The following is a 72,089-nucleotide window of genomic DNA, read 5'->3' as shown; positions in this document are numbered from 1 at the left end:
TCAGTTTATGCAGCACACTATGTTCTTTAATCCCAGCTTTCTTGAATTATTCAGCTTTGGAACTGTACCGAGAGATGCTGAAAAACAGCTTCCTGCTGTGTAAAATGCCAGAGAAATTCAGCACTCTGGGAATTAATGCCATGTGGCACAGCAGGATTTCATATCAGAATATTACTGGGTGTCACAGTTTTTATTTTGGTCTGCTTTTTTGATTTTATATTTGCGCATTGCTTAGGCAAAATAATTTATAAAAACTCAAAAAAGAAAGAATAGGTTGAGGAAATGCACTGGTACAAGCTCAGTTCATGAAAATTGACAGCATTGTGCTACAAAGGGATGACGTGTTTGCTGCTCACTGCTGGTGTTCAGTGACTACCAGAGCTGGAATAAAGTGCATCCAAACTCTGATCATGATGTCATCATTTCCCAGTTCTTCCATACTAATCACAATGTTTCTGCTCAATTCAACCTGCCCTTGATATTATGAACATATGCATACATTTCCACTGCTGAATGAAAGAAAAACTTGCATTTCTATAGCGCCTTTCACAATCACTGGACGTCTCAAAGCACTTTACAGCCAATGAAGTACTTTTTGAAGTGTAGTCACTGTTGTAATGTGGGAAATGCGGCAGTCAATTTGTGCACAGCAAGCTCCCACAAACAGCAATGTGATAATGACCAGATAATCTGTCTTTAGTGATGTTGAGTGAGGGATAAATATTAGCCAGGACATCGGGGATAACTCCCCTGCTCTTCTTCGAAATAGTGACTTGGGATCTTTTACATCCACCTGAGAGAGCAGACGGGGCCTCGGTTTAACGTCGCATCCAAAAGATGGATGTACAACATACATCTCCAGAAATGTAAGGGTAATGGATAGCTGCAAGTGATTTTCAGTTAAGGCACGAGCCCTGGACACAGTGCAAAGTAGGGCTACAAGGCAGATCCCTAGTGTCAAGGGCGGGAGTTATGTGGTAAGGTTAGAAAAAGTTACATCTGAAACAAAAGCAGAGAATAGTGGAAATACAGAGCAGGCCCGCCAGCATCAGTAGAGAGAAAAGACAAGTTCACATTTCGAAAGAAACCTTTCTGCTTTCAGTGCTGATAAAGATTTATACCTGAAACATTAACGTCTTTTCTCTTTACAAATGCTGATTGATCTGTTATATATTTCTAGCTTCTTCTGTTTTTGTTTTATATAAGTTGCTAAGACCTCGATTTTAACTTCACTTACCCACTGCTTTCCCGCCCCGATCTGACCGACTGTAATTTTAAATCACAGACAGCAAGGATACCTGCCTCAAGCCAGCGGGGTCTCTTTAAATATGCAGATCAGGCTCCAATGAAGTCATTGGGGTCTGATCTGCGATTTGAACCTGAGGCCTGTGCGGGGAAGTAGTGTTGGTTTTCCCGCTAGGCCAAGCCTGCAAGTGCAGCCAGAGTCAGAGGCCCATTTAGGTAAGTTTTATACATTTTTAGTTTCTGAATGAGCCAGCAGGATTGCTCCGGGCCCCACATCCCCACATGGAAATCTTGGGCCTCCCTTGCTCCAGGATATACCTCCCCCCACAGCACCCCCCCCAACCGGGATCCCGCCCCACCTATCCACTTGTCTTAGTTCCGGGTATCATTCCCTCTTGCCCCCAGTGGCTGCCTCCAACTGGCACGGTTTTAACAGTCGGGCAGATGCTACCTGCCAATTTCCCGAACATTTTGGTCGGCAAGTGGCATAAATATGAGGTCCGGCCATTAAAATCGGCCGGATTTCAAAGTCAATCTCGCTTCCGGGAGCGCCACCCGCTTCGGGGCTCACGTGAACCGATGCTGCACTCCCATTAAAATCGGGGCTTAATAAGTGAAATTGAAAGGTTAATATTTCAAATGAAACCCAAACTAGTTCAAATGAAACCCAAACTACAAGACCAAGGGACATAGCTACAAACTGGTACAATGCAAGTTCAGCACTGGTGTGAGAAAGCACTTCTTCATCCAAAGAGTGATTAATATGTGAATTGGGAGTGGAGGGAAAGATCATTCTGAAATCATTCAAAAGACAATTCGATGCTGTGACTGGAGAACTATAGGCTTCTATGGAATACTGAGATAGCTGGGCTGATTGGCCTCACTCATCTGTACTACATTACAACAGTGACTGCACTTCAAAAGTACTTCATTGGCTGTAAAGCGCTTTGGGATTTCCCGAGGTCATGAAAGGTGTTATTAAATGCAAGACTTTCTTTCTTTTCTTTGTGATTTTTGTAATCCAATCTAGCAGTTGAGGATTCATAAACTACAAAAGCAGTTTATTATTACTTATCATATGTATATAAAACAGTGAACTTTTGTTCTAAATATGTTTTTTACTGTTGTGGTGTAGTCTGGTGGTTCAATTGCTACGTAAGTTCTCTGAGGCCATTTGTAGATGAGAGTGGAGCCAGGTGATTTAGAACAAAGGGGATGACTGACCTTTAAACACAGGATCTGGGGGTGTATTGGGTTGCGTGAGATGATCTGTGGTACAGCCAACTCATCTAGTGAAATACCCTGTTTCCATTTCTCTATTTTCAATGTCTGCTTATAGATAAGAAAATGTTTAAAGATGTAGAATTGCTGCTGTAATCCTCAAAACGTTAAGACAAAAAGATTAAGCTTTAATGAAGCTTTTACTTTCAATCCATGGCAGCTTCCGTAAAATGTCATTAGCGTACAACTCATTATCCTTTAGTTAATTTATGTAACATCAGTTGTTACAATAATTGAATATGGATATATTGTGTTGAAGATATGAAAGCCTGATGCTTCTAATGGACTGGAGCATAAGCAGAATACAACAGCTGCTTATATTCCTTTGTAGAGCACAATGTATATTCAACCCACCAATATGGGAACACCTCGATTGGCTTGTATATTATTTTATTTGATCTATGTAGGATTAATATATATGTAGCCTAGCAAAAAATCAGCATAATGGTGGCAGCACTGAAAAAATCGATGACAAAAGTTAAAAACTTAACAGAAAAGCTCAACATTGAAAGAGAATTGTCTGTATCTAAAAATAGAAAGGTATTTAGGAGTAAAAAATCTAAGAGGTCTAATGAATCCAGAAGCTGCCTAAGCTTCACTCTCATTACAGTGTCTTAAAAACAGTTATAGCTTATAACACACTCCTACCTAAACTGGTCCTACATGTAATATATGATGAACTGTGAAATTATTTTCTCTCACCACACAACCGACAATAAAGAACAATCACGATCAGTGGCTCATACCCCTGAAGACTTGCTTGTTTTAAATGTATCTTTGAGCTTTCCTTCATGGCAGCAGAGCTGCTTATGGTTGCAATGTTTTACATTTATTTGAATAGTTAATAAACAGCAGCTGAATAATTAAACTGATAGTCATGTTTTTTTCCACCTTTGCTTTTTTTCTTTAGTTTCATCCCGGATGGTCCAAAAATAGCAAAGCACTGACTAACAGTGGGATGCTATCAATGTATTGATTTCTTTTTGATGGGATTATTTGGTGTCCTAGATATATACCATACGGGAAATTCAGTCGCTCTGTTGTTGCGGATAAGTTGAAAGGTTACCCATTACTGGAATTGTTTTTCTTTCCAACACTGCAAAGGTTTCTGGTGTCAGAAATTGCAACCTGACTCAGCTCAGCGAAGATCCCATTTACCTTTCTCCTTCTGAGCTGTGCCCAAGCCGTTCCTTTCCATCTATCATAGGTAGAAAATTCAGTTGAAAGAATTTCTTCTGCTGTTTTCTTTCCCGTGCTAACAGAAGTGCAAGCTAAACAAATTCAAAAATTGGGGGAAAAAATTGTTTGTCAGCTTTGATCAATTATTCCCGAACAGGCAAATCTCCAGAAAACACTGAAATAACTGTCACTCCTACCATTTTGAAATGTAACTATCTTATAATGCAGCATGTTGAGAATAAGACTAGGTTTATCCTAATTTGATCTACTGCAAATGTTTGTGTATTACAGAGTTGAGAATTTGACGAAACAGGAACTCCTAACTTCCCCCTCCCTTCAATTACACAAAAAAATGGGAAACAATTGTGTGAAATGAAACCATTGCCTCATGTCAGTGCATTCATGTCACATGAATTGAATGGATAACAATGTAGACTATACGTACTACAGGAAAACTTCCACTATCATATCACCAGGTCCCTGAAATGGAAGTACAATGATACTTGCTGTAATTTCTTTTCACGTAAATCATATTGAAATAATGGAAGTCTGAAAAATAGCAGTAACATTAGGTCGTGCCATTGCTTGTAGTTTTATCAGTTAGGGTGAATACTTTTGTGATGGTGAATCATGAATCTGTTCACAACAGTTGCATAGAGATTAGTCTGATAATAATGTTGAGTAACACTGACCTCCTCATAATTAGAAAGAAAAGAATAATGAGATCCTGGTTTCATAGAAACTTACAGCACAGAAGGAGGCCATTCTGCCCGCCGTGCCTGTAACGGCTCTTTGAAAGAGCAGTCATGCTTAGTCTCACTGCACCCCTGCTTTTGTCCATAACCCTGTATGTTCCTCATCCTCAAGTACCGGACCAACTCACTTTTAAAATTATTTATGGAATCAGCTTCCACCAACTTTTCAGTTAGAGCGTTCCAGATCCCGACAACTCTCTGAGTGAAAGAGTTTCTCCTCATCTCCCCTCTAGATCTTTTGCCAATGATTTTACTTCTATGGCTTCTGGTTATTGGCCCACTTTCCAGAAGGAACAGCCTTTTTCTATATATTCTATCAAAATCTCTCATCATCTTGAAGACCTCTATTAGGTCAACTCTTAACCTTCTCTGCTTCAAGCAGAACAGTCCAAACTTTTCCAACCTCTCCTCATAACTGAAGTCCCTCATCCCTGTTAACATATCCTCCCTTCAATTACAGAGTAAAATGCAAAACAATTGTGTGAAATGAAACCATTGCCTTCTTTAATTTGTTCGCGGGATGTGGACGTTGCTGGCAAGGCCAGCATTTATTGCCCATCCCTAATTGCCCTTGAGAAGGTGGTGGTGAGCTGCCTTTTTGAACTGCTGCAATCCATGTGGTGAAGCTACTCCCACAGTGCTGTTAGGGAGGGAGTTCCAGGATTTTGACCCAGCAATGATGAAGGAACAGCAATATATTTCCAAGTTAGGATGGTGTGTGACTTGGAGGGGAACTTGGAGGGGAACTTGGAGGTAGTGGTGTTCCCATGTGCCTGCTGCCCTTGTCCTTCTAGGTGGAAGAGGTTGCGGGTTTGAGAGGTGCTGCCGAAGAACTGTTGGCGAGTTGCTGCAGTGCATCTTGTAGATGGTACACATGATTCAGTGATGGTAATGCCGTTGAATATCAAAGGGCTGTGGTTAGACTCTCTTGTTGGAGATGGTCATTGCCTGGCACTTGCGTGGAGCGAATATTACTTGCCACTTATCAGCCCAAGCTTGAATGTCGTCCAGGTCTTGCTGCATGTGGCACAGACTGCTTCATTATCTGAGGAGTTGCGAATGGAACTGACCAATGTGCAATCATCAATGAACATCCCCATTTCTGAACCTATGATGGAGGGAAGGTCATTGATGAAGCAACTGAAGATAATTGGGCCTAGGACATTGCCCTGAGGAACTCCTAAAGCGATGTCCTGGGGCTGTGATTGTGGTGATAGTTACCCTCCGCCCCGGTAGGGGGCGACGGAGAGGAAACAGAGAAAGGAAAGGAATAAAGAAGCCTCGTGTTGATGGCTGAAGGAATACATCCCGTGGCCGTGTTTGATTGAGCACATTACATGGTGACAGAAGTGGCAAGTACCCGAAATACCCAGGTTAAAGACTGTCCACGTCAATGGAACTAACTTTCCCGGTGAAACCAGTCAGCTCCCGGTGAGTGAAAGTTTACGATATGGGTGTACGGAGATAAACAAGAGAGACTGAGAAAAACAAAAAGTGTACTTACCCCACGTTGCTTACTATCATGGCCACTCAAAGTCCCGCATTCTTTCAGATTTCTCCCCCCTCCGAATTTGATTTTACACGGCCGGAAGAGTGGCCGTTGTGGCTCAGCAGATTTGAACGCTTCAGACAGGCTTCAGGCCTTGATAAACAGTCACAGGAAAAATAGGTCAACACGCTATTATATTCCATGGGAGCGGAGGCTGAAGCGATCGTCCGATGCAGGAATATTACAGCTGATCAACTGAAAAGCTATGACACAGTTAAAACGAAGTTGTCTAATCATTTCATCCCGCGGAGGAATTTGATATTCGAACGCGCAAGATTCCATAGGCGCGTGCAGGAGAGAGGGGAATCGGGTGATAGCTTCATCAAAACACTATATGAGCTCATAGAACACTGTGAATATGGAGCTATGCGGGATGAACTAATTCGTGACAGATTGGTTGTTGGACTAAGGGACCTTAAACTCTCTGAAAAATTACAGATGGTTCCAGACCTCACAGTTGACAAAGCAAAAACACAGGTTTTCCAAAGCGAAGCAATAAAGAAACAGCAAGCAATGCTTCAGAAAGATAGTAATGAGGAGGAGGAGTCCATTGAAACCATAAGTGCCCCCCGACAATCAGCCCCCAAAAACATTTTTCTACCAAATCAAGACAAACTGACTCACATGAATATGTACAGAGGCCTCGCACTGGAACTCAAACTGGAACACATTTCCAACCACAAAAGCGGAGTTGCAGATGGTGTGGCCGGAGTACACACAATAGACAAATCTGTCCAGCCAAAGATGTTAGCTGCAGGAATTGCCAGAAAAAGGGACATTTTGCTGCAGTTTGCCGATCCACACCTGCGGTTGCTGAAATATCAGAGGGCGACGACAATGAGAAAACGTTACTGGGGTCAATTGGAGATGGGCAGGACCAGCCGTAGACCATCACCCTAAGCCTGTGTGGTCACATGACTGAATTCAAAATCGATACAGGGGCTGATGTCACCGTCATCCCGGCGTGCCTCTACAACGACCTAGGTCAAGAGGCTCTTCAGAGCACCACTAAGATTCTTCAGGGGCCTGGTCAAGTCCCGTTGAATGTCAGGGGAAAATTTTCAGCTACCCTGACCCGTGGTTCACGGTCTACAAAACAGGACGTGTATGTGGTACGCGGTCTACGAACAGCGCTCCTCGGTCGCCCCGCCATCATTTCCCTGCGTTTGGTGTCCAGGTTGGACCCACAAGTAGCAGAGACAGTATCTACGGACCTCGAACGGGAGGTCAGACAGCGGTTCCCCAGACTGTTTCAAGGCATTGGGCTACTGCAAGAGGAATATCACATTCGCCTCAAGCCGGATGCTAAACCTTTTGCTCTCTCTACACCCCGACGTGTCTCGCTCCCCCTCATGTCCAAAGTTAAGGAGGAACTCACCCACATGGAGCAACTGGGGATAATTGCAAGAGTTGAGGAACCCACAGCCTGGTGCTCCGGAATGGTTATAGTCCCAAAACCCAACGGAAAAATCAGAATCTGCGTAGACCTAACAAAACTCAATGAAAGTGTCTGTAGAGAGCTGCATCTCTTACCCTGCGTAGAACACACTCTGGGGCAGTTGAAAGATGCAAAGGTTTTTACAAAGCTTGACGCTCAATCTGGTTTCTGGCAAATACCCTTGTCAGAGGAGTCAAAACGTCTCACCACGTTCATCACGCCATTCGGACGTTACTGTTTCCACAGACTGCCCTTTGGAATATCCTCCACCCCTGAGCATTTCCAGCGCCGCATGCCCCGCCTCCTTGAGGGACTTGATGCCAAATGGATGATGTGTTGGTGTTTGGCACAACCCAAGAACAGCATGATCAGCGACTTTTCACAGAAACCCCACAGTGCAGATAGAGGCCATTTCGGCCCATCGAGCCTGCACCGACACATATCCCACCCGATCCCCATAACCCCACGTATTTAATCCCCCTAACACTAAGGGTCAATTTTATCATAGCCAATCAACCTAACCCGCACATCTTTGGACTGTGGGAGGAAACCGGAGCACCCGGAGAAAACCCACGCAAACACGGGGAGAATGTGCAAACTCCACACAGACAGTCGCCCGAGGCCGGATTCGAACCCGGGTCCCTGGCGCTGTGAGGCAACAGTGCTAACCACTATGCCACCGTGCTGCCCTTTTGCAATTCTCAGTAAACTACAGCAAGCTGGACTTACTCTTCACTCCAAATGTGAATTCGCCAAAACGCAGGTGAAATTTCTCGGCCAGGTCAGAGCAGATCCTGACAAAGTCAAGGCCCTCGCACACATGGCCGCGCCAAGGAATGTATCTGAAATACGCCGCTTCATGGGCCTGGTCAATCACTTGGGCAAATACATACCCCATCTAGCCGATAAAACCAAGCCACTCCAGGATCTCCTCAACAGGCAGACCTCATGGTATTGGGGACCCCAGCAGTCCCAAGGTTTCACCGAGATAAAGATGGAGCTAACCACCCCGCCAGGCCTTGCACTGTATGACCCCAATGCACTCACTGAAGTGTCAGCTGATGCCTCAGCATTTGGCTTGGGTGCAGTCCTTTTACAAAAGAGACCTGACACTGACTGGCGCCCTGTAGCCTATGCTTCACGAGCCTTTTCAAAAACAGAGCAGCGTTATGCGCAGATTGAAAAAGAGGCCCTGGCCATTACATGGGCGTGTGAGCGCTATAGAGACTTCCTAATAGGCATGACATTCCAGGTCGAAACAGATCACAAGCCCCTCCTTACACTATTGGGATCTAAAAACCTGGACGAGTTGTCCCCCCGCATTCAGCGCCTTTGGATGCGACTCATGCACTTTCACTTCACTATATCACATGTGCCAGGGAAGAGCCTAGCAACTGCCGACGTCCTCTCCAGGGCTCCCTACCAGCCGCCGGTGGATGATTCCCCTGAGGTGCAGTGCATAGAGAATTATGTACACTCAATACTCACTGCACTGCCCATTACCGAGAAACGCCTGGCTGCACTCCGTCAAGAACATGAAACAGATGAACTACTTCGTCAGGTCTTCGCATACTGCCGTGAGGGCTGGCCAGGTCATGCGAAACTTGACAACGCCCTTAGGCCTTACGCGGCCATTTCAGGTGACCTCACTATTGCACATGGATTGCTGCTACAAGGGTGCCGGTTGGTCATTCCAGCATCAATGCAGAAAGACATTCTGGACAAACTGCATGATGGCCATCAAGGGATCACAAAATGCAGAGCACGAGCCAGGTGTTCTGTCTGGTGGCCTGGATTAAGCGGTCAACTACAACGTAAAGTACAACAATGCCCAAGCTGCGCCCAAATGAGACAACAACCACCAGAGCCACTGATTCCAGATGACACCCCTGAGGGCCCATGGCAGAAGGTTGGGGCTGATCTATTTCATTTGGATAACTCAACTTACCTGGTAATGTTTGACTACTTCTCTAAGTTCATTGAAGTTATCAAGCTCCTTTCCACCACCTCACATGCAGTCGTTGAATGTATGAAATCCTGCTTTGCCCGCCTAGGGGTCCCCCTGCTGGTCTGAACAGATAATGGCCCCCAATTTGCCTCGGACACCTTTCACTCATTTGCCGACAGCTGGGACTTCACCCATGTCACATCCAGTCCTCTGTATCCTCAAAGCAATGGGGCTGCCGAGCGCGCTGTCCAGACAGCCAAACAGCTTTTTAAAAAGTCACCTGACCCATACCGGGCACTCCTTGCATACCGTTCCACACCTCTTTCTAGCGGATTCAGCCCTGCTGAGTTGCTACAAGGCAGAAAACTTCGTACAACCGTGCCAACTATGCCATTACTCCTGACCCCAGGCTGGCCCAACCTCCAGAATTTTACAGACAAGGACAAACAATCTAAACTAAGACAACAGGCCAACTTTAACAGTCGCCACAGAGCTAAGTCCTTGTGTCCACTCCTTCCAGGTGACTATGTGTGGATTCGTGACTCCCGCAAAAGAGGCATTGTGCAAGGACAGGCCAACACCCCAAGATCGTATCTGGTTGATATCCAGGGCCAGATTGTTCGCAGGAACCGCAGACACCTCGCACTTACCCAGCAGCCCCCAGACGCTGCTGATGAGCCTTCCATTCCCGATGACTACAATGGGGATGCGGGTCCTGGAACTCCTCCACCCACAGGGGACACCCCACCTCCATCTCCTCCACCCACAGGGGATACCCCACCTCCATCGGGTTCCAGACGATTCCCTGAAAGGGTCCGCAATCCTCCTTCATACCTCCAAGACTTTGCAACATGAATAGCTTAAGAACCAAGACAACTCATTGGGTCAGAATAATACCCGAGGTACTTGGTGGAGGGTTCAGGCAGTCACCTTGTCCCTCCAAGCTTACTCTGCTTGCATTATTCGTGTTTCTCTAAAAAAAAAAGAAGATACATTGTGCATTAGAAATATTGGCCTAGAAATTCAGTTGCGTTCGCCAGCCGTTAGCGCCATAAGAGGAGTAGATTTTGAGCGCTAGGCACTTAGCGCCCGGGCGCAGGCTGATCTGCGCCTACGCCCAACTTCAGTTGACATTTAGCGCCGGCGCAAAGTGTTTGCGCCCGCTCAGCTGCGCGCGCAGCTTATGACGTCATTTCGTCGTGCAACGCTGTTTGTGCGCCCCAAACCGGAACTTCAGTGGCGCCCGCCCAATGTGGGCGTGGCGCTGTTAAGAACTGTGAAGTGGAACGCAGCAGAGGCCCTGCGGGCCTCGGGGAGCGCTAATTAAAGGGCACTCAGACTGGACTATAAAGGCTAGCCATTTTGCTGCAATGACTTTAGTGCTTTGGATTTCTGGACAGAGACCAAGGAACAGACCTTACTGATTTGGGACAACATAGGAGAGGTATTTTTGGCTTCTGGCCAGAGCTTGGAAATTTGACTCATTGCGATTTCACTGTTTGCAAGTATATTATGGGGGCTGCATGGGGTTCCAACCCCCAGTTCCAGCATTATGTGCGAAGGGCTCGCAGACGCTGTGTGAGAGGGGCAGCCATGCCTAGACGCAGAGGGGCCATCAGGCGTCGGCAACGTAGGCCTTACCCACTCAGGGAATACCGGCAGCAGGTGTCCTATCTCACCATGACTGCCGCGCATTGTGTGAAGAGGCTGCGCTTCAGAAGGGAGGTGGTTGCAGAGATCTGCCAGCTGCTTCACAGAGATCTGCGTCCACAGCTGATGTGCAGGATGTCTCTGTCGGTGGAAGTGAAGGTCACGGTGGCTCTGAACTTTTATGCAAGCGGCTCCTTCCAAGCCGCTGCTGGGGACATAGCGAACATCTCCCAGTTCACCGTGCATCGCTGCATCCGGCAGGTCACCGATGCCCTTTTCGCAAGGAGACACCAATTCATCTCCTTCTCCATGACCCTAGAGAGGCAGGAGCAGCGTGCAGTCGGGTTTGCCAGGATCGCCGACTTCCCCATGGTGCAGGGCGCCATTGACTGCACGCATGTGGCTATGCGGGCACCTATCGACAATGCCGAGGATTACCGCAACCGGAAGGGCTACCATTCCCTCAATGTACAGCTGGTGTGTGACCACAGGCAGCGCATCCTAGCTGTCAATGCCCGCTTTCCAGGAAGCAGCCACGATGCATTTATCCTGCGCCAGACTACTGTGGCTGACATGTTCCAGGCACAGCCTCCCCCAAGGGGATGGCTTATCGGGGACAAGGGCTACCCTTTGTGTACATGGCTCATGACCCCGCTCCGCGCGCCCAGGACCCCTGCTGAGGAGGCATACAACGAAAGCCATCAAGCCACAAGGAACATCATAGAGCAAACGATTGGCGTCCTCAAGCAACGGTTCCGCTGCCTGGATTGTTCCGGCGGATCTCTACAGTATTCGCCGGATAGAGTCTCCCAGTTCGTCGTCGTTTGCTGCATGCTGCACAACCTGGCTATCCGCAGGACTCAGGCACTGCCACCTCACGTTGGACCACCACCTCAGGAGGACGAGCAGGAGGACCATGAGGAGGAGGAGGAGGAGGAGGAGGAGTACCAGCCCAGGAGGGAGCCACAAGGTCCAAGGGCCATCCGCCGGCGGCTTATTGAATGACACTTCTAGGCCCCCTCTCAGGGAATGGCTTGTGGCAATGAACGCACCTGAATGCAGCCGCTCCGCAAGCCCTCAGCCGGTTAACGCAACAACCACTTGAAACATGACACATGGACAAGCTGAATAAATAAAAAGCTTTATTTAACAAACTCAGGGCCCTTCCCACATGAAACACAAAAACAGACAACACCCCCAAAAAACAGTCAAAAACATATCTCACTCCCACAACCTGGGGAGGAATAACAAAACTTGTCCATCCAATTGGCCTTCATCCTCGGCCTTACCAAGACAAACCCCCCCATACAGAACACAAACACCCCCATCTAAAAAAACATTTGCCATCATCTTCGGCCTTACCAAAATAAACCCCCCCCATACAGAACACAAACACCCCCATCTAAAAAAACATTTGGCAACACACTCTACTTGGTGTGCCGAGAGGGCGAGTCCTTGTGCAGGCTTCTCCGGCCCCTGCCCGACCTGCTGCTCCGCCTCAACCTGGGCCCTGTGGGTGTTGCAAGGCTGGGGGAAGGCTCCTGAGGGGCACAAAGCGTGACGGCAGATGCCCTTGGGGGTCGGCCTAGACGAGGTCCGGCCCTGGAGGGGCCGGCTGCTGACTGCTGCAGCTGTGGCTGGGCAGCATCAGTCTCTCCAGCAGCTCGTCGCAGCTTTGCTGGGGGAGTGGCAGTGGTGGCTGCAGCAATGGGGGCAAGCTGGCTGATGCCAGGCGCTCGCTGGTCGCCAGAGACACTGGCACTCGGCCGGGCTGGCACTGCAGCAAGCGCAGCAATCTGGTGAAGGCCAGACCGCTGTGCTGCAGCAGCGCGGCGGGTGCCCTGGCGATGCGTCCGTGACACAGCGAGTGTGGCAGAAGTGAGTGCCCGTACTGCCCTGGTCTGTGCCCGCATCAGACCAGCCAGTGTCTGCACGGCACCACTCATGAACTCTCGACTCGCGTCCTGTGCTGCCGCGAGTTGTTCGACACCCCTGGCCTGTGAGTCCCCAAAATCGGCCACACTATGAGCCAGGGACTCAATGGCCTGAGGCAACTGTCCCACAACCCCCATGAACTCGGTGTGGCGCCGCTCCGAATCCGCAGACATTTGATCAAGGAGGCGCACCTCCTGGGCGAGGACCATCTCCGGACTGGAGGCCGGACTCTCCCTCTGGGGAGAAGGCCACCGAGCTGGCCGACCCTTCCCGCGTGGCTGGACGCCACTGGGCCCAGCAACTGCCCTCCCCTGCAACACTTCCACCCTCTGGGGAGAAGGCAGCTGTGCTGCCCGACCCTTCCCGCGTGGCTGCACGCCACTGGGCACAGGAGCTACACCCCCCTGCAACACTTCCCCCTGGCTCTCCTCCAGGCAAGACGTGTCCCCTCCATTGCCATCCCCTGGCGCGGATGAGGGTTCCCCCGATGTGCCGCCTTCCTCTTGGTCCTCGTCATCCTCCTCTTCCGAGGGACTGACACTCGCGGCTTCAGGGACCTCCTCCTCACCAGCTGAAAGCAGGAAGGCGCAAGAGTAGCTTTAGAGTGAGGACAGGGCGTCAGCGAGGGAGGCATGAGTGGTGGCATTATGCGCATTGGTGGGACAGTGGCAAAGGATGTAGATCTGAAGCGCAAGGGGAACGAGAGAGGTCCAAATGGTCATGTCCTTACCATTGGGGCCCAGCACAGGGTCGGCATCTCCAATAGCAATGGGGCCAATAACCCGGGCACGCATGAGTCGAGCCACGCGCTCCTCCAGGCCACTGAGCTCCTGGAACTGGACACGGCCTCCCCCGGTGACAGTCCGGCTCTTCAGATTCTGCGCCAGCTTGGCCTGCAAGAGAAAGGACGGCCTCTAAGTACAGTGTGGTGCCCTGTTGTTGTGTGCACTGCCTCCCATGGTCGAATAGCTTGGCCAGTGTGTCAAGTGCAGAAAGTGCTACTGATGATCATGCCAGTGCCATAGCTGCTGGAGGAGGGCTGGTCATTAGGCCTTTGAGGTCCCTTTGCCCATAATGTGAGGTGCACATGCAAGGATGAGGAGGACACTGGAAAGGGTACTCACCCTGACCAACCGAGTGAGGTCGTTGAACTTCTTGCGGCATTGGTCACCAGTCCTGGGGACATCGCTGTTGGCTGTGACCCTCTGGGCGATTTCCCTCTAGGCTCTCCTGTACAGCCTCTTGGGAGCCTTCTTGCCACTGTCCGGGCACAAGATATCTCTTCTCTTCTCCAAACCCCTAAGCAGCACCCTCAAAGCATGCTCTGAGAAGCGCTGCGCTCGTTCACGGGCCTTCTGCATGGCTTCAGGTGCTATTTGGGTCCAGCAGCAGTGTTCAGGCCTAGCTGGAGGGCTGCAGTATCCAGGGCGTGGCAGCAGACCAAGTCGACCCTTCCACCTTTAAGAGCTGGCCGGCGTCAGGGTGTCTGCTGTCAATCAAAACATGACCGCACCTGCGCTGCGCCCGGCCTCGGCGTTATCAGTCCGCACCGCCGGCTTAGCACCTAAAGATAGGGGTGCAACGCCAGTTTCAGCGCTCGCCCAAACTCCTTGGCCAAAGCTACTGAATATCGGCGAAGATTCCTCCACTTTCCGGCAGGCGCTAACTTTAGCGCCCGCCCAACTTTACCGCCCCAAAAGTGGCTATACTGAATTTCTAGGCCGTTATGTTTGTTAGGGTTTGTTATTTCTTAAGCACAGTAAAAAAGTAATGATTTGAAAGAAGGTCATTTGAAATGTTAATAGTAAAGGAATAGTATTCAAAGTCTGTTTAGAAAGGGAGATGTGGTGATAGTTACCCTCCGCCCCGGTGGGGGGCGACAGAGAGTAAACAGAGAAAGGAAAGGAATAAAGAAGCCTCCTGTTGATGGCTGAAGGAATACATCCCGTGTCCGTGTTTGATTGAGCACATTACAGTGATGATTGGCCTTCAACCACCACAACCATGTTCCTTTGTGTTAGCTATAACTCCAACCAGTGAAGCATTCAAAACCATCTTCAGCTGCTTCATTAATGACCTTCCCTGCATCATAATGTTAGAAGTGGGGATATTTGGTGATGATTGCACAGTGTTCAGTTCCTCAGATAATGAAGCAGTCCATGCCCGCATGCAGCAAGACTTGGACAACATTCAGGCTTGGGCTGGTAAGTGGCAGGTAACATTCGCGTCGCACAAATTCCAGGCAATGGCTATCTCCAACAAGAGAGAGTCAAACCATCTCCTCTTGACATTCAACAGTATCACCATCGCTGAATCCCCCACCATCAATATCCTGGGTGTCACCATTGACCAGAAACTTAACTGGACCAGCCACATAAATACTGTGACCACAAGAGCAGGTCAGAGGCGAGGTATTCTGCGGTGAGTGTCTCACCTCCTGACTCCCCAAAACATTTCGACCATCTACAAGGCACAAGCCAGGTGTATGATGGAATCTTCTCCACTTGCCTGGATGAATGCAGCTCCAACAACAGTCAAGAAGCTCAACACCACCCAGGACAAAGCAACCTGCTTGATTGGACCCCCATCCACCACCTTAAACATTCACTCCCTCCACCACCGGTGCACCGTGGCTGCAGTGTGTACCATCTACAAGATGCACTGCAGCAACTCGCCAAGGCTACTTTGACAGCACTTCTCAAACCCACGAAGTTTACCACGTAGAAGGACAAGGGCAGCAGGCGCATGGGAACACCATCACCTCCAAGTTCCCCTCCAAGTCACACACCATCCTGACTTAGAAGTATATCGCCGATCCTTCATCATTGCTGGGTCAAAATCCTGGAACTCCCTCCCTAACAGCACTGTGGGAGTACCTTCACCACACGGACTACAGCGGTTCAAGAAGGCGGCTCACCACCACCTTCTCAAGGACAACTCGGGATGGGCAATAAATGCTGGCCTTGCCAGCAACACCCACATCCCACGAATGAATGAATAAAAAAAATACTCCACCTGAGGAATAACCAATGTTAATTTGTCATAAATAACCCTTTAAACAATTGTGAGACTTTAGGACACAACTTTGTCTAGTCTATTCATAGCTAAGACACAACAATGGCTAACTAAATATATTGGCCCAGAAATTTGGGTCTCCACGGGTGAGAACGCATGGGGTACTCACCCGTAAGCCCAATGGAAGTGCCAGTTTCGTGCATACTTTAAAGAAAGGATAAGTTTATTTTTAGCCCTGTTAGAAAATGTAATTATTTTTTCAAAAATTTAAATTATTGTTTAAAATAGTTATTTCATGTAATTTATAGTTTATTTTAAAAATGTGATGTTTTTAAAAAATTTATTTGAAGATTTAGTGATGTTTTGGGGCTTATAGTATTTATAGGTTTGACAGGTCTTCCTGTCAAACTTATGAATGAAGCATTCCCTGCTACCATTGGCTCTCCATGGCCCATGTGATCCCAGGGGACGCATCGAACGACCTGCGCCCCTGGGATACGCAAGCACTGTGCGCCGGCAGTTGGAGGAGGCCCAGGATCGGAATCCCACACGGGCCCACAGCTCAACGGCCGGCGCGGTAGGTAAGTGCAGGTCGGGGGCTTGCACCCGCGGGAAGCCCCCCACCCGAATTTCTGGGCCATTGAAATATACACAAGTCATTTTGATCTCTTCTGGCGCAGAAAGTGAAGCAGTTAAGTTATTTCAGAGCAAATCAATAAAATCTTGTCCTTGTTCTGCTGTTGTGCTGAATGAGGCGATTGCTCATTTCAGTTACCTACGACCTTGGCTTCAATGCTATTAGAAAGGATCTATGGCTTCTGTGCTTTTCTGGAGAATGTGACCGTCGATGCAGGATTTTCAATTCCTCTAAACATTTCCAATGGAGTTTGTTTCTCGGATACGAGCACTTGCCTCAGAAGAGTGATTAAACTAAAACAGTGACTAACACTTTCACATGATAGGGGGCTGAGAATCAGAAAAGTCCTCTTGGAGATAGAGTTAGTCATTTTGGACTTATTTTCATGACCTTTTAAGCTTCCCCAGAACAATTTAAAATGCCCACTAAACCATTCACAGAAGCCACATATTGATGTCCTGAAATTCCGTGGGGGTTCTCCTGGTTGACCACCATAATTTCGTGTTCAGTCATTTACACTGTTTCACTGTGGCATCCGCCAGTCATCCACTGGAGTTATGGTAGGAGATTGGTAGTGCCCCCCGCATCCCGCATCCCCTGCAATTTCAGGGCTCTGATGTTCTAAGGGCAAAGTATATTCATCTGCCAGCAAAGTTGAAGCCCATGGAATAAAAGGAACAGTGACAGCATGGATATGAAATTGGCTAAGTGACAGGAAACAGAGTAGTGGTGAACGGTTGTTTTTCGGACTGGAGGAAGGTATACAGTGGTGTTCCCCAGGGGTCGGTACTAGGACCAATGCTTTTGTTGATATATTTTAATGACTTGGATGTAGGTGTACAGGGCAAAATTTCAAAACTTGCAGATGACCCAAAACTTGGAAATATACTGAACAAGTGAGGTGGATAGTGATAGAATTCAAGAGGGCATAGACAGGCTGGTGGATTGGGTAGACACGTGGCAGATGAAATTTAATGCAGAAAAGTGCGAAGTGATACATTTTGGTAGAAAGAATGAGGAGAGGACATATAAACTAAAGGGTACAATCCTAAAGGGGGTGCAGGAACAGAGAGAGCTGGGGGTATATGTGCACAAATTGTTGAAGGTGACAGGGCAGGCTGAGAAAGCAGTTAAAAAAGTTTATGGGATCCCGGGCTTCATGATTAGAAGTATAGAATACAAAAGCGTGGAAATTATGATGAACCTGGATAAAACACTGGTTCTGCCTCAACTGGAGTATTGTGTCCAATTCTGGGCACCACACTTTAGGAAGAATGTGAAGGCCTTAGAGAGGGTGCAGAAAAGATTTATAAGAATGGTTCCAGGGATAGACTGGAGAAGCTGGGGTTGTTCTCCTTAGAGCAGAGAAGATTGAGAAGAGATTTGATAGAGGTGTTCAAAATCATGAGGGGTCTGAACAGAGTAGATAGAGAGAAACTGTTCCCATTGGCCGAAGGGTCAAGAACCAGAGGACACAGATTCAAGGTGATTGGCAGAAGAACCAAAGGCGACATAAGAAAAAACGTTTTTACTCAGTGAGTGGTTAGGATCTGGAACGCACTGCCTGAAATGGTGGTGGAGGCAGACTCAATCACAGCTTTCAAAAGGGAATTGGATAAGTATCTGAAAGAAAAACATTTTCAGGTCTACGGGGAAAGGACGGGGGAGTGGGACTAGCTGAGGTGCTCTTGCAGAGAGCTGGCACGGGCTCGACAGGCCAAATGACCTTCTTCCATGCTGTAACCATTCTATGACTCTATTCTATGATTCCATGATTCGTCCCATGATCCCAAAAGCAATGAAGGGAAATATCTGTACACTTATCAATGTCTCTGAATTAAGAACAGAGTGACAGGCTCTACTGTCGCGGGGTGGGGGGAGGGGCTCTGCGTTTATATAAATTCTTACCATGTCTCTCAGAAGTACCTCAAAGTATTTTATGCACAACACATTACTTTGAAATGCAGTAAACAAATGCAGCTGCCATTCTGCACACTGCTAGATTTCACAAACAGCAATTAGACGATTGACCAGTTAATCTGGGATCATTCCTGCGTACTGTTTTGAATAATATTTATAGGAAGTGGTTTTATTCCATTTTTGGTTCTGTTCTTTGGTTCTGACGTGTGATGATTCCACAATAAAGGAGTACCAATTGTAACATTAATAAAGCTTATTGAATATTGATAAATAAAACAATCAGCGTATCTTCAGATATTTTAAATCCCTTCTGGTTTTCTTACACTACCAATAGGGTCATGTTGCTAAAGCTGTACCTGGGCTTTAGTAGGAGAACCAATCTAATGCTGTGTCCAAATTCATACCAGATACTAACAGGACTCTGTAGGGCTGGAGAGAAAGGGTTAAGATCTATGGGTGAAGATTGCTGCTGTTTGTAAATGCATGCATGATTATCATATTTACAATTTCACTATTATCAGCAAACACAGAATATTGTGCCCCTTATATGCTATCAACACATTACTACCTTTTAATTTTGTCACATCATTTGTCTTGCCTCCTAATTGAGTCCATGGATTCAGCATGATATGAGTTGATGCCATATATTACTAATCATTTATCATAATCAGACTGTTCCATGGAAAAAAAATAGACCCAATTTTAACAATGCCTACATACCAGGAACAAGGTGGGTGCTTAAAAAGGCAACTGGACAATTCCCACCTTCTTCCCGACGTGTTCACGCCTGCCGCCATTTTAACTCCGCTGTTTTAAATTATATAATTCAACACAAAGGGTAAAAATGTAAATCTTTAAAAAATAGCTGAATGGAGGATTCCTGCTACTGGCCCATGGGAGCCCAGATGGATATTTTCTTCATTGTCTAATGTCAGTTTCATTGCCAAACAATTGAGTATTGGGGACTTGCCTAACCAGAATAACGTCCTCATCTACAACAGATACCAGGAAGTCATTTCAGGGTTTTTGATTGACAGTAATTTGATCTTGGAATTCTAATGCAGTATATAAAACATTTGAGCTTTGACCACATGGTTTATAAAGTCAACTAAGACCTCTCTTTAGATTAGCCTTTAATCACTCCCACTTTCCTATTTTTTTATATATATATATCCCACTTTCCTATTGTTCTTTAGACTAGCCTTTATTACAAAAGGATTGGAGTATAAGAGTAAAGAAGTCTTACTGTGATTATATTGGCGAGGCCACACCTGGAGTACCTAAGGAAGGACATACTTGCCATAGAGGGAGTGCAACAAAGGTTCACTAGGCTGATTCCTGGGATGGGGGGATTGTCCTATGAGGAGAGATTGAGTAGACTAGACCTAAACTCTCTAAAGTTCAGAGGAATGAGAGGTGATCTCATTGAAACATATAAAATGATTACAGGGCTTGAGAGGGTAGATGCTGGGTGGGTGTTTCCCCTGGCTGGGGAGTCTAGAACTAGAGATCACAGTCTCAGAATAAGGTGTCGGCCATTTAGGACTGAGGTGAGGAGAAACTTCTTCACTCAGAGGGTGGTGAATCTTTGGAATTCTCTACCCCAGAGGGCGGTGGATGCTCAGTTGTTGGGTATATTCAAGACAGAGATCGATAGATTTTTGGATACCAGGGAATCAAAGGATATGGGGATAGTGCAGGAAAGTGGAGATGAGGTAGAGAAGACCAGCCATGATCTTATTGAATGGCGGAGCAAGATCGAAGGGCCAAATGGCCTACTCCTGCTCCTATTTCTTCTGTTCTTCTGTCCCTCTGTTCTTTTGTTCTATAATGTAATAATTCAATAAGGCGGCCATTTTAATTCTCAAAGCTGGGTTTCAATCTGCTCCCACTGATAAGAATGGTAGTCTTATCCTTCTGCAGATTGTAAGGGTTCTCAGTAAAATGATTTTGACCAGTTTTAAATGGTTCATAGTGGATGTAAACCAACGCAGATTACGGGTCAACATAACAAAAGAGAAGGATGAAGTGTTTGCAACCATCTCAGACAGAAGTGCCGAGTGAATGATCTATCTCGGCCTCCTCCTGAGGTCCCCACCATCACAGAAGTCAGTCTTCAGCCAATTCAATTCACTCCACATGATATCAAGAAATGGCTGAGCACGCTGGATACAACAAAGGCTATGAGCCCCGACAACATAGAAACATAGAAGATAGGAGCAGGAGTAGGCCATTCGGACCCTCGAGCCTGTTCCACCATTTAATGAGATCATGGCTGATCATCCAAATTCAGTACCCTGTCCCTGCCTTCTCCCCATATCCCTTGATCCCTTTAGCCTTAAGAAATATATCTAACTCCTTCTTGAATATATTTAATAAGTTGGCCTCAACTGCCTTTTGTGGTAGAGAATTCCACAGGTTCACCACTCTCTGGGTGAAGAAATTCCTCCTCATCTCAGTCCTAAATGGCCCTTATCCTTAGACTGTGACTGTTAAATCCGTGAATCTTGATGTATGGTGTCCTTCAACAAATAGACAGAGACTGCAGAGGAACAATCAACAGGTGTTTACTGGATGAGGGTCACTCCAAAAACGAACAGTACAGATCCCAACTCAGGGTTTATATACAGGTGTGGTCACTGCTGGTACTACAGTATACAGGAGCTGTAAAAAGTAGTTCCCACCTTATAGGTACATACACTACAATTCCTCCCCTTTTAGATTAACAGTACAATACCATTCATTTAACAATTAACACTTTTAACATGCAACATTAACTGAAAATAGTCCATTTATACATTCAGTCTTTGGGGTGGCTTCCTGATCCTTTCTGGATAGCGCCTTTCCTGAGTGTCTTGCTCTTGGTGCGGAGGCGATTCTGGCCCCCTGTCGTCGGTTGGTTCATCAGCTTCCGATGCTACTGTTTCTGGGGTAGATGCTAGCTGTGTGTCTGGTTCATCACCAGGTACGCGAGACATGGGGTTGACTCGTTCCTGTGACTCTAGGATCTGGTCGACATGGCGTCTCACAATGTTCTCCCCAACATCCAATGTGTACATTACTGGCCCCTGCCGTGTGCATATCGTTCCTGGTTGCCATTTCTCTGTTCGGTCGTCGCGGGCCAAGACTGGTTGCCCTACATTGAAGCTCCTTGTCGGCTTCTCATTGATGTGCTGGAATTGCTTACTCTCAACATCTCTTCGTACATTTGGTCTGAGCAAATCCAGACGAGATCTCAACCTTCAGTCAAAGAACATCATGGCCGGGGTCTGGTTGGTGACTGCATGTGTCGCTTTTCTGTAGGCTAACAGGAAATTGTCCAACTTATGCTGCAGTGGAATGTCGTCATCGCACATGGGCCTTACCGCCTTTTTAAAGGTTTGTACGAACCTCTCAGCCAATCCATTTGTGGCTGGATGATACGGGGCGGATGTGTAATGCCTTACCCAATTCGTTTCATAAATTTCCGAAACTCTTCGGACACAAACTGTGGTCCGTAATCAGAGCAAATCTGCTCTGGCAAGCCCTTCCTGGCAAATATGGCCTGTAGGACTGCAATCGTTTTCTCCGTGGTGGTGGAGGACATTTTGATCACCTCAGGCCATTTCGAGTGCGCATCCACGGCTATTAAAAACATTGAGTCCATGAATGGACCAGCAAAATCAATATGCACCCGTTGCCATGGAGAGGAGGGCCACTCCCATGGGTGTAGAGGGGCATGTGGTGGTGCATTTTGGATCTTCTGGCATCCTGAGCAGCTCTTTGTCAGGTCCTCGATTTGCTGATCGATCCCCGGCCACCACACATAAGCCCTAGCAAGGCTTTTCATTTTCACCCCTCCCAGATGGCCTTCGTGAAGCTCATTGAGCACTCTCTCCCTTAACTTGGGTGGAATTACCAGTCGGGATCCACACATCAAGGTCCCCTGGCATACTGACAGCTGTTCTCTTCTGGATGAGAATGCTGGCAACAGTGAGTCGCCATGTGTTGGCCATCCCTTCACCGTCAAGTCATATACCTGAGACAATGTCGGGTCATTTCGGGTCTCCTTCTCTATATCCGCGTTAGTTACTGGCAAGCGTTCAATTATAGTCGAATGAAATATTTCGACAGGGTCCACTGCTGGTGCTTCCTCCGCAGTAGGCAGTGGCAGGCGTGATAGCCCATCAGCGTTTCCATGCTGTTTCGTGCCCTTATACTCTATTTCATATTGGTTCGCCCCTAGAAAAAGGGACCATCTTTGTAGCCGTTGCGCAGTCATCACTGGAAAGCCCTTCTTTGGATTAAAGATGGAGACAAGTGGTTGGTGGTCAGTCAGCAAGGTGAACTTCTGCCCGTGCAGATAGTGGTTGAACTTTTTCACTCCCCACACTAGACTGAGGGCCTCCCTGTCAATCTGGGCGTAGTTACGCTCTGGGCGTAGTTACGCTCGGCTGAGGCTAGTGACCGAGACGCAAATGCTACTGGCCTCTCCGAGCCGTCCGGGAATTTGTGTGACAGCACCGCTCCAATGCCATAGGGTGATGCATCACACGCCAACCGAATTGATAGTGCTGGGTTGAAATGAGCCAACACCTCTTTTGATGTGATCGATTCTTTGCACTTCTGGAAAGCTCGTTTACATTCGTCATTCCACTTCCATGGTACCCCCGTTTGCAGTAGGGTGTTCAGTGGGTGCAGTACTGTAGACAAATTCGGCAAGAACTTATGGTAGTAGTTCACCAGCCTGAGGAACGACCTCAGTTGTGACACATTTTCCGGTGCTGGAGCCTTGACTACTGCCTCAATCTTTTCAGGGGACTTATGTAACCCCTCTTCATCAATAACGTGGCCACAATACGAGATCTGCTTCTGGAAAAACTCGCATTTGTGGCGATTAGCTCGGCGCCCATATTCCTTCAATCTAGTGAGCACCTGCTCCAGGTTGGCGAGGTGATCACTGTCATTTTCGCCCATGACCAGGATGTCGTCCAAATAACACTGGGTCCCTGGAATCCCTTGCAGGACTTGATCCATTGCCCTTTGCCAAATAGCCGGAGCTGATGCTACCCCGAACACCAGCCGGTTGTATTGGTAGAGAGCTTTATGAGTGTTGATCGTGAGGTACTGTTTCGAGGCTTCTTCTACCTCCTGGACCAGATCAATCTTAGTGAAGCGTTTTCCTCCAGATAGCGAGGCGAAAATATCTTCAATCCGCGGAAGCGGATATTGTACCGTGTGAAGGACTGGGTTCACTGTCACCTTAAAGTCCCCACAGATGCGAACCTTCTTTGGTTCCCCAGGCGTATTACTCAACGACCTCTTCATTACAGGAACGATGGGTGTAGCCCACTCGCTCCAGTCCACTTTGGACAGTACTCCAGAACGTTCCAAACCTTCCAGCTCTGCTTCGACGGCTGGGTGGATCGCATAAGGCACCGGTCTGGCCTTAAAAAACTTTGGGCTTGCATTTTCCTCTATTTTGATCATTGCTGTTATGCCTTTTAGTGTTCCGAGTCCCTCCTGGAACGCTTCTTGTGCGTCAGTTAGCATTTTTGACAGTCGTCCAGGTGTGACGTCGTCATCCTTTTTGGCATCTACAGTCAGTGCTTGTATGGAATGCCAATCTAGCTGTATCTTCCGGATCCATTCATGTCCTAGTAGTGGTGGTCCTCCATCTGGCAATACATATAGGTCCATTTTGCGTGTTTCCTTGCCGTTGTATATAACGTTCACCCTTATTTTTCCTTTGGGGTAGACTTTTTGCCCATGTACGTCTTCAAGACAATCTCTGTATCTCTCAAGGGTATATGTGAGAATAGCCGCTTGTCGTCCCTTCAGTTTATGACTGTTAGGGCTGATCCTGTGTCTAATTCCATTTTCACTTGGACTCCGTCTATCTTGAGCGTGACCCAGATAGTTTGGTGATCTTCCATTTTGATTACATTATGTAGTTTCAGACAACCCAGCTCCTTGCTTCCGGAGTCTGCATCACTCTTCTGTTCGTCTGAACTACTCTCCGTCACCTTATGTACCTTCTTGTACTTCTCCTGTGGAGATTTCTTGCTGCTGGTTTTCTTTCCCGACCTGCAGACTCTTGCTATGTGTCCTACTTTTCCACACTGTCTGCACACTTGGTCCTTGAACTAACAATCTTTATGGTCGTGTGTTGTTCTGCCGCAGCGATAACACTTCACTGCTCCATATGACATTTCATTTGTGCCATATTCTTGCGGTCTCCGTTGTATCTCTGCAGCGCCCCGTGTGGCTGCTTCATGTGATACTGCCATGCTGAAAGCCTTGTCCAGCATAAGATCCTTTTCTGATAGAAGCCGTTTCTGGGTTCCTTCACTTTGAAGCCCACACACAAACTTGTCCCTTAAAGTATCTGCTAGTCCTGTTCCAAACTGGCAGTGTTTCGATAGCTTGCGCAGTTCCGTTAAATACTCAGCATTACTTTCATCTTTATGCTGGTTCCTTTTGTGAAACTTAAATCTTTCTGCTATCAGCAGCGGTGTGGGGTTTAAGTGCTCCTGTAGGATTGCCACTATGCTTTCAAAATCCTTTTCCACTGGCTTCTCTGGGGTTACTAGGTTTCGCAGTAAGCCATATGTTTTTGCACCCATGGAATTCAACAATACCAGTGCTTTCCTGGCATCTGGCACTTCATTCGCCTTGCAGTACACTTCTATGCATTCTACATATGTCGCCCAATCTTCAACTTCATTGTCGAACGCTGTGACACTGCCACTCTTCGGCATCCCTGGGTGTGGTTAGACTGGCTAAAAATGGCGTCTCCCACGCTCTCCCTTCTTCTCCGCTGCGGCTCAAAAATGGCGTCTCCTGCGCTCTCCCTTCTTCTCCGCTGCGGTTGAAAAATGGCGTCTCCCGCGCGCTCCCTTCTTCTCCGCTGCAGCTCAAATGGCGTCTCCCGCGCTTTCCTTTCTTCCCCCGCGGACGCTGCTCAGCCCTCGAACACCGGCCGCGCTCTGCGCGTTTTCCTGCACGCCTCTCTTGTTGACGTCGCTCGGTCTTCAACCCCGGCTGCGCCCTGTGCGCTTTACCCTCTCTCTTACCCCGTCGACGCTGCTCGGCCTTCCCCTGTGCCGTCGGTTGGCTTCAGCCACCGCCGTCCGGGAAGGGTCTGCGCCGTACCTGCTGCTAGCCCGTCTCGCTGGAGTCTCCGCTGGATGGTCGACGCTTGTGCCCTTGGAATCGGCCTTCTTCTACAGAGTTGCAGGTAGGTTCGAATCGACTCGTCGCCAATGTTAAATCCGTGAATCTTGATGTATGGTGTCCTTCAACAAATAGACAGAGACTGCAGAGGAACAATCAACAGGTGTTTACTGGCTGAGGGTCACTCCAAAAACTAACAGTACAGATCCCTACTCAGGGTTTATATACAGGTGTGGTCACTGCCGGTACTACAGTATACAGGAGCTGTAAAAAGTAGTTCTCCCCTTAAAGGTACATACACTACAGTGACCCCTGGTTCTGTACTCCCCCGCCATCGGGAACATCCTCCCTGCATCTAGTCTGTCTAGGAACAAGGTGGATGAATTAGTTGTGGAAATAGAGGTAAACAAGTATGATTTGATTGGGATTACAGAAACGTGGCTGCAGGGTGGGCAAGGCTGGGAACTTAACATCCAGGGATATACAATATTTAGGAAGGATCGGCAAAAAGGTAGGGGAGGTGGGGTAGCATTGCTGGTAAAGGAGGGGATTAATGCAATGGAAAGGAAGGATATTAACTCGGATGAAACGGAATCTGTATGGGTAGAAATGAGAAATAGCAAGGGGAGAAAAACGTTAGTGGGTGTGATATATAGGCCTCCAAATAGTAATATGGAGGTGAGGGAAGGCATAAAAAGGGAAATTAGAGAAGCGTGCGATAAGAGCACAGCTGTCATCATGGGTGACTTTAATTTACATATTGATTGGACTACCCAAATTAGTAAAAATTCTGAGGAGGAGGAATTCCTGGAATGTTTTCGGGACGGTTATCTGGACCAATATGTCGAGGAGCCGACTCGAGATCAGGCCATTTTAGACTGGGTATTGTGCAATGAGAAGGGACTTATCACCAATCTTCTTGTACGAGGCCCCTTGGGTCAGAGCGATCATAATATGATCGAGCTCTCAGTCGAGATGGAGAGTGAGGAAATTGAATCAGAGACTGAGGTCCAGAACTTAAATAAAGGGAATTACGAGGGTATGAGACGGGAATTGGGTAAGATTGATTGGGTGGTGTTTCTGGGGGGATTGACAGTGGATAGACAATGGCAAGCATTCAAAGATAGAATGGAAGAATTCCAGAACATGTTTATACCGGTTTGGCATAAAAATAAACCTAAAAAGGTGACTCAACCGTGGATAACGAGGGAAATTAGGGACAGCATAAAATCAAAAAAAAGGGCATATCAACTGGCAAAAAAAAGCACCAGACCGGAAGATTGGGGGCAGTACAGGATACAGCAGAAGAGGACAAAGGGATTAATCAGGAAGGGGAAAATAGAATACGAAAGTAAACTTGCAGCAAAAATAAAGACAGACTGCAAAAGCTTTTATCGGTATATCAGGAGGAAAAGACTGGTAAAATCCCAAGTCGGTCCCCTGCAGTCCGATTCGGGAGAATATATAATGGAGAATAAGGAAATGGCAGACCAATTAAACTCATACTTTGGTTCTGTATTCACAAAGGAGGACACAAATAACCTCCCAGGAATATCGGCAAACATAGGGACTAATGAGAGGGAGGAGCTGACAGAAATTAGTATCTCTAGGGATATGGTGTTGGGTAAGTTGAGGGGACTGAAGGCCGACAAATCCCCGGGGCCTGATAAACTACATCCTAGGGTACTTAAGGAGGTGGCCCTGGAGATAGCAGATGCTCTAAGGATCATCTTCCGGAACTCCATTGACTCGGGAACAGTACCCGTGGATTGGAGGGTAGCTAATGTTACCCCAATATTTAAAAAGGGGGGTAGAGAGAAAGCAGGGAATTATAGACCAGTAAGCCTTACATCGGTTGTGGGCAAAATGCTAGAGTCCATTATTAAGGATAAAATAGCGGAGCACTTGACAAATGGGGAAAGGATCGGACAGAGTCAACATGGATTTACAAAGGGTAAATCGTGTTTGACTAATCTGCTGGAATTTTTTGAGGAAGTAACTGGTAAAATAGATGGGGGAGAGCCAGTGGATGTGGTGTACCTTGACTTCCAGAAAGCCTTCGATAAGGTTCCACACAAAAGATTGTCATGCAAAATTAAGGCTCATGGGATTGGGGGCAAAGTATTAACGTGGATAGAGAACTGGCTGGCGGATAGAAAACAGAGAGTTGGAATAAACGGCTCGTTTTCAGAGTGGCAGGCAGTGACCAGCGGGGTGCCGCAAGGATCTGTCCTGGGACCCCAGCTGTTCACAATATATATAAATGATCTGGATCAGGGAATTGGATGCAATATTTCCAAATTCGCTGACGACACTAAACTAGGAGGAGGGGTGGGCTCTGATGAGGATGTCAGGAGGCTACAGTGCGATTTGGACAGGTTGGGGGAATGGGCGGATACGTGGCAGATGCACTATAATGTGGATAAATGCGAGGTTATCCACTTTGGGGGTAAAAACAGGAGGGTAGATTATTATCTAAATGGCAATAGATTGGGAGATGGGGAAGTGCAGAGGGACCTGGGTGTTCTTGTGCACCAGTCACTGAAGGAGAGCATGCAGGTGCAACAGGCGATTAAGAAGGCAAATGGTATGTTGGCCTTCATATCAAGGGGGTTCGAGTATAGGAATAGGGATACCTTACTACAGCTGTACAAGGTGCTGGTGAGACCGCATCTGGAGTATTGTGTACAGTTTTGGTCACCCCATCTGCGGAAGGATGTTCTTGCCATGGAAAGAGTGCAACGGCGATTCACCAGGCTGATACCTGGAATGGCGGGAATGACCTACGAAGAGAGATTAAATAGTTTGGGCTTGTACTCACTGGAGTTTAGAAGATTGAGAGGGGATCTCATCGAAACATATAAAATTATGGCAGGCCTGGACAGGCTGAATTCAGAGAGAATGTTTCCAATGGCCAGGGAGCACAGAACCAGGGGCCACAGTCTAAAAATAGCGGGCAAATCATTTAAAACAGAGATGAGGAAGAATTTCTTCACTCAAAGAGTGGTGAGCCTGTGGAATTCCCTGCCACAGAGGGCTGTGAAGGCTAATTCAATAAATATTTTCAAGAGAGAATTGGATATATTTCTGAAGGCTAAGGGGATTAAGGGTTACGGAGAAAAGGCGGGGACGGGGTACTGAACTGGTAAGATCAGCTATGATCTCAGACGAGGATCAGCCATGATCTCATTGAATGGCGGAGCAGGCTCGAAGGGCCGAATGGCCTACTCCTGTTCCTATCTCTATGTTATGTTACTATGTCCTGTTAGAATTTTATAAGTTTCAATGACATCCCCTCTCATTCTTCTAAACTCTAGTGAATATAATCCTAATCGACCAAATCTCTCTTCATACGTCATTCCTGCCATCCCAGGTATCAGTCTGGTGAATCTTCGCTGCACTCCCTCCATGGCAAGAACATCCTTCCTCAGATAAGGTGACCAAAACTGCACACAATACTTAAGGTGTGGTCTCACCAAGGCCCTGTACAACTGCAGCAAGACACCCTTGCTCCTGTACTCGAATCCTCTCGCTATGAAGGCCAACATACCATTTGCCTTCTTAACCACCTGCTGCACCTTTAATAATAATTCAACTTTATTGTCATTGCACAAGTACATGAACAACGAAATGCGATCGTGCAAGCTCCCATGACTGGGAGAAGCAAAGCCGCTGCGTGCCGCCATTCCATTGCCACCATTCCTCCTGTCCGACAATCTTCAGCCCAACGCCCGGGCCTGCTCACCAGCCGCTCCTCCTTCCGTGACCTTCTCACCAACCGCCCCTTCTCGGGGCTCCTTCCGTGACCTTCTGCACCTGGTCTTACCCTGATGGTCACCCACTCCAAGTACTAACCAGGCCTGGCTCTGCTTAGCTTCCAAGCCTTGCCAGTGACCCTGTCCCTAGGAACAAACCTGCATGCTTACCTTCAGCAACTGGTGCACAAGGACACCCAGGTCTCGTTGCACTTCCCCTTCTCCCAATCTATTGCCGTTCAGATAATAATCTGCCTTCCTTTTTTGCCACCAAAGTGGATAACCTCGCATTTATCCACATTATACTGCATCTGCCATACATCTGCCCAATCACCCAACCTGTCCAAATCATACTGGAGTTTCTCTGCATCCTCCTCACAGCACACACGCCCACCCAGCTTTGTGTCACCTGCAAACTTGGAGATATTACATCTAGTTCCCTTGTCTAGATCATTAATATATATTGTGAATAGCTGGGGTCCTAGCACCGATCCCTGCGGTACCCCACTAGTCACTGCCTGCCACTCAGCTGTCGTTCTGAAGACTGGTGCTCCAGAACTAGCCGTGCCTCTAGCCAAGCTATTCCAGTACAACTACAACACTGACATCTGCCCGACAATGTGGAAAATTGCCCAGGTATGTCCTGTTCACAAAAAGCAGGACAAATCCAATCTGGCCAATTACCGCACCATCAATCTACTCTCAATCATCAGCAAATTGATGGAAGGTGTCATCAACAGTGCTATCAATTGGCACTTACTTACCAATAACCTTCTCACCAAGTCAAGAGTGTGATGGAACACTCTCCACTTGCCTGGATGAGTGCAGCTCCAACAACATTTAAGAAGCTTGACACGACAAAACAGCCCACTTGATTGGCTCCCCATCCACCACCTTAAACATTCACTCCCTCCATCACTGGTGCACCGTGGCTGCAGTGTGCACCATCTACAACATGCACTGCAGCAACTCGCCAAGGCTTCTTCGGCAGCACCTCCCAAACCCGCGACCTCTACCACCTAGAAGGACAAGGGCAGCAGGCACATGGGAACACCACCACCTCCAGGTTCCTCGCCAAGTCACACACCATCCTGACTTGGAAATATATTGCCATTCATTCATCGTCGCTGGGTCAAAATTGTGGAACTCTCTCCCTACCTGCACTATGGGAGTACCTTCACCACACGGACTGCTGCGGTTCAAGAAGGCGACTCACCACCAACTCCCTATAAGCTGCGTGGCCACACAGCTGTTTGCCGGTCCCGCACAGCCCAAGACCGGCTTTTTCATGCCCAAAACTGTGAATGGGCCACCCAGCCAAACAAAAATTAGGGGGAACATTGCTCACCAACACAAGGGCAATTAGGGATGGGCAATAAATGCTGGCCCTGCCAGTGATGCCCACATCCCATGAACAAATAAACAAAAAAGGAGTGTTTAAAATGATGAAAGGATGTTGATGCAGTGCATTCTTTGACCGTACATACGGAAGCCACAGTGCGCCAGTGGTGGAGGGGATGGAAACTGAATCCAGTGACAGGGGACCAATCAAGCGAACTGCTCCGTCCTGATTGGTTTCGAGCTTCTTTACTGTCATTGTCACCGCACCCATCCGGGTGAGTATTCCATTACGCTACTGAGTTGGGTGGAGAGGCTTTGAGGCATCAGGAGGTGAGCCACTTGCCACAGAGTACCCAATTTCTGCTCTGCTTTTTTAGCCACAGTGTTGATGTGGCTGGTCCAGTTCAGCTTCTGGTCAATGGTGACCCCAGATTGTTGATGGTGGGGGACTCGGTGATGGTAATGCCAGTGAAGGTTAAGGAAAGGTGGCTGGGCTTTCTCTTGTACATAATGGTCATTCACTAGCACGTATGTGGCACAAATTCAAATCAGATTTCAATCATCAGTTAGTACAGATAAAAGACAACTTATAGGTTCCATTCCAGCCTGTAGTGTATGTAACCTGTACCACCTTAAGAGGATACCTTAAGGTGATGGATTACTTTTTGATGGCTCCTGTACATTGTAGTACCGGTGGTGACCACACCGGTATATAAACCCTGCGGAGCAAAGTGTATCCCAGTTCAGCCCTGAGCCTCAATCACTAAGAGTCTTCAGTGCATTTCTGGCTGTTTCAGTCAGCAGGAGGAGAAGGAGCAGCCAAACCAAGAGAGTGGAGAGTGGAAAGTGGTGGTCTCCTGACCAGGAAGAGGAGGAGAACGATAGAGCACCACCTCCACCTCCTCCACCATCATCACAGCAACTGAGGTGCCTGGAGAGATAGGACAGAGGAGGAGGAGAAAAAAGGAGGCCAGCAACAACACCAACCAGGGGAGAGGCCTTTCCATTACTGCCTCCCCAAATTGGCCTCCACTTCAGGAGAGGGAGAGAGGGGAGAGAAACAACCAACAACCACCAACTGTTTGGAAGGAGGGAAGAACAAAATCATCTCTTCTGAACATCTACAGGTGGGTGTTATTTGGGGCACTCTCCCAAAGACTTTGGGCTAGAAATTCAGTTGGTTGCGCCAGCCGTTAGCGCCTTAGGAGGAGTAGATGTCGAGCGCTAGGTGCTTAGCGCCCGGGCGCAGTGCGATCTGCGCCTCGCCCCAACTTCAGTAGACATTTAGCGCCGGCGCAAAGTCTTTGCGCGCGCTCAGCTGCGCGCGCAGATCATGACGTCATTTCCTCGTGCAACGCCCTTTGTGCGCCCCCAACCGGATCTTCAGTCGCGCCGGCCCATTGTGCGCCGGGCGGCCCTAGCGACTGTTGAGTGGAACGGTGCTCAGCCGATGCGGGCCACGGGGAGCGCAAATTAAAGGGCACTTCCCCTGCACTATAAAAGGCTGCCATTTTGCAGCACTCATTCTTGTGAAACGGATCTTTGGAGAGAGACCAAGGTAGAGAGCTTACTGCTTTGGCCCAACACTAGGACAGGTACTTCTGGCTTCAGGCCACAGCTTTGCAATTGTCTTTGCCTTCATTGATATCTCAGTGTTTGCCAGCATATTATGGGGGCTGCAATGGGTGTCAACGCTGGCTTTCACAATTACATCCAAAGGGCTCACAGACACCGTGAGAGAGTGGCAGCCCTGGCTAGACGGAGAGGGGGCAACAGGCGTCGGCAAGGGAGGCCTTACCCATCCAGGGTATACTGCCAGCAGTTCTCCTATCTCAACATGTCTGACGAGCAGTGTGTTAGGAGGCTGCGATTCCGAAGGGAGGTGGTCACAGAGATCTGCCAGCTGCTTCAGAGAGATCTGCAGCCACAGCTGAGGTGCAGGACGTCTCTGTCGGTGGCAGTGAAGGTGACGGTGGCTCTCAACTTCTATGCCACCGGCTCCTTCCAATCCGCTGCAGGGGACATTGCCAACATCTCCCAGTTCGCCGTGCATTGCTGCATCTGCCAGGTGACCAATGCCCTTTTCAGAAGGAGACGTCAGTTCATCTCCTTCCCCATGACCCTGGACAAGCAGCAACAGCGTGCAATGGGATTTGGAAGAATAGCGGGCTTCCCCATGGTGCAGGGCGCCATTGACTGCACGCATGTGGCTTTGCGGGCACCTGTGGAGAATGCCGAGGATTACCGCAACCGGAAGGGCTACCATTCGCTGAACGTGCAGCTGGTGTGTGACCACAGGCAGCTCATCCTAGCTGTCAAAGCCCGCTTTCCAGGCAGCAGCCACGATGCCTTCATCCTGCGACAGACTACTGTGGCTGACATGTTCCAGGCACAGCCTCAGCCACGAGGATGGCTTATCGGGGACAAAGGCTATCCGTTGTGTACCTGGCTCATGACCCCGCTCCGCGCGCCCAGGGCCCCTGCTGAAGAGGCATACAACGAGAGCCATCAAGCGACCAGGAACATCATCGAACAAACAATCGGCGTCCTGAAGCAACGGTTCCGCTGCCTGGATCATTCCGGCGGAGCCCTGCAGTATTCTCCGGAGCGAGTCTCCCATTTCGTGGTCGTTTGCTGCATGCTGCACAACCTGGCTATCCGCAGGACTCAGGCACTGCCACCACAGATTGGAGCACCACCTCAGGAGGAGGAGCAGGAGGAGCAGGAGGAGGAGGACCAGCACAGGAGGGAGGCACAAGGTCCAAGGGCCGCCCGTCGGCGGCTTATTGAATGTAGGTTCTAGGCCCCCTCTCAGGGAATGGCTTGTGCCAATGAAAGAAGATGAATGGAGCCGCTCCGCAAGCCCTCAGCCGGTCAAGGCAACAAAAACTTCAAAGTTCAAGCATGGACAATCTGAATAAAGAAAATTGTTTATTTCACAAACTCTGTCCCCTTCCCGCATGACAAACAACAGAAAAACCCCCCAAAAAACAGTCAGACAAATAACTGGCTCCCACAACCTGGAGAGGATGATCAAAACAGTGAAACAAAAATGACCGTGATCCTCGGCCTTCATAAAAAACAAACATAACATTTTCGGCCTTCATAAAAACCAAACACAACATCCTCGGCCTTCATAACAAACAAACACAACTGCCCACGCATTCTACTTTTAGCCCCGCGAGGGCGATGCCTTCCGCATCTTTGTGTGGCCCCTGGCCGCCCTGCTGCTCCTCCTCAATGTGAGCCCAGTGGCTGCAGCAAGGCTGGGGGAAGGCTCCTGAGGGGCACATGGCGTGACGGCAGATGCCCTTGGGGGTCGGCCTGCACGAGCTCTGGCCCTCGAGGGGCCGGCTGGTGACTGCTGCAGCTGTGGCTGGGCGGCATCAGTCTGTCCAGCAGCTTGTGGCAGCTGCACTGGTGGAGTGGCAGTGGCGGCTGCAGGAATGGGGGCAAGCTGGCTGATCGCAGGCGCTCGCTGGTCGCCTGATACAGTGGCACTCGCCCGGGCCAGCACTGCAGCATGCGCAGCAATCTGCTGAAGGACAGACCGCTGTGCTGCTGCAGCACGGCAGGTGCCCTGGCGATGCCTGCCTGACGCAGCGAGTGTGGCAGCAGTTAGTGCCCGTGTTGCCCTGGTCTGTGACTGCATGAGACCAGCCAGTGGCTGGACGGCACGACTGAGCATTTGGATACTAGCTGCCTGAGCTGCCCCGAATTCCTGCAGACTCCTGGCCTGTGCTGCCCCGAATTCCTGGACACTCTTAGCCAGTGACTCTATGGAGTCAGGCATCCGTGCCACTACCACCATGAGCTCAGTGTGCCTACGCTCAGAGTCGACGGCCATCTCCTCTAGGAGGTGCACCTCCTCTGCGCTGACCGTCGCAGGACTGGAGGCTGCACTCACCCTCTGGGGAGAAGGCCGCTGAGCTTCCCCACCCCTCCCGCGTTGCTGCAGGCCGCTGGGCCCCGGAACTTGACTCTCCTCCGACCCTTCCCCCAGGCTCCCCTCCAGGGAAGCCATGTCCCCTACATCGCCATGGGCTGGCGCGGCTGAGGGTGCCACTGATGGGCCGGCTTCCTCTGCCTCCTCCTCCTCTTCTGAGGGGCTGACACTGGCAGCTTGAGGGACCTCCTCCTCACCTGGCGAGTCACCATCTGAAAGCAGGAAGGCACAAGAGTAGCTTTAGAGTGAGGACAGGGCGTCAGAGAGGGAGGCATGAGTGGTGCCATTCACCGCATTGGTCGGACAGTGGCAAAGGATGTTGATCTGATGCGCAAGTGGAACGAGAGAGGTCCAAAAGGTGATGTCCTTACCATTGGTGCCCAGAACAGGGTCGGCATCTACAGTGGCAACGGGGCCAATCACCCGGACTCCCATAATGCGCTCCACGCGCTGGTCGAGGTCGGTGAGCTCTTGGAGCTGAGGTCGGCCTCCCCCGGTCGCAATCTGGCTATGCTTGTTGTTAGCCAGCTTTGCCTGCAAGAGAAAGGACGGCCTCTAAGTACGGTGTGTAGCCCTGATCTTGTCTGCACTGCCTCCCATGGTCGAATAGCTAGGACAGTGTGTAAAGTGCAGAATGTGCAATTGATGTTCATGCCAGTCCCATAGCTGCTGGATGAGGGCTGGCCATTTGGGCTTTCAGGTCCCTTTGTCCATAATGTGAGGTGCACATGCAAGGATGAGGAGGACACTGGAAAGGGTACTCACCCTGACAATCCGAGTGAGGTCGTTGAACTTCTTCCTGCATTGTACAGGATTCCTGGCAACCACACTGTTGGATGTCACCCTGTTGGAGACATCCCTCCAGGATTTGCGGTCTTCGCTCCACTGAGCTAACCAGCAGCCTCAGGTCACCTTCGCTGAAGCGCTGCGCTCTCTCCCGGGCCTTCTGCATCGTCCTGGGCGGTAAAGAGTTGCAGCAGCAGTGCTCAGGCCTTGGTGGAGGGCTGCAGTGTCCAGGGCGTTGCAGGCAAACAAATCGGCACTTCCCCCTTTAAGAGCTGGCCAGGGCCAGCGTGTCTGCCGTCAATCAAAAAATCACCGCACCTGCGCTGCGGCCGGCCTCGGCGGTATCACTCAGCACCGCCGGCTTAGCGCCTAAAGATAGTCGTGCATCGCCAGTTTTAGCGCAGCAGCAACCTCTTAGGGCGATGCTACTGAATATCGGCGAAGTGGCCTCGACTTTGCGCCGGGCGCAAACTTCAGCGGCCGCCCGACTTTACCACCCCAAAAGTGGCTACACTGAATTTCTAGGCCCAATGCGACCCGGACATCTCCCAGGGGCTGCTCGACCTGGTAGAGGTTTTTATTCAAAACACCCCATCCGCTGGGTCGGAGGTTGGTGGCGGGGAGGAGGATGGCCCCCTGGCTGCGTCTCTGGTGCCGGACGTACTGGAGGAGCTGGGAATTGTTCTCTCCCCGGTTTCTCCAGTCGTTCCGGCGTCTGGGGCGGAGGGGAGCTCTGAACCGTCGCCGTCTTCTGGCCCAGCACCCCTAGAGGAGCCCAGTGAGGAATCCTCTGCCGCCGATCCTGGGGGTGGGATCCGGGCAGAGGCGGGGCTGGCTGGTGCGGCCGAGCTGTTCGCTGAGCACTGCGCGGCGGGCGGGTCGGCCGCTGGTGACGACACCCCTGGAGGAGGATGGGGACTCGGTGATGGGCACGGAGGACGATTCGGACTCCAGCGCCGATGAGGCTACAGATGACCTCGTGCCCCTTGCCGAGTCTCCCCTCATTCCCGTAAGGGAACTCCGGGATTTTATGGCCACGTGCCTGGGTCGGCGCAATAAGGTCCGGCTGGCCCTCGACAGGCGGTCGGAGCTGGCGCTGCTCATCGTATCCGTCCGCGCCACCGTTAAGATCATGGGCGCGGACGAGGGTGTGAACCCGCTCGAGCTGCGTCAGCTCAGAACGTTTCTCACTGGGCTGCTGAGGAAGTGGCGGCTGACCAGCGGCTGCGCTTCCTCCCCCCGTTAGGTGTAGGTAGATGTTGCACTATGCTTCTGACATGAAGATAACCATAGCCAGCCTCAACATCAACGGCAGCAGGGAGGCGCGCCGCAGATTCAATAACTTCTCGGTCCTTCGGGACGGGAAGTATGCGGTGTGCTTCCTGCAAGAGACCCACACCGTTCCGGGAGACGAAGCCACGTGGCTCCTGGAGTGGCAAGGAGGGGTCAGCATGAGTCACCTCTCCAACAATTCCAGCGGGGTGGCTATCTTGCTGGCCCCGCATTTTCAGCCGGAGATCTTGGGGGTCAAGGAGCATGTGCCGGGCCGCTTGCTCCAGGTCACTGTTCGCCTGAGGGGTGTGCCGCTCCATCTAGTGAATGTGTACGCCCCTCAGGCCGGTGCGCAGCAAGTGCGCTTCTTTCAAGAAGTGTCTGCTCTTCTGGGCTCCATCGACGTGGGCGAGTGCGTCATCCTCGGGGGGGATTTTAACTGCACCCTCGAGGCGAGGGACCGTCCGGGTCCCCCGCAATGCCCGGCGGCGTTGGAGAAGTTGAGGGACCTGGTCGGGTCCTTCGACTTGGTGGACGTCTGGCGAAATCTTCATCCCGACTCCAGCGCCTTCACTAGCGTGAGGTCTGGAGGAGGAGGGTCCAGAATCGACCGCCTCTACATTTCCCGGGCGTACGTCTCCTGTGTTCCGGCGGCTTCCATGCAGCCGGTGCCATGCACGGACCACCACCTGGTGTGGGCGGAGCTCGTTCTGCTGCGCACGTGGGGGGCGTCCGCGTACTGGCACTTTAACAACCTGCTGCTGGAGGACGCGCGGTTCCGGGATTCATTTAGTCGGTTCTGGGCCGACTGGAGAAGGAAGCAGGGGGGCTTCCCCTCCTTGAGGCTGTGGTGGGACGTGGGCAAGGCTCACATCTGTCTCTTCTGTCAGGAGTACGCGAAGGGGTCGACCAAGAGGTGGGAGGCCCGGGCCGGGCGGTTGGAGAAGGAGGTGCTCGACCTGGAGTCCCGTCTCGGTCAAGTCGTCGGGGACCCGGCCCTGCGGAAGGAGTACGAAGAGAAGAAGGGCGCGCTGAAGGACCTGCAGCTCGTCGGGTCCCGAGGTGCGTACGTGAGGTCGCGGATCCAGCTCCTGCGGGACCTGGACCGCGGCTCCCCTTCTTCTACTCGCTGGAAAAAAGACGGGGAGTTCGTAAGCAGCTCTTGGGGCTGCTGGCCGACGACGGATCTCTGGTCTCGGATCCGGAGGGAATCAGCACGGAGACCCGCACCTACTACAGGGCTCTGTTCTCTATGGATCCGTCCAGCGAGGATGCGCGAAGAGTTTTGTGGGAGGACCTGCCGAAGGTCAGTCCGGAGGGCGCTGAAAAATTGGACGCTCCGCTAAGCCTGGCGGAGCTGACCGGCACCCTCCGCCAGCTCTCCAGGGGAAAGTCCCCGGGGCTGGATGGGCTGACCGTGGAGTTCCACAGGACGTTCTGGGACGTCTTGGGGGGCGACTACGCGCGGGTCCTGGGGGAAAGTTTGGCGACCGGGGAGATGCCCCTCTCTTGGCGCAGGGCGGTCATTGTCCTGCTGCCTAAGAAGGGCGATCTCCGCCTCCTTAAGAACTGGCGCCCGGTCTCCCTCCTCAGCACGGACTATAAAATCATTGCCAGGGCCATGTCTGCTCACCTTGGTACCGTGCTGGCCCACATGATCCACCCCGACCAGTCCTACACGGTCCCGGGCCAGACCATCAACGATAACATCCATCTGGTCCGGGACCTGGTCCACCACTCCCAGAGGGCTGGTCTGTCGGTCGCCTTCCTCTCCCTGGATCAGGAGAAGGCGTTCGACAGGGTGGATCACGAGTATCTCTTCGGGACTCTGCGCGCATTCGGGTTCGGGACGCATTTCGTCGCCCGGATCCGACTTCTGTACGCCGCCGCAGAGTGTCTGATTAAAGTTAACGGGTCCCTGACAGCGCCCCTTCGCTTTGGGAGGGGGGTGCGTCAGGGATGCCCCATGTCCGGTCAGTTATACGCCATTTGCGTGGAGCCATTCCTGCGCCTCTTGCGGAAGAGGTTGACGGGACTGGCTCTGCAAGGTCCGGGCGTGGAGGTGGTCCTCTCGGCTTATGCCGATGACGTGCTCTTCACGGTCACGGATCCCGCTGACTTGCGGAGGATGCGGGAATGCCAGCAGATTTACTCGGACGCATCCTCCGCCAAGATCAGCTGGGAGAAATGTTCCGGACTCCTGGTGGGTCAGTGGCGGGTGGACTCCCTGCCGGAGGAGTTCAGGCCTTTCGCCTGGAGCACCACGCACCTCCTCTATTTGGGAGTCTACCTTAACCCTGCCAAGGACGCCTGGCCGGCGAACTGGCAAGAGCTGGAGGCCAAAGTCACCGCTCGCCTAGGACGCTGGACAGGACTGCTCCGAGTGTTGTCCTACAGGGGTCGAGTGCTGGTCATAAACCAGCTGGTGGCCGCCATGTTGTGGTACCGGTTGGTCACTTTGATCCCTCCCCCTGCGTTTGTCGCCAAGATGCAGAAGAAGCTCATCGACTTCTTCTGGGACAAAAGGAAGCACTGGGTCTCTGCCGCGGTTCTGTGTCTCCCGCTTAGGGAGGGCGGTCAGGCGCTGGTGTGCCTTCGCACCCAGGCTGCGACTTTCCGTCTTCAGACGCTGCAGAGATACCTGTACGTCGAGAATCCTCCGAGATGGTGTGCGCTGGCGAAGTTTTTCTTCCGCCAGCTGCATGGCCTCAATTACGACACGCAGCTCCTGTTTGTGAAAGTGAGTGGCAGGCGTGCCGACCTGCGGGAGCTGCCTGTCTTCTACCAGGAACTACTATGGGTTTGGAACTACATCGCTTCCAGGCGGAGCGGGCTGCTCCTGCACACTCTCCACTTTGCCATCTTCGTCTGCCGTCTGGACACGTCTTGGCGTGGCGTCATGCCGACTGGCGGTGGTGGAGGTCCCCAATGGAGGGCTCTCTATGCGGGAGTCCTCCCTTGTTCCATCGGGGACTTGGCCTGGAGGGTGTTGCACGGAGCAGTCCCGTGCAATAAGGTTTTAAGTAGGTTCACGGACTCCCAGGCCGCCTGCATTTTTTGCGGCCTGGAGGAGTCCGTGTTTCATGTTTATATGGAGTGTGAGAGGTTGCAGCCCCTCTTTCACTACTTGAAGGGGCTGCTCCTCGATTTTTGGTTGCACTTCAGTCCCATGCTCTTGATCTACGGTCACCCGGTGTGGAGGGGAGCGGACAGGCTGGAGGACCTCCTTGTGGGCCTGCTCCTGGGCCTGGCTAAAAGAGCAATCAATTGGTCCAGGCAGCGGGCGGTCGAGGGGGTCGTCCAGCCGGATTGCCTGCCTCTCTTCCGCGGACATGTTCGCGCCCGGGTGGCCCTGGAGATGGAGCACGTGGTGTCCACCGGTGCGCTTGAGTATTTCCGCGACCGGTGGGTGCCGCGGGGACTGGGGTGCATCATCAATTCGGATAACCAAATTTTAATTTGATTTGTTAAGATTTAGTTGAACTTTTGTTTATTTACAGTCTAATTGGGTTTTTTGGGTTCAAACAAAAAGAGGACCCTCAATCACTAAGAGTCTTCAGTGCATTTCTGGCTCTGCAGCTGTCTCAGTCAGCAGGAGGAGAAGGAGCAGCCAAACCAAGAGAGTGGAGAGTGGAAAGTGGTGGTGTCCTGACCAGGAAGAGGAGGAGAACGATAGACCACCACCTCCACCTCCTCCACCATCATCATAGCAACTGAGGTGCCTGGAGAGATAGGACAGAGGAGGAGAAGGAGAAAGGAGGCCAGCAACAACACCAACCAGGGGAGAGGCCTTTCCATTACTGCCTCCCCAAATTGGCCTCCACTTCAGGAGAGGGAGAGAGGGGAGAGATACAATCAACAACCACCAACTGTTTGGAAGGAGGGAAGAACAAAATCATCTCTTCTGAACATCTACAGATGGGTGTTATTTGGGGCACTCTCCCAAAGACTTTGTATTTTAGGTGGGGGGAGAAAAGGAGAAACAAGGCCGGATCATCAAGGGGTGTAGTGTGTGTGTGTGTGTCTCTTGTTAAAAGTTAGGCCACGCACACCACTAATAAGCACCCCTTTCTATTGCCTGGCCTGGGCGAGCTGGAGCTGCCTAGGTGAAGTCTTTAATTTAATTCCATTAATTGCATCGTTAAGACTTGCTGCAGGACTGAGCCTGGGCATCTCCAGTTTTCCCAGGTGAAGACATCTTCTCCCCCTGCCAGAAGACCACCACCACCAAAGACTTTTAAATCCCATCGGAGAGTGCACCCCTGCCAACACCCACCCACCATCCTGAGTGGCAACACTGCCCTTGCGGCCTCCCTCCTTCCCACCCCCCTCTCTCTCTCTCTTTGTCTGTCTCTGCCTATTTCTCTGAGGCACCTCATTTTTCATCTCTTTTTTATTAATTGCCTATTGAGCAGAGGGGAGAAGGCCCCTCTCCCAATTTAAATCAATAAGGGGAGAGGTGTGTCTTCATTTTCATCAGCTCCCTCTGCTCAATAGAGGACAAAAAAAATACCTGAGGCCATTAAAACCTTCAGGCCTGTGACTTGGGGTGTGTGTAGCCCTTATAAAAGCACCCCAGAATGGAGACTGCATCTTCGCCGGTGGCGGGGCAAGCCAGGACTTATGCAGGAGTGGCAGCCACAGCCACAGCTGCTCCCGCTGCTTCTGCTGCCCCGTCACCATTCAGATTAATAACAAAAAAGCTTGGGGTGAAGAGCGACACTCACCCCACTATGACCATTGAGGCCTGCGTTAAAGCCATGGCTGTGGTTGTCGGCCCCTCAGCCATCGTCGCGGCCTCAAAAATGTATGGGAAGGCTGTGTTCTTCCTGGGGTCGGAGCGGGCGGTGTCCCTGGCCGTCGCCAAGGGGCTCACCATGGGCGGGACCTTCCTGCCGGTGGATCCTCTCGAGGCCACCGCGCAGAGGATTGTCATTTCCAACGTCCCGCCCTATGTTCCTGGTGAGCTCCTCCTTCCCCATTTACGTCAACTTGGGGAGGTGAGGTCGGGGATCACACCCATCCCGCTCGGCTTCCGGGAGGCCAGCCTTCACCACGTCTTCTCCTTCTGGCGCCAGCTGTTTATCCACTAGGGGACCGCCTATCGCGTCTTTTGGACGTCGGACGGTGTGCGGTGCCATGCCTGCAAGGAGGTGGGGCACATCAGGAAAAATTACCCCGCCTCCAAGGCCGCCGGATCATCTCGTGCGGCCAAGGCTGGCGCCGCCGCCGCTCCTCCCCCCAGATCTGCCCGCGCGTCGAGAACGTCTGATGTGCGGTTGACGTCGAGGGCCGATGCCACCAAGGCCTCTGGCAGGGGGGCGGGAGCATGTCCGGCCGGAAAGAAGGCGCGGTGAAAAAATAAACACCTTAGGGCAGGTCCCCCCATGGATGGCCAGCCCTTGCCCCTTGCGCCCCTTACACCCGCGCTCCTCGCGGAGTTAATCGGGGCAGACGCGAGCGGGAGGGGCCTCGTGCCCGAGCCTGTGGCCGCAACCGCCGCAGCGGTAACGCCAATACCTGCGGCCGGGCACGGGCCCGAGGAACCCGACAAATCTGCTCCGCCGGAGGGAGCTGAGGAGGAGGCCTTTGCAGACATGGAGGTCTCCCTCGCTCCCTCCGTGCTAAGAAGAAGGTGCGACCCCCTGGAAGAGGAGGAGGACCAGGAGGAGGAATGTCCCTCGGAGCAGGGGGAGTCGTCGCCCGCCGCGGGTACTGCGCCCCCCCCCCGCTGCCATCATCACCAGCGATCGGCAGGGATCGCCTGTCCCTCGGGAGGCTGAGGCAGATGTGTCTGTCCGGCGCGTGCCTCCCGGGGATGGGGACGAGACCCTGCCCGTGGGGGGGCTCGCGGAACAACCCGCGGCGGAAAATGAAATTGACATTCTATCGGTGCCGTTACCCCTCGCCGGGTCGGGCGGCCTGGGGTCTGGGTCGGGCGAGCTCGGGGATAATGAGCTCGCCCAATGCAACCCGGACAGCTCCCAGGGGCTGCTCGACCTGGTAGAGGTTTTTATTCAAAACACCCCATCCGCTGGGTCGGAGGTTGGTGGCGGGGAGGAGGATGGCCCCCTGGCTGCGTCTCTGGTGCCGGACGTACTGGAGGAGCTGGGAATTGTTCTCTCCCCGGTTTCTCCGGTTGTTCCGGCGTCTGGGGTGGAGGGGAGCTCTGAATCGCCGCCGTATTCTGGCCCAGCACCCCTAGAGGAGCCCAGGGAGGAATCCTCTGCCGCCGATCCTGGGGGTGGGATCCGGGCGGAGGTGGGGCTGGCTGGTGCAGCCGAGCCGTTCGCTGCGCATTGCGCGGCAGACGGGTCAGCCGCTGGTGATGACCCCCTGGAGGAGGATGGGGAGTCGGTGATGGGCACGGAGGACGATTCGGACTCCAGCGCCGACGAGGCGATGGATGACCTCGTGCCCCTTGCCGAGTCTCCCCTCATTCCCGTAAGGGAAGTCCGGGATTTTATGGCCACGTACTTGGGTCGGTGCAATAAGGTCCGGCTGGCCCTCGACAGGTGGTCGGAGCTGGCGCTGCTCATCGTATCTGTCCGCGCCGCCGTTAAGATCATGGGCGCGGACGAGGGTGTGAACCCGCTTGAGCTGCGTCGGCTCAGAGCATTTCTCACTGGGCTGCTGAGGAAGTGGCGACTGACCAGCGTCTGCGCTTCCTCCCCCCGTTAGGTGTAGGTAGAGGTTGCACTATGCTTCTGACATGAAGATAACCATAGCCAGCCTCAACATCAACGGCAGCAGGGAGGCGCGCCGCAGATTCAATAACTTCTCGGTCCTTCGGAACGGGAAGTATGCGATGTGCTTCCTGCAAGAAACCCACACCGTTCCGGGAGACGAAGCCACATGGCTCCTGGAGTGGCAAGGAGGGGTCAGCATGAGTCACCTCTCCAACAATTCCAGCGGGGTGGCTATCTTGCTGGCCCCGCATTTTCAGCCGGAGATCTTGGGGGTCAAGGAGCACGTGCCGGGCCGCTTGCTCCAGGACACTGTTCGCCTGGGGGGCATGCTGCTCCATCTAGTGAACGTGTACGCCCCTCAGGCCGGTGCGCAGCAAGTGCGCTTCTTTCAAGAAGTGTCCGCTCTTCTGGGCTCCATCGACGTGGGCGAGTGCGTCATCCTCGGGGGGGATTTTAACTGCACCCTCGAGGCGAGGGACCGTCCGGGTCCCCCGCAATGCCCGGCGGCGATGGAGAAGTTGAGGGACCTGGTCGGGTCCTTCGACTTGGTGGACGTCTGGCGAAATCTTCATCCCGACTCCAGCGCCTTCACTAGCGTGAGGTCCGGAGGAGGAGGGTCCAGAATCGACCGCCTCTACATTTGCCGGGCGTACGTCTCCTGGGTTCCGGCGGCTTCCATGCGGCCGGTGCCATGCACGGACCACTACCTGGTGTGGGCGGAGCTCGTTCCGCTGCGCACGCGGGGGGGGTCCGCGTACTGGCACTTTAACAACCTGCTGCTGGAGGACGCGCCGTTCCGGGATTCATTTAGTCGGTTCTGGGCCGACTGGAGAAGGAAGCAGGGGGGCTTCCCCTCCTTGAGGCTGTGGTGGGACGTGGGCAAGCCCCACGTCCATCTCTTCTGTCAGGAGTACGCGAAGGGGTCGACCAAGAGGCGGGAGACCCGGGTCGGGCGGTTGGAGAAGGAGGTGCTCGACCTGGAGTCCCGTCTCGGTCAAGTCGTCGGGGACCCGGCCCTGCAGAAGGTGTATGAAGAGAAGAAGGGCGCGCTGAAGGACCTGCAGCTCGTCGGGTCCCGAGGCGCGTACGTGAGGTCGAGGATCCAGCTCCTGCGGGACCTGGACCGCGGCTCCCCTTCTTCTACTCGCTGGAAAAAAGACGGGGAGTCCGTAAGCAGCTCTTGGGGCTGCTGGCCGACGACGGATCTCTGGACTCGGATCCGGAGGGAATCAGCGCGGAGACCCACGCCTATTACGGGGCTCTGTTCTCTCCGGATCCGTCCAGCGAGGATGCGCGAAGAGTTTTGTGGGAGGACCTGCCGAAGGTCAGTCCGGAGGGCGCTGAAAAATTGGACGCTCCGCTAAGCCTGGTGGAGCTGACCGGCACCCTCCGCCAGCTCTCCAGGGGAAAGTCCCCGGGGCTGGATGGGCTGACCGTGGAGTTCCACAGGACGTTCTGGGACGTCTTGGGGGGTGACTACGCGCGGGTCCTGGGGGAACGTTTGGCGACCGGGGAGATGCCCCTCTCTTGGCGCAGGGCGGTCATTGTCCTGCTGCCTAAGAAGGGCGACCTCCGCCTCCTTAAGAACTAGCGCACGGTCTCCCTCCTCAGCACGGACTATAAAATCTTTGCCAGGGCCATGTCTGCTCGCCTTGGCACCGTGCTGGCCCACATGATCCACCTCGACCAGTCCTACACGGTCCCGGGCCGGACCATCCACGATAACATCCATCTGGTCCAGGACTTGATCCACCACTCCCAGAGGGCTGGTCTGTCGGTCGCCTTCCTCTCCCTGGATCAGGAGAAGGCGTTCGACAGGGTGGATCACGAGTATCTCTTCGGGACTCTGCGCGCATTCGGGTTCGGGACACATTTCGTCGCCCGGATCTGACTTCTGTACGCCGCCGCAGAGTGTCTGATTAAAGTTAATGGGTCCTTGACGGCGCCCCTTCGCTTCGGGAGGGGGGTGCATCAGGGGTGCCCCACGTCCGGTCAGTTATACGCCATTTGCGTGGAGCCATTCCTGCGCCTCTTGCGGAAGAGGTTGACGGGACTGGCTCTGCAAGGGCCGGGTGTGGAGGTGGTCCTCTCGGCTTATGCTGATGACGTGCTCCTCACGGTCACGGATCCCGCTGACTTGCGGAGGATGCGGGAATGCCAGCAGATTTACTCGGACGCATCCTCCGCCAAGATCAACTGGGAGAAATGTTCCGGACTCCTGGTGGGTCAGTGGCGGGTGGACTCCCTGCCGGAGGAGTTCAGGCCTTTCGCCTGGAGCACCACGCACCTCCTCTATTTGGGAGTCTACCTTAGCCCTGCCGAGGACGCCTGGCCAGCGAACTGGCAAGAGCTGGAGGCCAAAGTCACCGCTCGCCTAGGACGCTGGACAGGACTGCTCCGAGTGTTGTCCTACAGGGGTCGAGCGCTGGTCATAAACCAGCTGGTGGCCGCCATGTTGTGGTACCGGTCGGTCACTTTGATCCCTCCCCCTGCGTTTGTCGCCAAGATGCAGAAGAAGCTCATCGACTTCTTCTGGGACAAAAGGAAGCACTGGGTCTCTGCCGCGGTTCTGTGTCTCCCGCTTAGGGAGGGCGGTCAGGCGCTGGTGTGCCTTCGCACCCAGGCTGCAACTTTCCATCTTCAGACGCTGCAGAGATACCTGTACGTCGAGAATCCTCCGAGATGGTGTGCGCTGGCGACGTTTTTCTTCCGCCAGCTGCACGGCCTCAATTACGACACGCAGCTCCTGTTTGTGAAAGTGGGCGGCAGGCGTGCCGACCTGCGGGAGCTGCCTGTCTTCTACCAGGAACTACTATGGGTTTGGAACTACGTCGCTTCCAGGTGGAGCCCTCCCCCGTTGGAGCGGCGGCTCTCCTTTGGGAGCCGCTGCTCAGGAATCCGCCCCTCCACGAACGCGGGTTCAGGTGGCTGGCGGAGGGCAGGGCTGTGCCTGGTGGAGTGACCAGAGTCGGGGACCTGCTCGATGGTGGAGGAGCGGGCTGGATGGCGCCGGAGGAGCTGGCGTGGCGCCTGTCCTGGGCCAACGTCCGGCTCGCGGCCGAAGCCATCGAATCGGTGAAAGCGGCACTGGGCCCCGACTCCACTAGGTTTATCGAGGCGGCTCAAGCACGTGGGGCGATCCCGTCCGAGCTTACCCCCGTTCGGACGGAATTTCTCATCGGCGCCCGGCCCCGAAACTCCCCTCGGGAGCCGGCGCCTCACAACTTGAGCCGTCTCGAGGAAATACCCTCCGTGCCTTCTCATTCCACGCAGAGGGGTTTCCTGTACGGGCTGCTCCTGCACACTCTCCACTTTGCCATCTTCGTCTGCCGTCCGGACACGCCTTGGCGTTGCGTCTTGCCGACTGGCGGCGGCGGAGGTCCCCAATGGAGGGCTCTCTACGCGGGAGTCCTCCCTTGTTCCATTGGGGGCTTGGCCTGGAGGGTGTTGCACGGAGCGGTCCCGTGCAATAAGGTTTTAAGTAGGTTCACAGACTCCCAGGCCGCCTGCATTTTTTGCGGCCTGGAGGAGTCCGTGTTTCACGTTTATATGGAGTGTGAGAGGTTGCAGCCCCTCTTTCACTACTTGAAGGGGCTGCTCCTCGATTTTTGGTTGCACTTCAGTCCCACGCTCTTGATCCACAGTCACCCGGTGCGGAGGGGAGTGGACAGGCTGGAGGACCTCCTTGTGGGCCTGCTCCTGGGCCTGGCTAAAAGAGCAATCAATTGGTCCAGGCAGCGGGCGGTCGAAGGGGTCGTCCAGCCGGATTGCCTGCCTCTCTTCCGCGGCCATGTTCGCGCCTGGGTGGCCCTGGAGATGGAGCACGCGGTGTCCGCCGGTGCGCTTGAGTATTTCCGCAACTGGTGGGCGCCGCGGGGACTGGAGTGCATCATCAACTCGGAAAACCAAATTTTAATTTGATTTGTTAAGATTTAGTTGAACTTTTGTTTATTTACAGTCTAATTGGGTTTTTTGGGTTCAAACAAAAAGAGGACCCTCAATCACTAAAGACCTGTTTAATTATTTCTGTAGTCTGTGTCCTGTTATTCAGCATAACTACATTTGAAAACACAGACTCAACAGTGGCGACGAGTCTGATCTTACCTAGCGGCAGTTGCATCAAAGGAAGCTTCGTCCTCTGAAACGGGCGTCGAACAAGGACATCCACCCTCAACATCCTGCTGGGCACTGCATCGCACGGGAGGCCATCAGGAACCCGGGTTGGTTTCTGGCCACGAAGTCAAACATCAGTGAACATCCCTTCGACGACAGCGGCGGGTAAGCCCGATCGAGCGGCACGGGGGGGAAGTCGGCTGAGTTGTCAGTAAGAGAAGGGGGAGGGAAACGACAAAAAGGGCGGAGAACACGACCGCAGCCGGTCTCAGGGGCTGGACTGCAATCGGGGCAGAGACGCGCAGCAGCCAGAAAAGCGTTTATGACCACAAGGACCGCGGGAGCGGTGGGGAACAAGAGCAGCAGCGTAGGGGAAAATAAAGGACCGCTGGGAGGCGTGAACGGCAACAGCGCGGGATCGCCATTTTGAGTTGGCGGGGGAAGAAGACAAGCGCGGGAAAAGCCGCCAAGCGCGGGAAGCCGCCATTTTGAAAAAAAATAAAATAAAGTAATAATCATATCCAAAGGAAAGGCAACTCAACAAGGATGCCAAAAACGGGTAACATCACTGCTTTTGATAATGATGTGGAAGATTGGGCCACTTATGTGGAACGCATCGAAGTTTACTGTACAACAAATGAGGTACCGGAGGATAAGAAAGCACTAACCCTATTAAACTCGATGGGTGCGAAGACGTACGGGTATTAAGGAACCTTGTAACACCAGATAAACTGGTAGGAAAGAGTTTCGCGGATATTGTTACTATCCTGCAAGAGCATTTAAACCCCACGCCGCTGCTGATAGCGGAACGATTTAAATTCTACAAAAGAATTCAACTTAAAGAAGAAAGCAACGCTGAATTCCTAACTGAACTGCGCAAGTTATCAAAGTACTGTCAGTTCGGTACAGGACTAGCAGACGCACTGAAAGATAAGTTTGTGTGTGGGCTCCTAAGGGAAGGAACCCAGAAGCGACTGCTAGAGGAAAAGGACCTTACGCTGGACAAAGCTTCCAGCATTGCAGCATCGCACGAGGCAGCAGCACGAGGCGCTGCAGAGATACAGCAAAGGCCATTGGAATTCAGCACCAATGAAATGGCATTGGGCGCAGTAAAGTGCTATCGTTGCGGAAGGACAACGCATGACCAGAACCAGTGCTGGTTCAAAGATAAAGAATGCAGGCAATGTGGCAAACTTGGTCACATAGCGAGAGTATGCCGGTCAGGAAAGAAGACCAGCAGCAAAAAGTCACCGCAGGAGAAGTACAAAAAAGTACACAAGGTGACAGAGAACAGTTCGGATGAACAGAAGATGGATTCAGACTCCAGCAGTAAGGAACTGGGTTGTCTAAAAATACATAATGTGGGTAACACAGCAGACCACCAGACTATCTGGGTTATGCTTCGGATAGCAGGAGTCCAAGTGAAGATGGAATTGGACACTGGATCGGCATTAACGGTCATGAATAAGCAAGATTACAAAAGGTTATTCTCGCACATTCCCCTGAGGGATACGGAGATTGTATTGAAAACATACACGGGGCAAATAGTATACCCCAAAGGAAAGATAAAAGTAAATGTGGTCTACAATGGTAAAGAAAGTCAGAAAATGGACTTGTATGTGTTACCTGATGGAGGTCCGCCACTACTGGGACGGGAATGGATCCGGAGAATAAATGTGGACTGGCATTCCATACAAGCACTGACTGTAGATGCCTGTAAGGAGGACAACGTCAAACCTAAACGACTGTCCAAAATATTAGATGATGCTAAGGAGGTGTTCCAACAGGGCCTGGGAACACTGAAAGGAATTACGGCAAACATCAAAGTTGAAGAACATGCAAACCCAAAATTTTTCAATGCCAGTCCGGTACCTTATGCGATACGACCTGCTGTGGAAGCAGAGCTGGAAGGGCTAGAATGTTCAGCGGTACTGTCCAAGGTGGACTGGAGCGAGTGGGCCACACCCATTGTTCCTGTCATGAAGCATTCGTTGAGCAACAAGCCGGGGGAACCTGGGAAGGTTCGCATCTGTGGCGATTTCAAGATCACTGTTAATCCGGTTTTTCACACGGTGCAATATCCGCTTCTGCGGATTGAAGATATCGTCGCTTCGCTGTCTGGCGGGAAACACTTCACCAAGATAGACCTGGCGCAGGCGTACCTACAGATGGAAGTTGATGAAGCGTCACGCCATTATCTCACGATCAACACACATAAGGGCTTATATCGGTATAATAGACTGGTTTTTGGAGTGGCATCGGCTCCAGCGATTTGGCAAAGGGCCATGGAGCAGGTATTGCAGGGAATTCCAGGCACACAATGCTACCTGGATGACATCCTGATTACAGGAGATGACGATAAGGATCACCTCGCGAATTTGGAGCAGGTGCTCACCAGATTGAAAGAATATGGGCTCAGAGTTAATTGCCAGAAATGTGAATTCTTTCAAAAGTGAATCTTGTACTGCGGCCACGTCATTGACCAGGAGGGGCTCCATAAGTCACCTGACAAGATCGAAGCTGTTGTGAAAGCTCCTGCACTGGAAAATGTATCCCAGTTGAGGTCGTTCCTTGGGTTGGTTAACTATTACCACAAGTTTCTTCCAAATTTATCCACGGTGTTACACCCGCTAAACACTCTTTTGCAAATGGGAATACCATGGAAGTGGAGCGATGATTGTAAGCGGGCTTTTCAAAAGAGCAAGGCACTGATCACCTCTAAGGAGGTGTTGGCTCACTTTAATGAGACCTGAAATGACCCGACACTGTCTCGGGTCTACGACTTGACAGTGAAGGGATGGCCAGCACATGGCGAACCACTGTTACCAGCATTCTCAGCCAGACGAGAACAGCTGTCCGTATGTCAAGGAACATTGATGTATGGAACAAGGGTGATTATTCCTCCTAAATTAAGGGAGAGAGTTCTGAAGGAACTGCATGAAGGTCATCTGGGGGGAGTCAAGATGAAAAGCCTTGCTAGGGCTTATGTGTGGTGGCCAGGTATCGACAAACAAATAGAGGATCTGACTAAAAGCTGCTCAGGGTGCCAGAAAGTTCAAAATGCACCTCCAATTGCACCGCTGCATCCGTGGAAATGGCCTTCAACCCCATGGCAACGTGTGCATATCGACTTTGCAGGTCCATTCATGGATTCCATGTTTTTGATAGCAGTAGAGGCACATTCTAAATGGCCAGAAGTGATTAAGATGTCGACCACTACCTCTGAGAAGACGATCGCAGTTCTAAGAACCATATTTGCAAGGAATGGGTTGCCGGAACAAATATGTTCAGACAACGGACCACAGTTCGTGTCAGAAGAATTCCAGAAATTCATGAAAAAGAATGGGGTGAAACACTATACATCTGCCCCATATCATCCGGCTACAAATGGGTTGGCTGAGAGATTTGTACAAACGTTCAAAAAGGCGATAAAGGCCATGAGCGAAGACCATATTCCACTACAACACAAGGGGGACAATTTCCTGATGGCGTATCGAAACGCCACGCATGCAGTGACAAATCAAAGCCCTGCCATAATGTTCTATAACAGGAGGTTGCGGTCCCGGTTGGATTTGTTAAAACCCAATGTGCGAAGGGAAGTCGAAAACAAGCAATTCCAGCATGTAAATAACAAGGCCACTCGTAGTTTCAAAATAGGACAACCAGTGTTGGCCAGGGACTATAGGGATGATAAATGGCAATCCGGAACAATTCGTGCCCGACAAGGACCCTTGATGTACACGGTAGACGTTGGAGAGAACGTAATACGACGTCATGCTGACCAACTTGTGGAATCGAGAACAAGGGTCGACCCCATGTCTGCGGCAGAGACACCAGTTGAAGAAGTTATTGAGCCTGTAGCATCTACCTCAGACTCGAACGTACATGATGATGTTCAATCCATAGGAGATCAAATGGATGAGTCATCCCAGCAACGAGAACCAGAGACCCCTGAAAGGCGTTATCCGGCCCGGATCAGGAGGCCTCCTCAGAGACTGAATCTTTGAACAGTTTTGTGTGAAAATTGTATATATGTTATCCATGAAATGTTTAATTTGGGGTGTACACTGTTAAGCTAAAAGGGGAGGAATTGTAGTGTATGTAACCTGTACCACCTTAAGAGGATACCTTAAGGTGATGGACTACTTTTTGATGGCTCCTGTACATTGTAGTACCGGTGGTGACCACACCGGTATATAAACCCTGCGGAGCAAAGTGTATCCCAGTTCAGCCCTGACCCTCAATCACTAAAGACCTGTTTAATTATTTCTGTAGTCTGTGTCCTGTTATTCAGCATAACTACATTTGAAAACACAGACTCAACACAGCCAATTCCAGATGGCACAGGCCAAGCTGTTTGAACATAAAGAATACGTTTTTTCTATTCATCTTTTTTGGAACATTGTGATTGATGCTGAAACCTGTGGTTAATTAGGAGGTGTAGTTCCGCGAGGATTTTCCCGCTCGTCTGTCTTAGTGGAAGAGCTGGAGTAACCCTAGAAAAATGGAGTAGATTATGCTTATGTTGTTTTTCTGGGGTTTCTGTTGCTCTTCTGCCGTTCTGATAAGCCCCAGCAGAAATTCACTCCCAAGGTGTTGAATGGAAGGGCTGTATCTCCAATTGGCCAGCCCTCAGCCCCCACACCCGCCCCCACCGAAGAGAACTGCCAGCTTGGAATGCTAGTTGAGAAGAGCCTGCGATTTCCTTGCTAACTCTTCCTGCAAGCACCAGTCCTCATCAGGAGCACCCAATTGGAGTGGCCAGAGTTCCTTCTTCTGGTCGCTATCAATTGACTTGATGAAAGTGGTTGTGTGAGAATGTTTGAGGAGTACAGGATTGGACTTGTTTGTGATGGCCCACTGTTGCATAACTTTCTGACACTTAGGGCTGGATATTCCTAAAATTGGGCAGCATAGCAGAGGAAAAGTGTGTTGTCTCACCACCTCATTGGTAGATGTTGATCACCCCTTCCGTTCTGTGAACCATAGTGATAGACTCAAGGCAGCAATGGCAATGATTCCAAATGCTGGAGATGAGGAAAGAGGGCCTTGTAATAGCCTTCACTCCCTCCAACTCACCTTACCCGCTGAAAGCTCCAGGCTCAGCCGAAATATTTAGTGGTTGACTTAGTCCATTCTTCAGGGTCCTGTGGCCCCTTTAAGTAATCTAAGCTGAATTCTGATGCTGCAATGGCAGTCCTGCTGCAGGGAGCAGGGAGGTTATGATGGAACTGTACAAAACACTAGTTAGGCCACAGCTGGAATACTGTGTGCAGTTCTGGTCGCCACACTATAGGAAGGATGTGATTGCATTGGAGCGGATGCAGAGGAGCTTCACCAGGATGTTACCTGGGCTGGAGCGCTTCAGCTATGAAGAGAGACTGGACAGGCTGGGGTTGTTTTCCTTACAGTAGAGAAGGCTGAGGGGGGACCTGATTGAGGTGTACAAAATTATGAGGGGCATAGATAGGGTAGATAGAAAGGAACTTTTCCCCTTAGTAGAGGGGTCAATAACCAGGGGGCATAGTTTCAAGGTAAGGGGCAGGAGGTTTAGAGGGGATTTGAGGAAAAAGTATTTCACCCAGAGGGTGGTTGGAATCTGGAACTCACTGCCTGAAAGGGTGGTAGAGGCAGGAACCCTCACAACATTCAAGAAGCATTTAGATGAGCACTTGAAACGCCATAGCATACAAGGCTACGGACCAAGTGCTGGAAAATGGGATTAGAATAGATAGGGCTTGATGGCCGGTGCGGACACGATGGGCCGAAGGGCCTCTTTCCGTGCTGTATAACTCTATGGGCTGGATTTTATCAGTGTGGGCGGGCTGGGGCGTGTCAGGTGGAAATCGTGTCAGGACCCCGACTCCTAAGTGAAGTGTTGAAAAAGTGCGATTTTCCCCTAATTGGCCAATTGATTTCCTGCATGTGGGAACCACTGGCCCAATTAGTCTTTTCATACAGAAAGTCGCCTCCGATGACTTCATCAATGCTGTTGGATTTAAGGCCTGCAAGCAGCCTTGATTCTTCTGGAGACTGCAAAGGCTCTGCAATTTATATGAAGGAGTTGAATTGTGGAAAATGTCAACGATCAAGCAAAAGTGTGCTCCTCGGTTTGATGAGCCCTCCCTCCAAGCTCTGGTGTACGGAGCCAGCTGTAATAAGGAGGTGCTGTTCCCTTCCTCAGGGAGAAAAAAGCCACCCCAACAGACAAAGGCTATGTGGCTACAAGTGGCCCAGGTTGTCAACTCCAGTTCAATGACCCGCAGAACCTGGCTGCAATGCAGGAAGAGGTTTCATGACCTTCTCCACACCGGAAAAGTGAGTATGACTTTCCCATCACCCTCAATCTGATCCCCATCGCCTCTCCTCACCAGCACTCTGCATGCCTACCTCTTCCTCCACATCCCACTTGACACTTACATCCCTGCACCCTTACCCATTCCCTCTCTCTCTATGGTCACATTCACTTAACTATTTGACCATGCAGCCCTCACACTTCCTATCACTGTGATGCCATGACAACAACTACTTACAACACACAGGAAGGGTCCTTTGTATCATTCTAAGCATCTATGCTATGCATTCACTACACTCACTCCTTCCATGGTCCATGGAGGAGCTTAGTCGCAAGGGTATTGAAAACATGGTCATTGTTCAGAATAGAATGACATCTCTTGAGGAGCGATGGTCAGCTATTGGGCAAACAAAGCAGACCTTCATGCAAATCCTCTGGAGTAGGACTTCCAGTGCAGAACTGGGTCCTCGTGGCTCCCCTGCAGTGCAGCAAGGTGCTGTCAGGCCACTTGCTACCTCTGAAGTGGGGCTGACCCATGAGAGGGATGTTGGTGGCAGACAACAAGGAAGTCGGGGCTCCTCTCCAAGCGCTCAGACGACTATGCCACAGCAAAGCCCTCAGTCAGAGCCCCACCAGAGTCCTCACCCAAATGAGATGGGCGCCTCAGCTCCTGCACAGCCGTAGGAGCAGCAGACTGTTGGTGAGCCTGCACAGGTTCGCCACCCCAGAGGACGCCCGCCAAAGGCGTCGAGACAGGAACAGCAAGAGAGCGAGCAAGGGGCCTCCACATCTGCTGAAGCCACAGGGGAAGCACCATGTAGGAACTCGCATAAGAGGAAGATAAAACACAAGTAGTCACAAGGGTAGTCGGTTGGGGGCTGTGTTGTTTTGCTTTTGGACCAGCCATCATTGTGATTGTATTATAAAGTGTGTTTTGATGGCAAACTGTTGAAGTTGTGGCCTGTGTCATTTCGCAAATGGGACTTTCACATTGAGGGCTTAGGGCGCCTTGCGATTATCAGAATGGTGGTCAGAGTGATAGGATACCGTAGGTTCTCCTCCATTGTCGATGATCTGGTAAGAAGGAGCGAGACTAAAGTGTTTGATTGTGCAGGCTAAGCAAATCTGGCCAGGATGAGTGCGTCCCTTGAATCTCAGGCAGCAATACGGTGGTGCTCTGGCGCCTTCTGGCCTGTGCATCTTCAGTTGGGTGACTAGCAGCTTGGCGCTCCTGTTGATGTTCCTGCTGTTGGTGCTGCTGTTGCTTATGGTTCTGCTGCTGCCGCGGCTAGTCTTCATCCGAATCTGATGTCCAGGAGGAAAGGAATTAAATGGTCGCCATGCTTCTCGTATATGCCTCAGTTGAGGAAGCGCTTAGTCAAGGTGGGGAGAGGGGTTTTCCAGAAGGACACACTGGAGATGGGTGTCAGGCTCCAAACTTCCACAACACTGAGTATGCCTGCTAAAAGTTCCCCCAGACCTGAAACAACAAAGTTCTGCCACCTGCAAATGATCATCGGTGAAAACTCCTTTTTAATGGTGGAGCTGCAGCTGTTCGTAAGCAATCCACTTGTGAGGCTGCCAGGATTACTGTGGTAAACCACTGTTATAGTTATCACTGTATATTGTTCTCACTGTTCTCACTGTCACATCACTACACGAGGTCGCCTCTTGTCACACTGTTATACCTGGGCTGACCACCTCCGACTCCGCCCATTACCTGCCCAGGTATAAAGGTAGCTGACTGGCTAGTATTCCTCCCTGTTGGATCGGATCACCCACGAGGGTGGGCTCTGTTATTTAGCCAATAAAAACCTTCAGTTACGTTCTTAACTCGTCGCCTTTTATTGGACTAATTGATAGGCATATCAATTTTATTGGCTAAATTTTAAAGATGTCTGATAATGAACAGCAACAGCAAGGAGCTCACCCAGCAGCACAGCAACAGCAGCCTCCAGACAACGGGCCACACCAGCCGGCTTGGCTGCAAGCCTTGAAACCACCATACCTGGATCTAAACCCACAGGCACCAAACTCAGCCAACGACTTCAAACACTGGCTGGACTGCTTCGAATCGTACCTGGAGGAAGCCGTCGTCCCTCAGAGATCCAAACTAAGAGTCCTGAAAGCCCAAGCGAGCCCGAGAGTATATACACTCATCCAGGACATGACTACGTACGACGACGCCATCAACCTACTGAAACAGCAGTACCGGAGCCCGGTAAACTACATGTACACTAGGCATCTCTTAAGATCTCGCCAGCAACAGCCAGGAGAATCGATAGCTGAATTTTCACGAGCGCTGAGACAACTCGGCAGGAACTGTGACTTTAAAGCGGTGACGGCTACTGCGAACATGGAAGACAATGTCCGCGACGCCTTGGTGAGAGGCCTACGTTCCGACTACACACGGCAAAGACTGCTTGAAGCTAAGGACATAGACCTGGACAAGGCCGAAGCCCTCGCCCTCACCCTAGAGGCCACCCAGCAAGACCAGGAAGCGTTTGCCAGGTACTATTCGCGACCCTGGGACTCGGGCCCGACCCCCACCCCACCACCCTTCACAGCGCTGCCCCCGGGACCTACCTCAGCGTCTGCATCACGGATCCGACCGGGCCCGCTAGCCCCGGTACCGGCCCCGACATCAGGCAACCCCGATCGGGCCGCTGGCTGCTTCTTTTGCGGCCAGGAGAAGCATCCGAGGTCGCGCTGCCCAGCCAAAAACTCGACCTGCAAAACCTGCCTCAAGAAAGGCCACTTCTCTAAGGCCTGCAGAAGCAAATCCTCAGAAGCCAGCAGTGCTTCATGCGAACCCTGGGGGCGGCCATCTTTGTGCGGGGCAGCCGAAGCCTGCAGAGCCTCATGGGAAAACCAGGGGCGGCCATCTTTGTGCGGGGCAGCCGAAGCCTGCAGAGCCTCATGGGAAAACCAGGGGCGGCCATCTTTGTGCGGGGCAGCCGAAGCCTGCAGAGCCTCATGGGAACAGCAGGGGCGGCCATCTTTGTGCGGGGCAAACGATTTAAACAGAGCCTCATGTGAACTACGGGGGCCGCCATCTTCGCCGCCATCTTGTCATGACAACGACGCGCTCATCTACACCCTAGCTTCCGTGACCCTGGATCAAGCCCGCCCGCACCACCTGGCCAGCTCAATGATGGACATCAAAGTCAACGGCCACGCCACGACCTGCCTGTTCGACAGCGGAAGCACGGAGAGCTTCATCCACCCAGACACGGTGAGCCACTACTCCCTCCCCGTCCTGCCAACGCGCAGCCGCATCTCGATGGCATCGAGGTCGCACGCCACAGACATCAGCGGCTACTGTGTCGTGACATTGTCGGTTAAAGGGACAGAGTATAAAAATTTTAAACTCCTCGTACTCCCCCAGCTGTGCGCTGCCGTCATACTAGGGCTGGACTTCCAATCCCACCTCCAAAGTGTAACCCTAGCATACGGTGGACCCCTCCCCCCACTCACAGTCGACAACCAGCGAAAGTTAAACCGCCCACCGCGTAACACCTGCAGCCTATCCACCCTCAAGGTACCGCCACCTTCCCTGTTCGCTAACCTCACCCCCGACTGCAAACCTGTCGTTACTAAGAGCAGGCGGTACAGCGCTGGGGACAGAGCCTTCATTAGCTCTGAGGTGCAGCGACTCCTGAAAGAGGGCATTATTGAGGGGAGCAGCAGCCCCTGGCGTGCCCAGGTGGTGGTAGTCAAGACCGGCGACAAAAATCGCCTGGTTATCGACTACAGCCAGACCATAAACAGATACACCCAGCTGGACGCATACCCCCTCCCCCGCATATCGGACATGGTCAATGAGATTGCACAATACCGCGTATTCTCGACCATCGACCTCAAGTCGGCCTACCACCAACTCCCCATCAGCCCGGAGGACAGCCAGTACACCGCCTTCGAGGCGAATGGCCGCCTCTACCAATTCCTTAGGGTCCCCTTTGGTGTCACCAACGGGGTCTCGGTTTTCCAACGGGAGATGGACCGGATGGTTGACCAGAACGGACTACAGGCCACTTTCCCCTATCTCGATAACGTCACCATCTGCGGCCGCAACCGGCAGGACCATGACGTGAATCTGGAGAAATTCCTCCGTACGGCCCAACGGCTGAACCTCACCTACAATAAGGAGAAATGCGTGTTTAACACAGCGCGCCTTGCCATCCTTGGCTGTGTAGTAGAGAACGGAGTCATCGGCCCCGACCCCGAAAGAATGCGCCCCCTCATGGAGCTACCCCTCCCCCACTGTCCAAAAGCACTTAGGAGAACCCTGGGGCTTTTCGCCTACTATGCCCAATGGGTACCCAATTATGCGGACAAAGCCAGACCCCTCCTGAAAACCACATCCTTCCCCCTCACGGAAGAGGCGTGCGCGGCCTTCTCCCTCATTAAGGGAGACATAGCCAAGGCCACAATGCACGCAGTGGATGAGTCAATCCCCTTCCAAGTGGAGAGCGATGCATCCGACTTCGCCCTAGCCGCTACCCTTAACCAGGAGGGTAGGCCGGTAGCCTTCTTCTCAAGGACCCTACAGGGCCCCGAGACCCGACACTCGTCGGTCGAGAAGGAAGCCCAGGCAATTGTGGAGGCAGTACGGCGCTGGAGGCACTACTTGGCAGGCAAACAATTTACCCTCCTCACCGACCAACGCTCGGTTGCCTTCATGTTTAATAACAAGCTGAGGGGCAAGATCAAGAACGACAAAATCTTGAGGTGGAGAATCGAGCTTTCCACCTATGATTATGAGATCTTGTACCGGCCCGGTAAACTGAACGACCCCCCTGATGCTCTTTCACGCATTACATGCGCCAGCGCGCAAAGTGATAGACTTCAGACCCTCCACAATGACCTCTGCCACCCCGGAGTCACCAGACTCTACCATTTCATTAAGGCCCGCAACCTGCCATACTCCATCGAGGAGGTCAGGACCATGACCAGGAACTGCCAGATCTGTGCTGAGTGCAAACCGCACTTCTATAAGCCGGACAGAGCAAGCCTGATCAAGGCCACCCGCCCCTTCGAGCGTCTGAGCATCGACTTCAAGGGGCCCCTACCGTCATCCGACCGTAATGTGTACTTCCTCAACATCGTTGATGAGTACTCCCGTTTCCCCTTTGCCTTCCCCTGCCCAGACATGACCAGTAACACGGTCATTAAATGCCTGAACAAACTCTTCGCCTTGTTCGGGTTCCCGAACTATATACATAGTGACCGGGGCGCCTCCTTCATGAGCGAGGAACTCCGTCAGTTCCTATTGGAGAGGGGTATTGCAGCAAGCAGGACCACCAGCTACAACCCCCGAGGGAACGGCCAGGTGGAAAGAGAGAACGCGACGGTATGGAAGGCCACCCTCTTAGCCTTAAAGTCTAAGGGCCTCCCAACCTCCCGCTGGCAAGAGGTCCTCCCGATTGCGCTGCACTCCATCCGGTCACTACTTTGCACTGCCATTAACACCACCCCCCATGCTCGAATGTTTGTCTTCCCCAGGAAGTCGACTACGGGAACCACCCTACCAACCTGGCTGACCTCTCCGGGACCCGTCTTGCTGCGAAAGCACGTGAGGGCCCATAAAACGGACCCCCTGGTCGAGAAGGTGAACCTCCTGCACGCCAACCCCCAGTACGCCTATGTGGCTTACCCAGACGGACGGGAGGACACTGTCTCCTTACGAGACCTCGCACCCTCACCCCCCCCTCCCAACCCCCCGAGTCCAGCCGAGGTAGACGGCATGCCGGAACCCCACGAGCCTTTGCCGACTACGCAGACACCAGCTTTAACACCGGATAATGTAACACCGCCGCTGCGACGATCGGAGAGGCTAACGAAGCCTCCGGACAGACTGACATACCAGAGCTGGTAATACACTTCACCCCGCCGGACTCTAATCTAAACAAGGGGTGAATGTGGTAAACCACTGTTATAGTTATCACTGTATATTGTTCTCACTGTTCTCACTGTCACATCACTACACGAGGTCGCCTCTTGTCGCACTGTTATACCTGGGCTGACCACCTCCGACTCCGCCCATTACCTGCCCAGGTATAAAGGTAGCTGACTGGCTAGTATTCCTCCCTGTTGGATCGGATCACCCACGAGGGTGGGCTCTGTTATTTAGCCAATAAAAACCTTCAGTTACGTTCTTAACTCGTCGCCTTTTATTGGACTAATTGATAGGCATATCAATTACCTGGCGTGTTCCAGAGGAGGTGTGCAGGATGGGGGAAATGTGGTAAAATCGGAAAGGCCTCTCAAAATGGGATTATAGAGGCAATTAAGTGGTTGTTAAGGGTCTTAAGGGCCTATCCCGCCTCTTGGCGGCGGGATGGAAAGCGGGTCAGAAAACACGCACTTGGGAATATTGCTCGGAGGCGGGATGGAGGCGGGAACGGGCATGCCTGCCAGTTTTGGCAATTTTAACAACTCACAAGCCTCCAAACCCACCTCCTCGGGACTGGCAAAATCGAGCCCTATGAATCTGTGGGCTGGATTTTCATTGAGGAGGCAGGTAGGAGGCGGGACTACAACTTTCAGGGTTGTAGTCCCGCCTCCATCGAGTTGTAGCCAACCCACGTGATTTTGACTTGATTGACCTTGTTGACCCCGCCCAGCGGGCTCAGCAGGCCAATTAAGGGCCACCCGGCAACAAGTGATGTCGCAGATTGATATTTCATCTGTCAAGACCTTTTGACAGATGAAATATCAGCATTTGACAGCTGTTTGAAGCTGTTTGAAGCTGTCAAACACTGACAATCTGTACTCTAAGTTAATTCCTTCCAGGATGATTTAGAGTTCTCTCCGGAACAGAAAGCTGAATGCTGCAATTTTTGACAGATCGCGGCCATTCTGCTTTCTGTGTCAGTGAGATGAGGGACTCCCGAGACCTGAAGGAAGGAAGGCTGTAAAGGTAAGTAAAACTTCTTTAAACACTTTAAACACACCAAACACACTTACCTCTGCACTCATGCACCCATCACTCACCTGAACACCGGACATCTCGCCCCCTCCAAGCCCTTCAGCCCGATGGTCCACCTCACTAATTGGCGTGGTTTGGAGCTGTCGGGAATCCCACACTTCAAGAATGAAAATAGGGATTAGGCTAAAAACTACCTGTTAACTGTCTGTTAACAGGCAGTTAATTGGCAATAATCCCCTTCCCGCCTCGGGGAGGCGGGTCGCAGTGCAGGTGGGGTACCCGCCTCCTTTGAAACTGGCATGGAGGCGGGTTGGGGGTGGGATGGGTTCGTGCCCCCCGATTTCGGGATTTTAACCCCCCACACGCCTCCAATCCTGCCTCCACGGCCCAATGAAAATCCTGCCCTATGACTCTATGACACTACACTTATCTTCCTTGGGGACCACAGGTGAGCTCCTGCTTGCTGATGGAAATCCTGCCGGAAATCGGCCATGAATATGTAATGACCCTCGACCCAGGAAAGTGGGCCGGGGTCATTGCATGGCCGGGGTAGCTGGCATAAGCCCCGCCCTAACCATGTAGGAGCAGGAGCAGGAAAATGCAACCCCTACTGTCAAGGGACACCCGTGACTTATGGCCACTTGGAAGTGAATACAATTAAATACAACTATTACTTTAGTATTTATTTTAGTAGTTGTGGTTAATAGTACAGTTAAAGTTGAGCAGCGTTGAAGTTTAAATAACATTATTACTGTAATATGACTGCGTGTAAGCCGAAAAAAATTCAAAAGCAAGCAGTTGAGGAAGACATGAATTGCCTTGGCTAGCTTAGAAACATAGAAGATATGGGCAGGAGAAGGCCATTTGACCTCTTGAGCCCGCTCCGCCATTCAATGAGATCATGGCTGATCATCCAAATTCAGTACCCTATAGAAACATAGAGCTGATTGTCCTCATAACGATAGAGCTCCATTATAAGGATGTGGTATTAAGAGAGTGCAAGTGACCTTTAATCAATCAGCTCACTTACTGTATACTCACAACAATGGCATTTTCAATGGATTGGTGCATAAAGCCACAAGTTGTTACATCAAAATTTCCCTAAAAATCACAGCCTCGACAGAAACTTATCATATTAACGTGCTAATAAAATTTCCATTTCACATCATACTTCAGTTGGAACAACCTGACCATGATGTAAATGGAAAGGAAAGAAATTATTTTGTTCCTTATTTGTTTTTAGAACATCTCGAGTGACTGTGCAGCAGAGAAGGGGAACTTCCCAGCTCTTGAAATACTTCAGTTTACTAAGAATAGCGTGTCATACGGAGAAGCCTGTGGCTTGCCAGTGATACTGAGCTCCACAGAAAGAGTTTGCGGATTGGGCTGTGGGAAAATGGATTTTGCTACATTGACCTTTCTAAAAAAAAATTAAACACACTTTTTAAACCTGGGATGCCAGTAGAAAAAGATTAACCTAAGGTTTTCATCCAATTGTTGATGGGCTTGCACAAATAAAAGGATCTCTTTGTATGTCTGGTCCTGTCTCAAATGAGTCTCTTTCTTCAGATTAAGCTCAATGAATAGGCAAAGTCCTTTGCTGACCTTAATTATCTGGTAGATATCAGTATTAATAAGGGCTTTTCTGGTTTTTGCTTTGACAGCTCTAATATTAAGCTAATATAAAACAAAGCTCAAGTTCAAGCACAATCTGAATAGTGCAAACCAATGAATGAAGCTCCCTACACTAAACATAGGAACATGGGAACAAGAGTAGGCCAGTCAGCCCATCATTCCTGTTCTGCCATTGAATTAGATCATGACTGATCTGTGCCTCAGCTCCATTTACTCATCTTTGATCCATATCCCTTGATACCCTTACCTAACAAAAATCTGTCGATCTCAGCCGTGAAAATTTAAATTGACACAACATGGGGGGGGGAGGAAATTGGCTCACACCCACTTTGGGGCGATAACTTCGCTGGGGTGCTACTTTTAGTGCCCCGAAATTCAATGGTAGCGCCCCAAGCAGGAGGCGCTCCCCCTCCCTCTCGGTGCACTCCCATTGAGTATCGCGCCGCTACGTGTAGCAGCGACACGCATGCCGGTACGTAGCGCCGCGGTACTGCGGGCCTCCCGCCCCTGATTAAAGAGGAGGGGCCTAGCGCAGCACGCACCGGGGCCCTGCTGGACTACCGGGGAGCAGGGTGCCGGCAAAAGAGCCCGGCACTCTGACGGATCGCGGCCGGCACACCGCAGCCAGTGGCCAGAGGGGGCAGGTGCTGGCAGTGGCCCTAAAAAATCATGGCCGCCCCGGCTCAAAAAGGCCCCCCTGACCATGTTGGACATAGCATCTGGTGGTAGGTCAGGGGGCACGAGCCAAGTTTGCAGCTGGGGCGCGAGCGAGGCATGAGCAGGCACTGCGCATGGCGATGACGTCATCGGCGGATGCGCAGTGCCGTGGGGTGCTACCGGCTACCACCGGCGCTAACTGTAATGGATATAACTTTAAGCGGGGAACTATCTTTTACAGCTCATGTATACTGCAGTACCGGCAGTGACCACACCTGTATATAGCCCTGAGGTAATCTGTACAGATCAGTTCCACTGTGAGCCACGTTGAGTAAACACCTGTTGTACCGTTCTCCGCAGTCTGTGTCTTATTATACACGGACACAACATTGACAACGAGGCAAGTTCGAACCTACCTGCAACTCTACATCACCTCCCGGGGATTCGTTCCTGGAGATCAGTGGATTGGAGGTCAAGGCCAGAGACTCGGGCTTCGACCACGGGCAACCACCCAGTCATCCAGCTGAGACTTGAGAATTGCGGGGGAGGCTGTCGAGAGCCAGTCGAGGTGGTCCAGCGAAACGGGCTGGCAACAGGTAGTGCGCTGACCCTTCCCGGACAGCGGCGGGCTAGAGCCCGACCGAGCGGCACAGCAAAGGGCCGAGCAGCATCGACGGGGGAGAGAGAGAGAGGGCAGAGCGCAGAGGGCACAGCCGGTGTTCAGGGGCTGAGCAGCGTTGGAGAGAGGGAGAGAGAGACGCGCAGAAACCCGCGAGGCGCCGCCATTGCCACGAGGACCGCCGAGAGCGGCGTTGGCAGCAGCGCAGGAGAAGCGCGCAAAACCTACAGGGCGCCGCCATTGCCACGAGAACCGCCGGGAGCGGCGTTGGCAGCAGCGGGGGGAAAAGGAAAGCACGGGAGACGCCATTTTAAGCCATTGGGAGACGCCATTTTAAACCACACCCAAAATGCCGAAGAGTGGCAGTATCACCGCATTTGACAATGAAGTCGAAGATTGTACTACATATGTCGAACGAATAGAGGTGTACTGCAAGGCAAATGAGGTGTCAGATGACAAGAAAGCGTCGGTATTGTTAAATTTAATGGGTGCAAAGACGTATGGTTTATTACGAAATCTAGTAACCCCAACGAAGCCAATGGAAAAGAGTTTTGAAGACATAGTAACGATACTAAAGGAACATTTAAACTCCACACCGCTGCTGATAGCAGAAAGATTCAAGTTTCACAAACGGAACCAGCATAAGGATGAAAGTAATGCTAATTATTTAACAGAACTGCGCAAACTATCGAAACACTGCCAGTTTGGAGCGGGACCGGCAGATACCTTAAGGGACAAGTTTGTGTGTGGGCTTCAAAGTGAAGGAACCCAGAAACGGCTTTTATCTGAAAAGGACCTTACGCTGGAAAAAGCTTTCAGCATTGCGGTATCATATGAAGCAGCAGCACGAGGCGCTGCAGAGATACAACAGAGACCGCAAGAATATGGCACCAACGAAATGTCATATGGAACAGAGAAGTGCTATGGCTGCGGCAGAACAACACACGACCAGAATGATTGCTGGTTCAAAGACAAAGTGTGCAGACAGTGTGGAAAAGTAGGACACATAGCACGAGTCTGCAGGTCGGGAAAGAAAACCAGCAATAAGAAACCTATCAAAGAAAAGTACAAGAAGGTACATAAGATGACGGAGAATAGTTCAGACGAACAAAAGAGTGATAACGACTCCAAAAGTAGGGAACTGAGTTGTCTGAAAATACAGAATGTATAGACCAGTAAGCCTTACATCGGTTGTGGGCAAAATGCTAGAGTCCATTATTAAGGATAAAATAGCGGAGCACTTGACAAATGGGGAAAGGATCGGACAGAGTCAACATGGATTTACAAAGGGTAAATCGTGTTTGACTAATCTGCTGGAATTTTTTGAGGAAGTAACTGGTAAAATAGATGGGGGAGAGCCAGTGGATGTGGTGTACCTTGACTTCCAGAAAGCCTTCGATAAGGTTCCACACAAAAGATTATCATGCAAAATTAAGGCTCATGGGATTGGGGGCAAAGTATTAACGTGGATAGAGAACTGGCTGGCGGATAGAAAACAGAGAGTTGGAATAAACGGCTCGTTTTCGGAGTGGCAGGCAGTGACCAGCGGGGTGCCGCAAGGATCTGTCCTGGGACCCCAGCTGTTCACAATATATATAAATGATCTGGATCAGGGAATTGGATGCAATATTTCCAAATTCGCTGACGACACTAAACTAGGAGGAGGGGTGGGCTCTGATGAGGATGTCAGGAGGCTACAGTGCGATTTGGACAGGTTGGGGGAATGGGCAGATACGTGGCAGATGCACTATAATGTGGATAAATGCGAGGTTATCCACTTTGGGGGTAAAAACAGGAGGGTAGATTATTATCTAAATGGCAATAGATTGGGAGATGGGGAAGTGCAGAGGGACCTGGGTGTTCTTGTGCACCAGTCACTGAAGGAGAGCATGCAGGTGCAACAGGCGATCAAGAAGGCAAATGGTATGTTGGCCTTCATATCAAGGGGGTTCGAGTATAGGAATAGGGATACCTTACTACAGCTGTACAAGGTGCTGGTGAGACCGCATCTGGAGTATTGTGTACAGTTTTGGTCGCCCCATCTGCGGAAGGATGTTCTTGCCATGGAAAGAGTGCAACGGCGATTCACCAGGCTGATACCTGGAATGGTGGGAATGACCTACGAAGAGAGATTAAATAGTTTGGGCTTGTACTCACTGGAGTTTAGAAGATTGAGAGGGGATCTCATCGAAACATATAAAATTATGGCAGGCCTGGACAGGCTGAATTCAGAGAGAATGTTTCCAATGGCCGGGGAGCACAGAACCAGGGGCCACAGTCTAAAAATAGCGGGCAAATCATTTAAAACAGAGATGAGGAAGAATTTCTTCACTCAAAGAGTGGTGAGCCTGTGGAATTCCCTGCCACAGAGGGCTGTGAAGGCTAATTCAATAAATATTTTCAAGAGAGAATTGGATATATTTCTGAAGGCTAAGGGGATTAAGGGTTACGGAGAAAAGGCGGGGACGGGGTACTGAACTGGTAAGATCAGCTATGATCTCAGACGAAGATCAGCCATGATCTCATTGAATGGCGGAGCAGGCTCAAAGGGCCGAATGGCCTACTCCTGTTCCTATCTCTATGTTTCTATGTTTCTATGATCACAATGGAGGATCACCGAACCATTTGGGTCACTCTCAAGATAGCAGGAGTCCAGGTAAAGATGGAATTGGACACAGAATCAGCCCTAACAGTCATAAACCGACGGGACTACGAGCGGCTATTCTCACACATACCCTTGAGAGAAACAAAAATTATTTTGAAGATGTACACGGGGCAAAAAGTCTACCCCAAAGGAAAAATAAGGGTGACCGTTATATATAACGGTAAGGAAACACCAAAACTAGACCTGTATGTATTGCAAGATGGAGGACCACCATTACTGGGACATGAATGGATCCGGAAAATACAACTGGATTGGCATTCCATACAGGCACTGACTGTGACTGACAAAAAGGATGAGGACGTCACACCTGGACGACTGTCAAAAATGCTAACTGACGCACAAGAAGTGTTCCAGCAAGGACTCGAAACATTAAAAGGCATGACAGCGACGATTAAAATTGAAGAAAACGCAAGCCCAAAATTTTTTAAGGCCAGACCGGTACCTTATGCGATCCGTCCAGCCGTCGAAGCAGAGCTGGAGAGTCTGGAACATTCAGGTGTACTGTCCAAGGTAGACTGGAGCGAGTGGGCTACACCCATCGTCCCTGTGATGAAAAAGTCGACGCCTGGAGAACCAAGGAAGGTTCGCATCTGTGGGGACTTTAAGGTAACAGTGAACCCGGTCCTTCACACCGTACAATATCCACTTCTGCGGATTGAAGATATTTTCGCCTCGCTATCTGGAGGGAAATGCTTCACTAAGATTGATCTGGCCCAGGCGTATCTGCAAATGGAGGTGGAAGAAGCATCAAAAAAATACCTCACAATCAACACCCATAAAGGTCTCTACCAATACAACCGGCTGGTATTCGGGGTAGCATCAGCTCCGGCTATTTGGCAGAGGGCAATGGAACAGGTCCTGCAAGGGATCCCAGGGACTCAGTGTTATTTGGACGACATCCTGGTCATGGGCGAAAATGACAGTGATCACCTCGCCAACCTGGAGCAGGTGCTCACTAGATTGCAGGAATATGGGCTCCGAGCTAACCACCCCAAATGCGAGTTTTTTAGAAAACAGATCTCGTATTGTGGCCATGTTATCGATAAAGAGGGGTTACATAAGTCCCCAGAGAAGATTGAGGCAGTAGTCAAGGCTCCAGCACCAGAAAATGTGTCACAACTGAGGTCGTTCCACGGGCTGGTAAACTACTACCATAAGTTCTTGCCAAATTTGTCTACAATACTACACCCACTGAACACCCTACTGCAAACTGGGGTGCCATGGAAGTGGAGTGACGAATGTAGATGAGCTTTCCAGAAGAGCAAAACACTAATCACATCGAAAGAGGTATTGGCCCATTACAACCCAGCATTACCAATTCGGTTGGCATGTGATGCGTCACCCTACGGCATTGGAGCGGTGCTGTCGCACAAATTCTCAGACGGATCAGAGAGGCCAATAGCCTTTGCGTCACGATCACTAGCCTCAGCCGAGCGTAACTACGCCCAGATTGACAGGGAGGCCCTTAGCCTAGTGTGGGGAGTGAAAAAGTTCAATCACTATCTGCACGGGCAGAAATTCACCTTGCTGACTGATCACCAGCCTCTTGTCTCCATTTTTAATCCGAAGAAGGGCGTTCCAGTGATGACTGCGCAACGACTACAAAGATGGTCACTTTTTCTAGGGGCGCACCACTATGAGATTGAATATAAGGGCATGAAACAGCCTGGAAATGCTGATGGGCTATCACGCCTGCCACTGCCTACTGCGGAGGAAGCACCAGCAGTGGATCCTGTCGAAATATTCCATTCGACTATAGTTGAATACCTACCGGTAACTAACACTTGTATCAAAAAGGAAACCCGAAATGACCCGACACTGTCTCGGGCATATGATTTGACGGTGAAGGGATGGCCAGCACATGGCGACTCACTGTTGCCAGCATTCTCGACAAGGAGAGAACAGCTGTCAGTGTGCCGGGGGACCTTGATGTGTGGATCCCGAGTGGTAATTCCACCCAAGTTAAGGGATAGAGTGCTCAATGAGCTTCATGAGGGTCATCTGGGAGGGGTAAAAATGAAAAGCCTAGCCAGGGCTTATGTGTGGTGGCCGGAAATCGATAAACAAATCGAGGACCTGACAAAGAGCTGCTCAGGATGCCAGAAAGTCCAAACTGCACCACCACAGGCCCCTCTACACCCATGGGAGTGGCCCTCATCTCCATGGCAACGGGTGCATATTGATATCGCTGGTCCATTCATGGACTCAATGGCCTAGAAATTCATTATAGCCACTTTTGGGGCGGTAAAGTCGGGCGGCCACTAAAGTTTGCGCCCGGCGCAAATTCGAGGCCACTTCGCCGATATTCATTAGCTTCGCCTTAAGAGTTTGCACGAGCGCTAAAACTGGCGATGTACGGCTCTCTTTAGGCGCTAAGCCGGAGGTGCTGAGCGATACCGCCGAGGCCGGGCGCAGCGCAGGTGCGGCCATTTCTTGATTGACAGCAGACACCCTGGCGCCGGCCACCTCTTAAGGGGGAAGGGTCGACTTGGTCTGCTGCCACGCCCTGCACACTGGAGCCCTCCAGCTAGGCCTGAACACTGCTGCTGGACCCATATAGCGCCTCAAAGTATGGAGAAGACCCGTGAACGAGCGCAGCGCTTCTCAGAGCTTGATCTGAGGGTGCTGGTAGCGCTGTGGAGAAGAGACGCCATATTTTGTTCCCAGACAATGGGAGGAAGCCGCCGACCCGTGTCTACCGGAGAGCCTGGAGGCATGTCGCCACCAGGGTGACATCGAACAGTGAGGTCCCCAGGAGCGCGGTACAATGCCGCAAGAAACTAAATGACCTCGCCAGGATTGTCAGGGTGAGTACCCTTTCCAGTGTTCTCCTCATCCTTGCATGTGCACCTCACATTATGGGCAAAGGGACCTGAAAGCCCTAATGGCCAGCCCTCATGCAGCAGCTATGGGTCAGTCATGAACATCAATTGCACATTGTACACTTAACACACTGGCCAGACTATTCGACCATGGGAGGCAGTGCACACAAGATCAGGGCTACAGACTGGCCAGGCTATTCGACCATGGGAGGCAGTGCACACAAGATCAGGGCTACAGACTGGCCAGGCTATTCGACCATGGGAGGCAGTGCACACAAGATCAGGGCTACACACTGTACTTAGAGGCCGTCCTTTCTCTTGCAGGCCAAGCTGGCCAATAATAAGAGGAGCCGGACTGTGACCGGGGGAGGCGGACCCCAGATCCAGCCGCTCACCGAGCTGCAACAGCGCGTGGAGCGCATCATGGGTGCCCGGGTGATTGGCCCCGTTGCATCTGGCGATGCCGACCCTATTCTGGGCACCAATGGTAAGGACATCATTTTTTGGACCTCTCTCGTCCCACTTGCGCATCAGATCTACATCCTTTGCCACTGTCCGACCAATGCGCTGAATGCCACCACTCATGCATCCCTCGCTGACGCCCTCTCCTCACTCTAAAGCTACTCTTGTGCCTTCCTGCTTTCAGATGGTGAGGAGGACGTCCCTGAAGTTGCCAGTGACAGCCCCTCAGAAGAGGAGGAGGAGAAGGAGCAAGAGGAAGGCAGCCCATCAGGGGAGCCCTCAGCCGCGGCAAGCCATGCCACTGTAGGGGAGACGTCTTCCCTGGAGGGGAGCGTGGGGGAAGGGTTGGAGGGGAGTCCAATTGCTGGGCCCAGCGGCGTCCAGCAACGCAGGAAGGGTCGGCCAGTTCGGCGGCCTTCTCCCCAGAGGGAGAGTCCGGCCTCCAGTCCGGGGACGGTCAATGCCGAGGAGATGCGCCGCCTCGAGGACATGTCCGCGGACTCGGAGCGCCGGCACACGGAGCTCATGGGGGTAGTGGGACGGATGCCTGAGGCCATGCAGTCCCTGTCTCGGAGTGTCACCGAATTCGGGGCCTCTGTGGCAGCGACTGGCCAGGTGATCAGCGGTGCCGTGCAGTCACTGGCTGCTCTGATGCGGTCACAGAACAGGGCAACACGGGCACTCACTGCTGCCACACTCGCTGTGTCAGCCTGGCATCGCCAGGGCACCCGGCGCGCTGCAGCAGCACAGCGGTCTGTCCCTCGGCAGATTGCTGCGCATGCTGCAGTGCTGGCCCGGCCGAGTGCCAGTGTCTCAGGCGACCAGCGAGCGCCTGCCATCCGCCAGCTTGCCCCCATTGCTCCAGCCGCCACTGCCACTCCCCCAGTGGAGCTGCCACGAGCTGCTGCAGCGACTGATGCTGGCCAGCCACAGCTGCAGCATTCACCAGCCGGCCCCTCGAGGGCCAGACCTCGTCTAGGCCGACCCCCAAGGGCATCTGCCGTCACGACATGTGCCCCTCAGGAGCCGTCCCCCAGCCTTGCAGCAGCCACTGGCCTCACTTTGAGGAGGAGCAGCAGGGCGTCCAGGGGCCGGCAAAGTTTGCAGAAGGCATCGCCCTCGCGGGACACAAAGTAGAGGGTGTGTCCAAATGTTGTGTTTTTTGGTATGTTTGTTTTTTGAAGGCCGAGGATGAGGCCATTTTTGTTGACATCTTTTGTTAATCCTCCCCAGGTTGTGGGAGTGAGTCATGTGTGTGAGTGTTTTTTGGGGGTTTCGTGTGTTCTTGGTTTTCATGTGGGAAGGGCCCTGAGTTTGTACAATAAACCATTTTATTTATTCACATTGTCCATGTTTGATCTTTGAAGTGTTTGTTGCCTTAACCGGCTGAGGGCTTGCGGAGCGGCTGCAATCATGTTCTTTCATTGGCACAAGCCATTCCCTGACAGGCGGCCTAGAAGTGACGTTCAATAAGCCGCCGACGGGCGGCCCTTGGACCTTGTGCCTCCCTCCTGGGCTGGTACTCCTCGTCCTCCTCCTCCTCATGCTCCTCCTGCTCCTCCTCCTGAGGTGGTGGTCCAACGTGAGGTGGCAGTGCCTGAGTCCTGCGGATAGCCAGGTTGTGCAGCATGCAGCAAACGACGACGAATTGGGAGACTCGCTCCTGCGAATACTGGAGGGCTCCCCCGGAGCGATCCAGACAGCGGAACCGTTGCTTCAGGACGCCGATTGTTTGTTCGATGAGGTTCCTGGTCGCTTGATGGCTCTCGTTGTATGCCTCTTCAGCAGGGGTCGTGGGTGCGCGGAGCGGGGTCATGAGCCAGGTGCACAAAGGATAGCCTTTGTCCCCGATAAGCCATCCTCTTGGGTGAGGCTGTACCTGGAACATGTCAGCCACAGTTGTCTGTCGCAGGATAAAGGCATCGTGGCTGCTGCCTGGAAAGCGGGCATTGACAGCTAGGATGCGCTGCCTGTGGTCACACACCAGCTGTACGTTGAGGGAATGGTAGCCCTTCCGGTTGTGGTAATCCTCGGCATGCTCCAGAGGTGCCCGCAAAGCCACATGCGTGCAGTCAATGGCGCCCTGCACCATGGGGAAGCCCGCTATTCTTGCAAATCCCACTGCACGCTGCTGCTGCTTGTCCAGGGTCATGGGGAAGGAGATGAATCGACGTCTCCTTCTGAAAAGGGCATTGGTCACCTGGCGGATGCAGCAATGCACGGCGAACTGGGAGATGTTAGCGATGTCCCCAGCAGCGGATTGGAAGGAGCCGGTGGCATAGAAGTTGAGAGCCACCGTCACCTTCACTGCCACCGACAGAGACGTCCTGCGCATCAGCTGTGGACGCAGATCTCTCTGAAGCAGCTGGCAGATGTCTGCAACCACCTCCCTTC

The sequence above is a fragment of the Somniosus microcephalus genome, chromosome 2 (genome assembly GCF_052327205.1).
Source record: "Somniosus microcephalus isolate GS21.2 chromosome 2, FLI_Smic_1.0, whole genome shotgun sequence".
Classification (NCBI taxonomy): Eukaryota; Metazoa; Chordata; class Chondrichthyes; order Squaliformes; family Somniosidae; genus Somniosus; species Somniosus microcephalus.
The sequence above is the reverse complement of the archived record's forward strand: the minus strand, read 5'-3'. Positions refer to the sequence as shown.